Source organism: Eublepharis macularius, chromosome 1 (genome assembly GCF_028583425.1).
Source record: "Eublepharis macularius isolate TG4126 chromosome 1, MPM_Emac_v1.0, whole genome shotgun sequence".
In the NCBI taxonomy this organism is placed as follows: domain Eukaryota; kingdom Metazoa; phylum Chordata; class Lepidosauria; order Squamata; family Eublepharidae; genus Eublepharis; species Eublepharis macularius.
The window spans coordinates 241,015,825-241,087,913 of NC_072790.1; the positions used below are offsets into that span (position 1 = coordinate 241,015,825).

The 72,089-nt window shown below is 45.5% G+C and overlaps 1 protein-coding gene across 1 annotated transcript; it reads left to right on the forward strand.

The window, feature by feature from the left end:
* The first annotated feature begins 30,050 nt into the window (after window positions 1-30,050).
* Window positions 30,051-34,966, forward strand: LOC129333003 (protein S100-A7-like). Its single transcript, XM_054984329.1, has 3 exons — window positions 30,051-30,256; window positions 32,534-32,763; window positions 34,661-34,966. The coding sequence occupies exons 2-3, from the start codon at window positions 32,554-32,556 to the stop codon at window positions 34,823-34,825; spliced, it is 375 nt and encodes a 124-aa protein (XP_054840304.1). The 5' UTR covers window positions 30,051-30,256; window positions 32,534-32,553; the 3' UTR covers window positions 34,826-34,966.
* The last annotated feature ends 37,123 nt before the right edge of the window (window positions 34,967-72,089 follow it).

Here is a 72,089-nt window from a genome sequence, read left to right on the forward strand (position 1 = left end):
TCCCTTCTAGAACTATTCCCCACACGGCCATTCCACTGGGAATGATGTAAGATCGGGTGCATTCAGATATTGTGGCCGAGCGTTGCCTTTCACAGGCATCTCACGCTACCTGCATGCGCCACTCCCTTGTTCCCTTGTGTACAGAGCACAGGTGAAGGCTTCTAGGTTTGAGAAACTCCATTTTACTATGACACCCCAAGGCCTGTGCAAAGTGGATCTTCAGCCCCCTCCTCTTTAAAAACAGGACTATAAACCTTCCTTCAATCTCCGTTTAGAATCCTTTTTGGCTGAGGGAGGAAATTTGTCTGATAGGGTTCTGTGCAGCTAAATAAGGACTATAACATTGCAAGGGAAATCAATTTCAACAAAAAATCTTTAACTCAGAACCCTTCATCATATAGAATATAGAACCAAGATTCCTACAGGACAACAAGAAACAGAAATTTGCAATTGCTAGTCTAACTTCTATTAACTGACAGACAGTTTGGTGTAGTGGTTAAGAGAGGTGGGACTCTAATCTGGAGAACTGGGTTTGATTCCCTCACTCCTCTACTTGAAGCTAGCTGGGTGACCTTGGGCTAGTCACAGCTCTCTCAGAGCTCTCTCAGCCCCACCCACCTCACAGGGTGATTGTTGTGAGGATAATAACAACTCACTTTGTAAACCACTCCGAGTGGGTGTTAAGTTGTCCTGAAGGGTGGTATATAAATCGAATGTTATTATTATAATTATTATTATGATCATCATTATTAAGCAGCTGGTTCTCTGTGATGTTCCCACTTCCCCTCCCATCCTCCCAAAGTTCTGGATTCTTCCAATGCACCCCCCTTGCACAGCGAATTTAGATCCAGCCAATCCAACCACACAGAAACCAGGTTACAATCCGTGGCTTGAAAGATAAAGCCCTGAAACAACAATATCATTACAGTAATAAACCAGGGATACTGCTTCATAGATATCCTTATTTATTTATTTATTTATTTATCTATTTATTTATTTATTTATTTATTTACTTACTTATTTATTTATTTATTTATTTATTTATAGTCTGCCGTTCTCACTGAAAAATCAAAAAGAGTCCAGTAGCACCTTTAAGACTAACGAATTTTATCGAGGGCTTGTGCTGCAGTGCTGCTGAACTCTTTTTGATTTTGCTACTGCAGACTAACACGGCAAACTCCTTTGAATCTTTACACAAGCAAACTGATCCCCACACCAAAGGAGCTGTCTGCATCTCCCTATCAAAGGAGTTGTTTACATCCCCCCTCTCCTCCTTCCCCCCTTCCCCCCTCTCCTCCTCTATATTTGGCCAGTTTCCTTCTGCCCTCCATGCATCTGACGAAGAGAACTTGATTCTCGAAAGCTTATGCTACGATAAAATTGGTTAGTCTTAACGGTGCTACTGGACTCTTTTTGATTTTGCTACTACAGACTAACACGGCTAACTCCTCTGGATCTATGACCATGGAAAGCACCGTTCTCACTGAGACTCAAGGCGGATTACATAGTGTGAGATCAGTACAATCAGTAGCAAGGACAAAGGCAGGCATTTCCATACAGTGTCAAGAACATTTCCATAAACAATGTCATAGGATAAATGAATACAAGTTTACAGAGACATAGCATTAGCAAGGAACCAATACAGGGTTGAAGGACTGCTGAAACAGAACATAATCCATTCTAGGATTGACATTAGACACATGAAGCACAAGCAGTATATACGAGTTCATATTCAAAGCAACAGATAATATATAAGGTGACGTCTATGGTTTCTAAGTCATTAGCGAAACATCTGAGACCCCCTCCCTACAATACCTCCCTCCTATCTGAGTAAAAAAGCCTTTTTGAATAATTCAGTTTTGCATTGTTTGTGGAAAGCCAAAAATGTGGGCGTTCTCTTGACCACCTCTCATATGCTGCCTTGAGAGACAGCACTGTATAATGGTTAGAGTGTTGGTCCAGTATCTGGGAGGCCTGGGTTCAAATCACCAGTCTTCCATGGAAGGTTTATTTGTTTGTTTGTTTGTTTGTTTATTTATGTCATTTATATTCCGCCTTTCTCACTGAGGGCCAAGCTACACATGACGAATGACACTTGAACGGCAAGTGTATTTCTCCCTGTTCACTTGCCCTCCACTCAATCCACTTGCCGTTCAAGTGTCATTCGTCATGTGTAGCTTGGCCCTGAGTCACAAGATGGATTACACAGTATGAGATTAGTACAATCAGTATGAAGTACATTTCCATATCAAGGACATTTCCATAGGGTAAACAGATACAAGTTCAAAAGACTTAGTATTAGCAAGAATCCAATACAGAGTTAAAGAAATGCTGAAACATAATCAATTCTAGGACTGACATTAGACAACACAGGTAGTCCATAGCAGCACATATTTAAAGCAACAGATGATATGTAAGGCAACATAGTGGTGAAGTCTATGGTCATTAGTGGAGCATCTGAGACCCCCTTCCTACAATACAGCCCTCCTATCTGAGTAAAAAGCCTTTTTGAATGATTAAATTTTGCATGGTTTGTGGAAAGCCAGGAGAATGGAGGCTCTTCTGACTTCCTCAGGCAGGTCATTCCATAGGATAGGGGTCACCACAGAGAAAGCCCTTGTACGGGCTGCTGCTGACTTCACCCATGTGCAGCCTGGCACCTACAGGAGACTCTGTTCAGATGCGCGAAGCTGCTGTGGAGGAACATAGGGAGAGAGGTGGTCCCGTAGGTATGCCGGACCAAAGCCATGAAGAACTTTGCATGTAATAACTAATACCTTGAACTGAGCATGGTAACTGATAGGTAGCCAATGGAGCGACTGTAGGATGGGAGTGATGTTCATGCTCCTGCTTGCTCCTTATAACAGTTGAGCTGCAGCATTTTGCACCAATTGGAGCCTCCTAGTGAACTTAGATGGGAGACCTATGTATAGAGCATTACAATAGTCAAGCCTTGATGTTACCATAGCATGGATCCAAGCGGCCAGGTCAGCCGTGTCAAGATAAGAAGCCATCTTCCAGGCTAGAGTGAGGCTGGAGAAAGCATTTTTTGCCACTGCCTTGTTTTTCTAGTAATAACGTTGGATCCAGTATAACCTCTAGGCTCTTAACTTGAGTCTGCAAGGGTCAGATGAACTCCATTGAAAGTGGGGAGTATAATGTCCTTCAAGATCTCTGCCTTCCCAACAAGCATCACTTCAGTCTTGTCTGGGTTCAGTTTCAATTTGTTGTTTTTCAGCCATTTCATCACAGCTGTCAGACAGCGATCTAAGATTTCTACTGCATCTTGTGGGGACCTGGATAGTGAGATATAGACTTGGGTGTCGTCATAGTGATGACATCCAACGCCATAGCTGTGAATGAGTTCTCCTAAAGGTTTTATGTAGAGGTTGAATAACATGGGAGATAAGTGTGCGCCCTGTGGAACCCCGCAAGATAGTTCCCCTTCTAGAGACAGCTGATCTCCAACGGCAATCCTTTGAGTCCAAGAGAAACGATTTAAACCAGTCCAGGGCACATCCTTTGATGCCCACTTCTGTTTCTAAATGCCTCAACAGGATGGCATGGTCTACTGTATCAAAGACTGCAGATAGATCCAATAGAAGCAATAAGGAGGTGTCTGCCATTGTGATTGGTTCAAAGCAGTCCAAATGGTGTATTAAGCATTAAGCTGGATGGTGTATTAAGCATTTCTTTTATCTCATTTGCATTGCAGCTAGCACCTAGATCAGAGCGTGTTCGTGCTATTTTATCTGCAAAAAACTTAGCAAAGGCCTCACAGCTAATTGACTGTTCTTCAGACTGTAGAGGTTCAGATTTAGGGGTTAGGAGGCATCTGGATAACTTAAACAATTGGGATGGTCATGAACTAGCTGACACAATAGTTGCCGAAAAATAATGTTTCTTTGCCGCTTTCATTTCTGCTCCATAGGTCCTCCAGTGGGTTCTGTAGCGTATTCTATCTGCTTCCATGTGAGTTTTTCGCCAGTGCCTTTCTAGACATCTTCCAACCCTTTTTAAGTCAGCCAGCTCCGTGGTAAACCATGGGGCTGGCATCAATCCCAAGGGCCGGAGTGGTCAATAAGGAGCAATGGTGTCAATAACTTTAAGGATCTTTGTGTTCCACACTCCTACAGCAACTACCATGGGGCATGTGTCTGGGATTCTAAAATCCCCTAAGGCATTTTGGAATCTAGAATAGTCCATGAGTCTTTGTGGGCGAATCATTTTAACTGGACCCCCAATTTTGTGGGGAGTTGGGGCTATCTTCACTTTTGCCTTCAGCAGATGGTCTGACTATGGTTCAGGCTGAACCTTGTTGAAACAAGGTTTTCTCTTAAAGGCTCAGAGCAAAATATTAAGTCTAAGGTGTGGCCTCTTTCATGTGTAGGGCCTGACACAATTTGCGAGAGGCCCAGGGTTGGCAGGGAAGCTATACATTCCTGAGCTGGGCCTTACTTTGAACACTCAGCATGGATGTTGAAGTCTCTCAGAACAATAAGTCTTGGTGTCTCCAACATCACGTCTGCTAGCAGCTCTGCCAACTCAGAAAGGGTGCTTATGGGGGAGCTAGGTGGTCTATACACAAGTAGGATACCCAATCTATCTTTAATTCCCAGAGATAAGAACATGCAGTCAATACCAGCTATCGCTTGTAGTGGAGATCTACAGAAGTTGAAGGACTCACAGAAAATAATAGCTACTATAGCGTGGTTGATGTAGGACCACATAGCTTACTGAATAGCCTTGGGGCAGTCATGAGTATAAAATGGAAGAGAGGAGCTACTTTTGGTCCCTATTGGGAAGAACGGTGGGGTATAAAATAAAAGTGAATATAAAGCAATAAAATTTTGAGCCACATGGAATGGCGGGACATTCGGCCCAATTAGGGCCCTCAAGGTAGTAAACACTTAAAAAGACATTAAAAACAAACTTTTCAAAACAGTACCTATTTCTAAAACCAACCATTAAAAACAAGCAAGAAGAAAGGTCAGAAAGGGCATGCTAAACTAAACCAAAAAGCCTTCACCTGCTAGTGGAAGACAATGGTGTAAAGGGATAAACAAATCCCATAATTTTGGTGCCACAGCCAAGAAGGCCATTTCTAGTCTCAGATGATGGGGACTCCCGAAGCAGGGTCTCCACAGAAGACCATAATGATTGTGTAGGCTCACATGGGAATAGGGGGCACTGAAGTAAACAGATCCCAGGAGGTTTAAGGCTTTCAGAGTCAATACCAGCACCTTGAACTGGAAGCAGATTGGAAACCAGTGATACAAGGATACAGTGACATGGTCCTTACAACCCATTTCAGACAGCATCCTGGCAGCAGCATTCTGTGTTTCTGGACGCTCTTCAAAGGCAGTCACATGTACAACGGTGATCCCATTTAGATGTTATCAGGGCATGTGCCATGATGACAAGATTTTCTCACTCAGGAAAGACTGGTTGGTTTACCTCCTGAAGCTGGTGGGAAGTTCCCCTGGCGACTGCTGCCGTTTGTGTATCCAATAAGAGGCTCGGGTCCAGCAGCCCGCCCTGGGCTGCAAACTGCTCTTTTAGGGATAATGTAACCCTCTGGGTATAAGTTAGGGTTTCCAGTCCCCCGCTGGGGGCAGGAGATCCCCTGCCCCCACTTACACAGACAGCAGGGGAGACGTGGGTCTCCTGGGGGCACACTCCCGGGCAGTGCAGCTCGCTCCCATGGGCCCGAATCGGCCTGGATCAATCTCAGGGTTCATTCTGGGGTTGTACTCATGAGCATCAAGTGACTCCGGACGCAGGCTATAATAAAATACCTTTTAGTCTATTGAATACAAGTTACAGAGCATAAAACATTCTGTTCAGGCAATAGACAAGTAAACAAATAAAACCCCTCTATTGCTAGCTAACACATTTTAAAGTTTGCTATCTATGCATCTCTGATGTAGTTTCCTAGCTGACAGGTCCTCAGTATTAGACTTGGTAAGGAGTCCATTTCCATGCCATGCGAGTCAAGGCATATTGATAGCAAAACATCATGGAAGCAATCCTCTCGCACACATGATGGCAAAAGAACAATGCCTTAGAGAAAGAAACAGTGTGCAACGGAGAGCCATTTTTTTCAGGCCTGGCTGTGTCACGCTATCACGCAAGAGCCAGTCGGGACTCACCTGCATAATTAATAATAATAATAACCTTCGATTTATATACTTCCCTTCAGGACAACTTAATGCCCATTTAGAGTGGTTTACAATGTATGTCATGATTATCCCCACAATAAAACACCCTGTGAGGTGGGTGGGGCTGAGAGAGCTCCAGAGAACTGTGACTAACCCAAGGTCACCCAGTTGGCTACAAGTGGAGGAGGGGAGAATCAAACCTGGCTCTCCAGATTAGAGTCCTGCTGATATTAACCACTGCACCAAACTGTTTCTCTTATCCCCACAACAATCACCCTGTGAGGTGGGTGGAGCTGAGAGAGCTCCAGAGAGCCATGACTAGCCCATGGTCACCCAGCTGGCTTCAAGTGCGGAATCAAACCTGGCTCTCCAGATTAGAGTCCTGCTGCTCTTAACCACTACACCAAACTGGCTCCCCATGGCATTACGAGTCGTGAGAAACTGGGGAGTGAAGGTAGGGTCGGTGAGAGGTAGTCTCCCAAGGCCACTCTCTTGAGAACCCGCAAAGGCCTGCAGGTGTTGGTAATTAACAGGCCCGCACATTTTTTCTCAGCTAGGCTGGAACTGGGCCTGCAACAACTCACAGCCTGAACCAAAGTTCAGTGACAGTAACCAAGATGTTTAGGGTTGAATAAGCCTGTTCTTACAAGGGGGTGGGCTGTCAACCCTAGTTTTGGACCAGGATCTGGGAGAACCGAGTTCAAACCCCCACGGTGCCATGGATGCTTGCTGGGTGGCCTGGGCCATACGCACTTTCTGATCCCAGGGTTGACGTGAGGATAAGATGTAGGCGAGGAGAATGGTGTAAGCCACCTGAGTTCCCATTAAGGAGAAACGTGGCGTATAAATGAGGTATATAAAATAAATAAGCCTATCAATCCCTGAGGGTTGCATGGGCATGCTGTCAAGCTACCTCCACTTGTGGTGCCCCTAGCGTTGCCAGGTCCTTCTCCTCTCCCGCTGGGAGGGTAAGGTATCTGACACTTACTTCATGTCTGGCATGGGGCCGATTCGGCCTGTTTGGGCCTAAATCACCCCCGGACAAAGTGCAGGAATACTCTTGCAGCTGGCACAATGCCGTCTCTTCTGGAAGTGACATTGCTGTGCCATCAGGGAGCATGCACATGGCGCATGTCCCCTGGGTGCCTGCTGGTGGCGGACAACCTCTGGGGGGGCTTGCTACCTCCCGCCGATTGCTGGGCGATCGGTGGGCAAGGGGGCAAATGCCTGGGAGTTTGCTTGCCACTGGAAACCCTAAGTGACCCTAAGAGCCAAAACAGATGAGATGCCGGATGCATGGAGGACACATGTCAGTTTCCTGGAAGGTTGCATGGGAAGTATAGTGAGAAAGAACCTCTGCGAGGGAGAAGAAGGAGAGAATATCTCTCCTTTCCCTGGCAGAAGTTCTTTCTCTAGGCATCTCATCTAGTCTGCTCGGCTCCCTCTCGCTGCTGCCAGCTCCCCTTGCTCCCCTAAAGGCACTCCGCAGCCAGAGGGAGCCGAGCATGCTGGCAGCAGTGAGAGGGAGTTGATTGTGTCGGTGGTGGTTAGAGGGAGCTGGCAGTGGCCATTGGTTCCTTGTCCCTCTTTCTGCTGCCAGCTTGCTCCCCTTGCTCCCCTAAATGCACTCGAAGAAACCACACAATACCAGGACACCACTATAACGAATGTACATATATTCCTGTCCACATGTAAAAGTGCAAAGTGCAAAGTGCGATGTGTTCAAATATATACAATACAGAAATACACAGTATAATCATATACAGCACATATGTTATTCAAACAAGTCTTTACAGTCCGTATAGTTCCTTGCTTTCATTTAAAGTGCAACATGCAAAAAAAATTTTATATGGAAGCCCATGGAGAGAATCGTGGAAGATGTAATAACATTCCCAGTCCCAAAATTCAAGATTTGTCCAACAACGCCGACGGGGATGTGCAGGCAATTGTCATTAACCCGTTTCATGAGAGAACTCACTTCATCTTGGGCATACAAAAATTCAGACTGGATACACTGTAAGTGTAAAATAAAATGAATTACACAGCCAAAATAAATCACAATTAGCAATATATGCACAATACAATGACTTTTTACTTACAGAAAATTGCAAGAACCAAACTCATTCTCTGAGGGCTTGAGAAGAAGGTGGTGTTAACGGACTCATGATTGAATAAACAGCAACTGTGTATATAACTCAATTTGGGGCCGAATCAATCAATGTACTAACTAGAGCCAGCTGGAGGGTACTGAGTCATGAAACAACTTGCAGCCCAAGTTGCCAATTTTCATAGAAAGCAAGAGTACATGATCTCCATATTAAGTCCATACGGTGTCAAAGTATTAAGTTGAAAAATCCACTTGGATTCCAACCGCATAAGTAATTTACCTATTTCCCCTGTATGAGGGCAATCCAAATGTTCAATGACTGAAACCCTGAAATCATGGTATAGGTGATTACACTGTTGAAAATGTCCAACCAGGGGTGCTTCTATCACTCCATTCCTAATCCTCGATAGATGCTCCTGAATTCTTATCCTAAGGGGGCGGGTGGTACTACCTATATAGAGCAAGGGACACTGGCATTGGATAATGTAAACTACATTCGTTGATTTGCAGTTTGTGAATTTGTTGCTGGGAACGGAACGGGTCGTTATTATCCGGTCCAGTCCCACCATATGCCCACACACATTGCAATTGCCACAAGCATGATGGCCTTTGGGCATAGTAGTGCGTGGAGAGGTTGCAGAATATTCGGACCTGATCACGATGTCCCGAATGGACCTGGTCCGTCTGAAACCAACCGCCAGTCCCGAGGCACAACCATGAACGTCAGATAAAAGATGCCAATGCTGCCTAATAATGGAGGTGATCCTGGGGGCTAAAGGAGTATAGTCCAGTCCCCATTTGATCCTGTCATCAAAACTCCTCACTCTGGGGGTCAATAGACTATCCCTTTCCAATACATCTGAACGTGCACTCGCCCTCTCAATAACCTGTCTGAGGTAGCCCCTCGCTGCAAAGTTCTCCCCCAGCTCCCTGCGTCCAATCTTGTAAAAATATGGGTTAGTAGAGTTGCGCTTTATCCTCAGGAATTGGCCCAAGGGAATGTTATCCCGCAAATTTCGTGGATGAAATGACCGGTAGTGAAGATAGGAACAGCGGTCCGTGTGTTTCTTAAAGGGACGCACCGCCAATCTGTTGTTTTTTTCTCTGTAGATGGTCACGTCTAGATAGTCTATACTATCAGTACTACCGGTCCACGTGAACTGAATTGCCGGATGCCAAGAATTGAACCAATTACCCAATTCCTCAGCACACCCTTCTTGTCTTAGGACAACAATGACGTCATCTATGTACCGCCTGTAACAAAGGATCTGATCCTTGAAAGGGTTGTTGTGCTCATTAAATACCCTATTGGTTTCCAAGGCGGACATAAAAATGTTTGCAATGCTGGGGGCAGCCGCGCACCCCATGGCTACCCCCTGCAACTGAAAGTAGAACACATCATTGAACTTAAAGAAGTTCTTTTACATGTGGACAGGAATATATGTACATTCGTTATAGTGGTGTCCTGGTATTGTGTGGTTTCTTCGCAACAATTGTTCCAGGGCCGCCCGTGGTTTTTCCAGTACGATTTGTTGGGCAGGATGGCTGATTTAGCCGAGTTCACGTGGACCGGTAGTCTCGACTGTTTTGACTCTCAGTCTAGCCAGTTGGTACCTGAACTTCTTGTCCTCTTATTTCCACACCGTTCCTTCTACTGTATCATCTTTGTTTTTAAACTGTAACCTACTTTGAGTCCATTGCCAAAAAGGAGGAATAGATGTGTAATAAATGCCTACAGACATTTGAAGCTACCTTGTACCAAGGCAGAGCATGATGCATCTAGCACAGCAGTGCCTACTTTGGGTAGCCTCGTTTCCTTGGAGTAGAGTGGGCAGAGATGGCACGTAGGAACTTCTGCTTCAATTAACACCTCCCCTGCCCTATGGAAGTCAGTGTGGTCTAGTGCTTAGAGTGTCAGACTAAGAGTGATTCCGCACTTCCAATCTTCTTTATAGATCATTTGGAATGGATTTTTTTGTGTGCGGAACAAAAAATCCACCTCAAAACGATTGATAAAGTGCATTGAAAGTACATTATCCAACGTGTGCGGAATCAGCCTAAGGTCTGGGAGATGACAGTTTGAAGCCTCTCTTTGCCACAGAAGATTGCTGGGTGTCCTTGAGCCAGTTGCTCACATCTAACTCACAGGGTTGTTGTGAGAATCAAATGGAAGAGAAGAAAATGATGGTAGCCATTTTGGGTCCTGACAGAGGACAGAGGCAGGGTATCAACTAAGCAAACGTTTTAAAAAAGATGACAAGTGGGTTAATGGGTGCATCAGCAAGGAAGTACGGCTGCAGCAATTCTCAGATGCTGTAGTTATTTGTCTCTTCACCTGGAGGCATGTTAGCAATGGATCAGCAATAGCAATTAGGAACAGGTATGCTGTTGCTCACCAGCCAGAACCACCTGCTTGTCTCATTGCAGGGAAATGGGTGGGGGACCACCAAGAGTGGGCACTTGATGACATCATGCTAACAGCCCCCCCCCAAAAAAGTGGACCAGCCTTGGTCTCTTTTTTGTCAATGCCAAAATCGACCATAGGTGTAAGAGAACACAAACCCTGTCTCATCTCCCCTCCTTACTGGTCTGTGGGCCAAGCTACACATGACGAATGACACTTGAACGGCAAGTGGATTGAGTGGAGGGCAAGTGAACAGGGAGAAATACACTTGCCGTTCAAGTGTCATTCGTCATGTGTAGCTTGGCCCTGTGTTCTTTTACTCCCACTCATTAACCCAGGTCATATAGGGAAGCTTCCTGTGCACCAACCCTGAACAGACAAGTTGTCCCTTAAGAATTATCGCATAACTGAGGTGTTTCCAGGAAGCAACTAGGCCGGCCATGAAGACAACAAACAGCCCTTCCCTGTTCTGTGTCTTCTGAGATTCAGTGGATGTTCTTCACGTCTGTTGATTTAGTGTGGCTGACACCCATTGATCCATCTTCCATGACTTTGCCCAGAAGATACGTGTTTAGACAGCTTGCCATACCACCCCATCTCTCCTCCTAATTGTACCCTTTGGACAAAAGAACACAACCGGGCATTCTGAAGTTTCCTGCTTGCAACATTTCTAAGAAACCTCCTGTGAGTTAGACAAGGGCTGACAGATTACAGGGTGCCTTCACCCTTTTTGCATTCTTCCATTTTGCAGTAACAGCTAAGCTATTGTTCTTGCTTCAAAGTTCTGAGTACATAAAGTCTACTTTGCACTTAGAATCATACAATACTCTCATTGCCTCCAGTTGGGAAGGACTGTGATATTGTGGAAGCACCTGCTTTGCTTGCCAGAGGGCACAAGTTCATCTCTTGGCTTCTCCAATTCGGTTTAGTAGCTGGTGCTGGAGAAGACCCTTTTGTAGATCACCGGCCAGTACCAAGCTAGATGGACTAATGGTTTGACCTAGTATCAAGCTGTTGTATGTCAGTTCCAGAGAGCTTCAGAAAGCAGTTAACCGTATGGGTACCAAAGGCAGTCCTAAGGCCATCTTTAGAATTTCCCAACCTTTATGCATACTGGAGTCCCATTCAGTTTGGCTCGCTTCACGATTGTGATCCCAGAACTCATCATTTGGTGGGCAGTTTAGGTTGCTCCTGACCTGCTTAAACCTGTTTTCTGAGAGTTCACAATTGGTGTCCAGTGGCACCTTGGAGACCAACCAGATTTTCAGGGTACAAGCCGTCGAGAATCAAAGCTACCTTCTTCAGATATCTTCTTTTGCAGACCAACATGACTTACTACCTGAAACCATGAAGTGACACCCCTCACTGCCCTTACCATGCTCTTGCCATGCCATCCCTGGCATGTGTAGGGCTGCCAGTTTTCCTGCTGTCTGCAGGAGACCTACTGCCTGGCAGATCTGGTTGTCTGCTGTTGCTTGGTAGAGCGGCTGGAGAAAATATGGGTAAGTGGGGGGATACGTTGCTCCAAAGCCACACAACACCATTTTCAGTGTGAACCCGGAAGTGATGTCATTGCATTGGTGCAATGCTCTGGGATTCCCTGAAAACTCTTATGAGTCTTATGGGGATCCTAGAGCATTGTGCCAACAAGATGAAGACACTTCCAGATTAGTGCCAGAAATGGCATTGTGGCACCAGAACAATATCTATTTGAATGTCCCTGCTTCCTAAACTTCCTGCTGATTGCCTCTGCAGAGCATGAGGCTTGCTCTTCATGGAGGCTCACGTATTACCCATTCCTCTGGTGGCAGCTGGGTCAAGGTGGGAGCCACCTTCCAACCACAAGTTCCACCAGGCAAGGGTTTAGCCCACTAAACCCTTGCCTGGGTTTAGTGGAAAAGTGCTCAGAAAACCCACAATGGGATGCCAAAAAGACACATGTGGCTCCTGAGTAGACATGGGCACGAACCAAAAAAATATATCGAACCAGTGGATCGTGGTTCAGTGCGGACCACGATCCCGAATTCCTGAACAGCAACGACCATCTCCCGTCCCCGAACCGAACCCGGATCGTGGATCATGGATTGTGGAAAATGCGGCGGGGCGCGCCGCTGTTTCCAGCCCATAGCTATTTATAAGCATGGGTCCCATTCAGCAACACAGGAGGTCTGTGTTTGGCCGTCAGAGCTGCCTATCAGGGTTTGCAGGGATGAGATTGGAGTGCCCATGGCTACAGAACATCCCCCTCCCCCTCTCTCCCTTGGGTGTCTTCTCCCAACTTGAGATTGCTTTGCTGCTCCGTGGTTGGAAGGAAGCCCTGCTGATCAAGGAAAGCTGGGCTTCCATTGGGGTTTCCAGGGCGACAGAAGGAGGGCAAACAGAGCTCAGGCATTCCCCTGGCTCCATTGCCAGAGGAATAGATGGCTGGCGCCTGAGTGTCTGGATCCCCAAACTGAGCCCAAACGCCATGATCCAGGCCTCTCCCGACCGCTGGATCGTTGGCTGTGGATGATCACGATCCGCCGGGTCATGATCACGCGGTCGCCATTTTCGTGGGTTTTTTACGTTCGTAATGCGGATTGTGCCCATCTCTACTCCTGAGCCGCTGAATATCACTGGTGTAAACCCAAAGATCACAGTAATAAAGAAAGAAACACTGGTGGGGAAAAAGCACTGGATGTTACCATTCAGGGTTTGTTGATACAGCAACCTGTGGGGTCTCTGCAGCTGTTTGTGTACAGCCAGCTTGGTGTAGTGGTTAAGAGCAGCAGGACTCTAATCTGGAGAACCGGGTTTGATTCCCCACTCCTCCACTTGAAGCCAGCTGGTGACCTTGGGTCAGTCACAGCTCTTCCAGAGCGCCATCCACCCAGAGAGTGATCATTGTGGGAATAATAATAATGTAATTTGTAAACCACTCTGAGATGGTGTTAAGTTGTCCTGAAGGGCGGTATATATCATTGTTGTTATTCTCACACAGCCTCATGGGAGTCATAGTTTATACCCTTCCCCAGTTGCTACTGAATGTTGTTGCTCAAGTATCTTATTTATACAAAGATTCATAATCTGGCCATAGCTCTGAAAGTAGCAGAACAGAGAGGTAAGGGAGGAGACAGGGTTTAGTTTCCCTCACCCCTATGCTCAATTTTTTAAAAAAATCAATAGATCAGGGCTGGTTCCAGATTTTGGGGACTTTTTGCAGGATAACGTCTAGTCCATGCTTCTGTTTGCTTAGCCTTTGAACAAATGAAGGGGGAAATAGTGGACAGTCAGACAGCTGGTATTTCAAGCACACTTGGCCAGTTTGAGAGGTTCACACCACATGTGTTTGTGCCTATTGCCTGGTCTTGTTTTCTAATATACCTTTCCCTGGTAATTCACTACTCCTATTTTTGCTTTTTGGAAATGTTAAAATTGTCCATGTAAGCTTCCAGAGTTGTTCTTCAGGGTTTAGTTCCTTTCCCGGGTTCCCTATATCCTGCCTTTCTCCCAACACCATTATCAGCAGAATAGAATCAAAAGTGGCTTAGAAAAATACAGAAAACGAACCAGTTGTGAAATTAACCAGAGATATACCACAATTCCAAGACATGCCGAGTCACAGACCTTTTGTCAGAGCCTGTTTAACCTGAGTAACGCCATGTTTAACTTTGTAGCGTTTAGTCTTCTTTCCCTTTAGGCCCCAGCACCTGCAAGGAGTCAAGTCCATGGGAAAGGAAATCCTCTTATTTGTCTGCTCGACCTTGGCCAGCTCTACGTTCCTCTGAGAAGCTTGGCTATGCGAACTCAGGGGGGAGGCTGGGCTTGGGAGTGTGAAATGTAATCACTTTCTTTTCATGAGTCATTCTTGACAATACTTTGGTTGGCCAGGATCTCTGTCCTGGAATATGTACGTCTGGAAATGAATGCTGTTTCTTCACAATAAACCTTTTTGAAATCAAAGGACCTTGTCTTTTTGCAGAAAGGGAGTGAAGCAGACTATCAATTCTGGAATGACATAGTCTGACATTTTGTCAAGAATCCCCTTTGAAGTCTGCCCCTCACCCAGGGCAGATGGATACCAAGGATTCCTTGATTGATCTACTGGTCCCTGGCCAGGAGGAGGATGACTCAATACCACTGGTACCAGCGAGTGGGTTGGGGGAGACCCCAGGTCTTACCGAAGTGTCTATTGAGGCGCCCTGCGAAGTCCCCGGAGAAGGAGTTCCTGAGGAAGGAGCGGGGACGGTGCCTGTCACAGGAGCGGAGCAACCTGATCCGAATGTAGCCAGCGCCTGGCTGAAGGTGCGAGAGGCTAATGGACAGAGTCAGCTAATTTCACTGCTGACACCAAGGCGGTGGGGCTCCCGACCTAGAGAAGCGAGGGAGAGGAGAGTGGGGACCATGTTTTCCCGTTCAATGATTGACTTTTGGCGCACCATCGGGTCGATGGAGCAGGAAGGCCCTAGCATCATATGGGATCTAAGGAGGGCCACCCACATGCCGGAAGAAACGCGGGCCAGCAACCAGCCCTGGTATAAGTGGAATATAGCGGCGGGCCGCCTGGAAGAGTGGGATCCCCGAGGCTCAGACAGCCTCCAGGATTGGGAAACCACCAGAAATGAACTTATGAGCTGGAATTACTCGGATGTGAACTCAGCTAGAGCATGGGAGCATCGTCGCACTCAACAGTTGGAATATCGGACCCAAGCAGTGGATACTGGGATTTCAGCAATTACCGTACTAGCGAAGGGAATCTTAGCCGGTATGACTGAAGAAGAGGAGCTATGAATGCAAAGCGGCGCTACAACAAGCCCGATACCGCCTAGTGATGCTAGAAGAATGACCCAAGAAGGAGGGTCAGCCGGAGGGGCGGAAGGGCCAAGACAGCCGTGGCCTTCAGACTATATTCCACCTCGATTGAGAGGACCGTCCGAACCCTCAGAGATCAGTGACCAAGGATAGGACATAGCAGTGCAAGAAACCGCTGAATATTACCAACGGATGGAAATTCGGATGGAGGCGATGGAGGATGAATTAGCCCAGGCTGTTTTCCTCATTGGTGAGTTGGTGAGAGGGCAGAGGGCAGAGTGATCGGCGGCCAATCAAGTTCGACAAGTGTCGGCAAGGGCGCAGGGACAGGTGCCTGCAGGGGCTCCAATATCGGTGGCCACGCAATCCACTCCAGGATCCAGTGTAGGTCTGTCACCGCTACTGCAGCCGCTATCGTCTGTTCAAGCAACGAGAACAATGTCCGCCCTGCAGCAACAGACACAGGTTGTGGTGCAAGTGTTACAAACACCTTCGCTGACACTACCGGCCCCAACTCAACCAGTACCTCTCCAACCACCGCCTTTGGATCAAAACGTCCCTCCACATCGGCAGCTTCCTCCCCCTCCGAGACAAGTGCCACCACCGCCGCCTAGACAGGGGGCACCTCAGCAGCTGCCTCCAATACAAGTCCCTCCAAGAACCACGGGGACACTTCCGAGAGCTCCACTGCCTGGAAACCCACCCAGAACTCAACCGATAGGAGTTCCATGGGGCCAACCCAGAGGATTGCCACAAGGTCCAATACCTCTACCTCCTCCGACACAATATAGAAGGAGGGAGCCGGAGTTGCCTTGGGGTTGGATTAAATTGGAAGCCACCTTAGATGGAGACATACAAAAGTTGGTATTTTTTGTAGTTCAAGCACTTCAGTTCTTCAATCGATGGGGGCATCTGTTTCCAGATGAGGAGAGTCAAATTGATCATCTGGCATCGAGACTGGAAGGCAAAGCAGCCGAATGGTATGTAACTCTATATGACTCTGGCGCCCCAGAGCTGGACACTTTACAAAGTTTTATGGCTGCGTTGCATGCACAGTATGAAGATCCTCTGGAAGAGGATCGGTCCCGCACGGAATTGCAAGTTTTACGTCAGGGCACTCAACCAGTTAAAGACTATGCTGCGAAATTCAGACAATTGGCAGCCAAGTGCCCTCACTGTGAAGGACAAAAATAGTAATGTTTAAAGGAGGTATGAATCCCCGATTGCTGGACCAGGCTCTGATGCAGGATGACCCACCAACCCTCCTCGGCTGGATCCAGTTAGCCTGCGAGGTCGAAAACCGTATATAACAAGTGCGGCTAGTGGAACAACAGCAGGCTATTGGGACAAGGAGAACACCGATAGTACAAAAAGGAGGAAGCGGAGGACCCCCAAGCTGCGGGGCCAGGGATACACGTTGGAGGCAGGGATTATGCCTCCAATGCGGCCGAAGTGGACACTTTGCAGCGCAGTGCCCAGCCCGTCTACCAGCGCAACCAGCCCCCACTCCGGCGCAACCCAGCCCAGCCCCAAGAACAAGCCGGGGAAGAGGAATACTGAAGCACAACCAGCCCGAGAAAGGCTTAGAAGCGGAGGAAGTGCTGATGGAGCTTGACGTGCAACCCACCGAGGAGGAAGAAGATGTACCCAGCCCCCAGTCGGAAAAAATTAATCAGATTTTAGAACAATTTCTTCGATGTTATATTAATTTCCAACAAGGCAACTGGGTGGATCTTCTTCATTTTGCTGAATATTCTTATAACAACGCAGTCCACAGTTCAACAGGTGAAACTTCCTTTAAAATTGTGCACGGCTACGATGGAAAAGCTTTTCCCTTTGAACTGCCACAGGGAAAACAACCAGCAGGAGACCTACATCAGTGGTAGACCGCCCTTAGCCAACAATGGACCGCTATACAAACCGCCTTAACTAAGGCAAAAGCAGATTATAAAAAATATGCAGACCGCCACCGTGCGAAAGAATGGGAATTACACCCAGGAGACAAAGTATATATCTCCACAAAAAACCTTCGAATAGACCAAGCCAGAAAAAAACTTGCTTTGAAATATTTGGGACCTTTTCCTATTAAGAGAGTAATCAACCAAGTGACCGTAGAACTTATTCTACCAAAGAATTTGCGCCACGTGCACCCAACATTCCATGTGAGTCTCCTAAAAAAGGCCCCTGCACCAGACCAATGGCATCCCTCACCAACCACCCCCATCCCAACCATGATCAATGATCAAGTTCACTATGAAGTGGAAGAAATATTAGACTCTAAGATCAGATATAACAAGCTATTTTATCTCATCCGTTGGAAAGACTTTGAGGAAGGATTTCGGGAGTGGGTGGAGTCTATCCATGTGAAAGCCCCTCGTCTCCTTAAGCAGTTCCATCAAGCATATCCTGACAAATCGGGGGGAGAGGGATCTTAAGGGTGGCAGAATGTCAGAGCCTGTTTAACCTGAGTAATGCCATGTTTAACTTTGTAGTGTTTAGTCTTCTTTCCCTTTAGGCCCCAGCACCTGCAAGGAGTCGGGTCCATGGGAAAGGAAATCCTCTTATCTGTCTGCTCGACCTTGGCCAGCTCTACGTTCCTCTGAGAAGCTTGGCTATGTGAACTCGGGGGGGGGGGGGAGGCTGGGCTTGGGAGTGTGAAATGTAACCACTTTCTTTTCATGAGTCATTCTTGACAATGCTTTGGTTGGCCAGGATCTCTATCCTGGAATATGTACGTCTGGAAATGAATGCTGTTTCTTCACAATAAACCCTTTTGAAATCAAAGGACCTTGTCTTCTTGCAGAAAGGGAGTGAAGCAGACTATCAATTCCGGAATGACATAGTCTGACACCTTTGACATAAGTATTAATGCATAAGCAGTTCATATGTGGTTCACATCTGTGGTACGCAGGAGGGGGGGTTGCCGTAGAACAAGAGGTAAAAGTGTATGTGTTTTCAAAAATGCATTCCTGACTTGGGGTTTCAGGATCTTTTTATCTGGGGATAAACAAGCAGGTTTGCAAGGGGTATGAGAGATTTCTGTCTTCAAGTTTTATTAGAGGACAGAGAATAAGTAAAGAAAGGGGGGACAGATGGAAATAAAGGCATTTAACTAAAAGCAGTATGTAAATCCACTTAAGACAGGCCCAAATGAACAATCACAAGATACTAAGAAGGTTTTGTATATGAGAATTAGTAAAAGTGGGGTTCATGGAGCAGAGTGCCCAACTAGTAACCAAGGTTCAAATCCTAGCTCTGCTACAGACAGGGATCCCGTTCCCCCGGTGTGGGTGGGGGATCCCCCACTTTCATCCTCCGCCCACCTCCACTAACCTGGCCAGTGGGGAAGAAGTCACAGGAATGGGCCTCCCGGGTGCGTTTTCAGGGCAGAGCAATGACTTGACTCCAAGGACTGACAACATCGTGCAGTCCCGAGAGTGCTCCTGTGCTTTGCAATGGGCTGATTTTGGCCCCAAATGGGGCCCTGCTGCAAAGTGCCCAAGAGTCATTGCATCGGTGCAGGGGCACACATGTGCAAAGTGCACATACGTGCAGCATCACGGGCCAAGCAGGAAGGTAAGGGTCAGGTTCCCCACCTAAGGGGACCTGGTAATGCTAGCTACAGAAGCTCTCTTGTTGACTTTGGGCCAGTCACTCTCTCTCAACTTAACCTACCTCACAAGATTTTGTGAGGATAAAATGCAGGAAGGGTAAATGATGTTGCCACCTAAGGGCTATGTCGGACTGCGCTGCAGCTGAATAAACACACCAGACACTTGTGTGGGTTATAAATGGCCACAACTTTATTGATTACAGCTATATGGAGAATTGGCCTGGCATCTGGGCTGGATCCCCGTTGGCATCGTAGGCCTCACTGCCGAACCGATGCATCACCCGCCAGCCTGCCGCTGGCCATCACGGCACCTCTGCTCCGTCGCTGGCCCCGCCTGGCGACCCGTGCCTCCAGATCCGTCGGGGTGAGCAGCTCGCAGGCCCGCTCACCCTGCTGGGATCCAGCCCAATGCCTCAAAAACTGCCAACACCTAAAGTTGTGACAGAGCCCCCTCAAAAGCTCTGAAAATGCGGAGGGTGGGAGGGTGCATGTTGTTCCTGCAGATGCTCGAGCAGCAATGGCGCTGACCATGCAGCTGCTCCTCGCGGGATGGCTCCGCCTCCATTCTTCGTCCCGCCTCCACTCCGTCCGGCCCCAGGTGGCAACTCAGCTTGCTGGTGAGTCAGCCGCTTCCTTTTGTAAGCTGCTTTGGTTCCTCATTGGGGAGGAAAGTTGGTATAAATACCAGAATAAATAAGGTAGTATAATTGGTATTATTGTTGTAATGGTATTGATATTTTAGGACTTTGTCTTTCAGGTTGATTGTAACCTGGTGTCCGCATTGTCTAGTTTGCGAGAATTAAATTGCTCATGCAAAGGGAGTGGATCAATCCAGCACTGTGCTGAGTGGGAAGTGGGGCTTGGGTCATCGTAGTTTTTGCAATCAAGAACAAGTTGCTTAATTCAGAGAGCCTGCCAGTTACAAGTTTGTTTACTTTCATTCCCATGTGTTTAACTATAGCAGTGGTACTTACTCTGTGACCACATTTGCAATTACCATCAACTGAAAGAGTCATATTTACCTCCGTTCCTGACATGAGACCACACCTCAAGGAGGATTGCAGCTGAGCCACTGTGTAGCATAGTGGTTAAGTGGCTGAGTTGCAAATCAGCACTCTGCTGGTTCAAATCCCGGTGCTGCAATGAGCTTGGCAAGGGGCACACATGTGGCCTTGGAGATAATAATAATACTGACTTTGTTCACTGCTCTGAGTGGGGCAATAATATGTTTAGAATACTAACAACAACAACATTCGATTTATATACAGCCCTTCAGGACAATTTAACGCCCACTCTGAGCGGTTTACAAAGTGTGTTACTGCTATTCCCACAACAATCACTCTGTGAGATGGGTCAGGCTGAGAGAGCTCTAAGAGAGCTGTGACTGACCCAAGGTCACCCAGCTGGCTTCAAGCGGAGGAGTGGGTAATCTGGCTCTCCAGATTAGAGTCCCGCACTCTTAACCACTACACCAAACTGGCTCACTGAATAGTGGTATATATAAGCATAGTTATTGTTGTTGTTGTTCTGGCAGTGGCTATTTCAAGATGGGAATCACCTTCCAATCTCAAGCCTCAACAGGCAACGGATTTGCCCACTTCCCTGAAATGTGGGGCAGTTGCCACAATGGAGAACAGCGCTCAGAAGAGCTACAGGTGGCATATCAAAAAGCCACAGGTGGCTCCTGAGCCCCTGAGTAAGTATCACTGAACTATAGGAACTTTCGTAGCCCATGTAGTGGAGGGTTTTGAGTTAAAGAATTTTAGCCACAATGTTGAAGTTGTGCCTGCACATTCCTCCTGCTCTGCCTCTTCTGTGCATGGGTAATCTTGACTTCAGCTCCAATTTGAGCCAGTTTGGTGTAGTGGTTAAGAACGCAGGACTCTGCTCTGGAGAGCCGGGTTTGATTCCCCACTCCTCCACTTGAAGCCAGCTGGGTGACCTTGGGCTAGTCACAGTTCTCTGGAGCTCTCTCAGCCCCACCCACCTCACAGGGTGTTTTGTTGTGGGGATAATACTGGCATACTTTGTAAACTGCTCTGAGTGGGCATTAAGTTGTCCTGAAGAGTGGTATATAAATTGAATGTTATTATTATTATTATTATTCAGGAGGGCTTTCTTCTCCGATTATAGGGCTGTGTCAGAGATACCTTGGTAAGGGATAGGGACTGTAGATGAAGCTATTGGGTACTGTCTTCTGATGTAGATATGCTCCTACTGGATAGCTCGACAGTGCTAAAGATGTCATGTTAATTGTGTGTGCATGGTGCCCTCAAGTCACAGCTGACTTATGGTGAGCCCTGATGGGGTTTTCAAGGCAAGAGACTATCAGAGGTGGTTTGCCATTGTCTGCCTCTGCAACCCTCACCTTCGTTGGGTTGCAATTACTAACCAAGGCTGACCCTGCTTAGCTTCTGAGATCTGATGAGATCAGGCTCACCTGGGCTATCTAGGTCAGGGCGCCATGTTAATTACTTTTGCTTTAATTCAGAACAGTTTCATCTATGAATTCAGCCTTATGCTCATTTTCAAATGTGCTGCTACCATACCCTATTGCATCTGTTTTCATTGAACATCCCAACTATTGATCATATTGTATTTTTGCTTTGCGAACGTCCTAGCTATTGATTATATTGTATTCCCTTGCAGCCTGTAACGTGCCTTGGATCTCAGTGAGAAAGGAGGACTATAAATAAGCAACAATGATAAATAATAATAAAACTCCATTGGTGTTTGCTCCCTCCCCAAACCATGATTCTGAACTGAGATTGAACTGAAGAGTGAAGAAGACATCTTGTTCAAAGAACATTGAAGTGAGAACAATAGTTTAGTTGATGCTGTGGGATTGCAAGGAGGCCTTAGCAAGGGCAACATGGCATCTGTCACCCCTTGATAGGGGATTTTTTGACAGTGTTGCAAGAACTCAAAACACCTGATTGTGTTGTGTTGCGCCATGTATGCCATGAAGAGAAGGAAGTAAATGGGCAACATGTCATGTTGTTGAAACATGTATCTTCCGGGCAAGGTCATGGAGGATGGATCAAGTGGTATTAGTCACAGCAAAATCCACTGCAGTTAAGAGGAAATTCTACTGTATATGGGATGGTGAAAGAACAGGGAAGGGTTGGTGTCTTCATGCCCTACCTTGACAATTCCCAGAAGCATCTTGGAATTATGCAAGGCGTTGTTTGTTCCTTAGCCTTATATACAAATACCTCTTAGATAACTCTTACAAGAAGTATCGACACTATTTGAAGCTTCTCATGTTGGGTGAAGCTCAACCCAGCTGGTGAGTCCAAGGATCTTCCTGGTTTCCATCATTTTCCTGCTTTTCCAGGTAGCTCTTCTATGAATATGAGATGTTACAAATAAAGAGAAAGCTTTGCCAGGAGCTTCTGGAAGCACCTGAGTATTACGTACATACACACATGACGTCAAATCACAACTGACATAGTGCCCCTAGCAAGGGGCTTTCAGAGCTAGTGAAAAGCAGAAGTTTGCCATTGTCTTTCTCTGCAGAGTCTTTCCCGGTTGTCTCCCAATCTAAGTACTGACTCTGCTTTTCTTATACGTTCTCACATAGGGACAGAAATGAGAGAGCCCCCAAAAGGAGTGTTAGAAGAGAAAGGGAGAGCTGAAAGACTGGCTATGCCCCAACGCACAGCAAAACTATTTCAGTTGTAAATTTTTATTTAAACAATAAACACTAAGCATAAAAGATAAGAAAAATACAACAATACAACAATACAAAAATACAACCATCTAAAAAAACCACACTAATAGTTCATAGAAACAAGATAAAACAAATGGAACATAACAATAACAATAACAATAACAATACAACAGAAAGGAAAAAGAGAAAAAAGAAAAAAGAACTAAACTACAAGGTGACTACCAATTTTCTCTGTGACAAATATATATCATTTTCAGTGTCTCACTTACTCTATGTTAAACATAAGAGCCCTCTTTTTTCAATTGTTCATGATTCTTAATCTATATATCATCAAAACATTGTTATCTATTTCATGTAAAAAGTCTATGAATGGTTTCCATTCAGCCAAAAAGTAGATGTCTTTTCTCTAATCAGTGAAATAAGTTTTTCCATTGATGCAAACTCCAAAACGTTTATCCGCCATTCCTCCATTGCAGGCAATATTGGAGTTTTCCACAGCAAAACTATTTCAAAGGCAAAACACATTGTCAGTCACTGCCACCCACTGGGTTCGGCCCTTGTGCTTTGGGCTTAGGAAATCTGAGTTGTTTGCTGAAAAACGGGTGCACACTTCACTTTTTAAAATTGAGTTTGGAAACAACTTTGAAAACAGGCATTTCTCAAAGCCTGCACCCTAAGCCTTCTGTTTATTCCTACATGAAGCTACAAAAGGTGGTCTTGTGATTCATTTCATTTCTGCCTGTAAAGTTAGGGCAACCAAGATGAATAAGGGGTTGGGGTACCTTTCCTACGTGGAAAGAATGAAGAGTTTGAGTTTTTTGCGGATTACAAAAGATATGACAAAGAAGGGGACATGATAGACATTTATAAAATTAGAACTTTCCCTCCTGCAAATAACAAAGAACAGCCAATAAAGTTGATGGGTAGTAGATTCAGGATGAAAAAGGAAAGACTTCTTTACGCAATGAGTGATTAAAATGTGGAGTTCGCTGCCAGAGGATATTTCGATGGCTGCAAACATAGTTTTAAAGCGGGATTAGACAGATTTATGATGGACAGATTGATCTGTGGATGCTAGAAATGGGTAAAAACCAAAATATGAACCAAAGTTTGGCACAAACTGGGCCCATTCATGGTTCTCAAACTGGCAGTTCGTCAGAGCCCATTTCTGATGAACTGCCACGAACTTTAGGATGGTTCATTTGGTTCGTTTTTTGGTTCATCACTGCAGACAGCCTGGCACCGATCAATCAGTTTCCTTGGCAATGGGGGGGGGGGAATGGCTTCCAGTAGACCTTCTGCTGCTCCGGAAGTGACGTTTTCACAACCCAAATGAAGCGGTTCACGAATCGGGGCAAGTTCATGAAAGTTCGTGGTTCGTGAAACATGATGAACCATGAACTGCACTGTTTGGATTTTTCCCAGTTCATGCCCATCTCTAGTGGCTACTAGTCATGGTGAATAAAGGGAACCACCATATTCAGAATCCCAGTGTCAGGAGGCAACTTCAGGGGAAGGCCTTGACCTCTACACCCTGTTGTTGGCCCTCCACAGTAACTCTTTGGCCACTGAGCGAGATAGGATATTGTAGTAGATGGGCCACTGGTCTGAGCCAGCTCTTCTGTAACTCTTATCTATGTTATTTTTCTGCCCATCCAGTGCACACTGACAAGGTGGGAGGCAGGCTGAGAAACATATGACATGATGATGTATCTAGAGAATAAATATTATGGGGAGAAGGAAAGAGGAGGTAACTTGGGACTTCCCTTTTTGACAGCAGACCTGTGTTCAGCACAATAGCTAGACACGACAGTAGTCTAGGACCGTGTTTTGCACAACCCGCTGGGGGAAAGTTTACCACCATAAAACTCTCTGACAGCTGCCTCGGGGGATGAGTCAGTTTCCAGAGGATTAAATGTTTGGAGATTAATATCCTTCCCAGAGAGAGGGAGCCGAACCCAATGGGAGATTCCCTACTGATGTCTACTTCCTTCTCGAATTTACATTTCTATGATGTTACTCCAAGCTCAGTTTGTGTTCTAACATAAATGCACATTTGCCTCGCCCATGCCTTGATTCCAATAATACAGTCATTGTCACGAGGTGCCAGTCAGCAATGAATTAATTAATTACTCAAGAGTTGCCATTGCAATTTTGTAATTGTGCACCCCCGGATTCCACTTTCGTGCAAAGTCACTGTTCTTTGTGATCATGAGATCATTTCTCCACCAAAGTCAATGGGTACATAAGCAAATAAATTCCTGGGTGGGGGGAATTGTTTCAGTTAAAAGAAAAAATATATATAAATGCAATTGTTTTTTAAAAAGCACTGTCCAGTTGCATCATCACTCCCAGATGTGTTTGTTTCCTTTTTAAAACACTTGCACTCCCCTTTTAGCTACAGTAAGGTTGCTAAAGGTGATTTCAATATAGAACAGGGGGAGGGGAAAGGAGAGGAGAAAATACGATTTTGAATTCAGCTAAATAGAAACCAGCAACAAAACAAATTAGGAATGGAGGCCAAGCTAGACATGCAAGGTTCCCCAGACCCAACTTGACTTCTCTGTAGGTACACAGCAGCTTTGGGGAGTAGCTATTAAAATAAAGGAGACCCTAAATGGCCTCAGAATGCCTCCCTGGGAGTGGCTCCTATCTCTTGCCTCAAATAGCAGGGGAGGGAGTTTCTTCCCCTGTTTTTTTCTGTGCATGTGGAGCAGTAAAGACGGGGCGCAGAGGACTCCTCCTGTGCTATTGTGACATGGGGAAACAGCTTGAGGGGAGAATGAGAAGCCCTTCCTTTCCCAGGGAGGTATTCCGAGGCCATTTAGGGTCTCCTTTATTTTTAACAGCCATTTACTTTTAAACCGTTGAATAACTGCAGAAACCTGACCACCTCTTTAAAAACCTGCACGTCTAGCTTGTCCCTCAGACCAGCACCTTAAACTGAAATCTGAAAAAAGAAAGAAAATGACAGTTTTAAGTAATTTTCTAAAAGTCCAATATTAACCTCCAATTTCAGAGGTAATAAAAGTTGCTGGACTTCTTTTGGGACATTGAAGTTCCATTACCACTTTAAAAAGGCCAGTTTCTAGTAATTGCTCGTCTTTCTTCAGACAGCTGTCAGACCCTACACATGGCCCCATTCACAAATCAGGCATATGGAGAATTTTGGGACAGATCTGACTACCAGGCAAACGTGTCTGAATAGTCTCAATTACTAATATTCTCAATTATACTGAATATTCTCAATAACGTGCAAAGCAAACTCTGGATTGGACCTAGGGTTGCCAGCTTCCAGGTGGGGCCTTGAGATACCCAAGAATTATAATTTATGTACAGACAAGATCAGTTTGCCTGGAGAAAATGGCTGCTTTGGAGGGTGCAATCTATGGCATTATACTCTGCTGAGGTTTCACCTTTTCCCAAGTTTCACCCTCCCCAGGCTTCACTCCCAAATTTCCAGGAATTTCCCAACCCAGAGTTGGCAACCGTATACTAGGACCTGTAGAGCAATGACAAGATCTTTCCTGACCAGGAAGGACCACAGCTGGCTCACCAGGGCCATTTCCACACGTCCCCCCCTCCCGAAAAATGGCGCAAAACTTACGGAATGGTGCGCCTTTCATAGCGTGATTTTCCAACATGAATTCGCTTCATGGAGTGTTCTATGATGCCATCGTGCCACGAAGCAAAGTCATGTCGGGAAATCACGCCATGAAGGTGCGTCGTTCCGTAAGTTTTGCGCCGTTTTTCAGGAGGGGGAGAAGATGTGGAAATGGCCTAGCTGAAGCTGGTGAAAGGTACCCCTGGCAACTGCTGCCACCTGTTTATCCAACAAGAGGCCTGGGTCCAGGTGCACCCCCAAGCCACGACTCTGTTTCTTTAGAGGAAGCGCAACCTCATCTTGAACAGGAGATAATCCATTTCCTAGAGATAGACATTCTCCCACCAGTAGTACCTCCATCTCGTTGGGATTAAGTTTCATCTTGTAAGCCTTCATCCATTCTAAAACTGCCTCCAGGTCCCTGTTCACAGTTGCCACCATCTCCCTGGGATCGGCTGGCAATGGAAGATAGAACTGAATGTCATTTGCATATTGGTGACAAGCCAGCCCAAATCTTTGGATCATCTCTGCCAGCTTACAGACAGGCATCCAAACCCAATTCAACGCCTCAGCAAATGACAACGAACCACCAAATAGAGACACAAATCCAAGAACCAGACCGTGCAATAAATGTAGATGCCAACCTTGTCCTCATAAACACTCAAGCAACATGATTTCAAGGGCACTAGTTGGCTTTCCTCAAATTATGCAAAACTGAATTATTCAGGAAGGGTTTTTTTTTTTTACTCAGGTGGGATGGTTGTATTGGAAGGAGACAGTTCAGAAAGATGCTTTGGTAAAGGGACACAGACTGCAAACTGTACTATTGTATACTTTCTGGGTAGCTTCAGTGTTATTTAATATGACATATTTAATTGCTTATGCTTTGCTTCAGCATTGTTTCTGCTCTGTTATCTGATTTCTGCTCATTTTCAAATGTCTGCAATCCATAGCCTATTGCACTGTTTACTGAATGTCCCAGCCCTTGATTGCCTTGATGCTTTGTAATCTACCTTGAGAAAGGTGGGCAACCAACCAACCAACCAACCAACCAACCAACCAACCAACCAACCAACCAACCAACCAACCAACCAACCAACCAACCAACCAACCAACCAACCAACCAACCAACCAACCAACGAGCATTTAGGGACAATATACTCACGTCCTCAAATCTTACTATACAATTGAGTAAGCATATTTCAGACAAATCACTTTATACCCTGGTGTACCACCAGAGGGCGCTGACATGGAGAGAAGCCTAGGCAAGCCACCATGTCCCTCCAGAAAACATGCCATGGTGGGAAGCCGAGGCTGGGACCAGGATGGGAGCAGGTGGCAATGACTGCCTCCGGCCTTCAGACAGCTTGTATTAGGAGTGGAGTAGGTGGCACCCCCTGCCTTCAGCCAGCTGGTATTAGGAGCAGAGAAGGAGGCAATACCCACTCCCACCTTAACACAGCTGGTATTAGGAGTGGAGCAGGTGGTAATGTCCACCCCCTTGGCCTTAACCCAGCTGATAATGCCCACCCACTGCCTTAACCAGCAGGTATTAGAAGCGGAGCAGGTGGCAATGCCCACCCCACCTTAACCCAGCTGAGATCAGGAGCAGATCAGATGGCAATGCCCGCCCTCCTACATCCGACTGGGATCAGAATTGGAGCAGGTGACAATGTCCCCCCACCTTAACCCAGTAGTTATTAGGAGTGAAGCAGGTGGCAATGCCCTCCCCTGCCTTAACCCAGCTGGTGTTAGTGGTGGAGCAGGTGACAATAGCCACCCCCCGCCATCACCCAATTGAGATCAGGAGTGGAGCAGGTGGCAATGCCCACCTCACGCCTTCACCTGGCTGGGATCAGGCACAGAGGAGGAAGCAATACCCTTCTTCCCTTCACCCAGCCGGGATAAGGAGCAGAGCAGGAGGCAATGCCCGCCCTCTTCAACCTACCGGAATAAGCCACTGAGCAAGCAGCAATGCCCACCCTGTCTTCACCCTGCCGGAGTCAGGAGCCAAGCATCCAGCAATGCCTGCCTTTCCCCTTCACCCAGCTGGCATCAGGAGCAGAGCAGGTAGTAAAGCCTGCCGCCCACCTTCACCTGTCAGGATCAGGCATGGAGCAGGTGGCAATGCCTGTTCCTCCTTTCACCCAGCAGGGAGCAGGTGGCAATGCTCACCCCCTTTACCCGATTGGGATCATGCTCAGAGCAGGCAGCAATTTCTGCTCCCTTTCACCCAGCCGTAGTCAGGAGCAGAATAGGAGGCAATGCCTCCCCTTTACCTGGCATATATCAGGCATGGAGCAAAGCCCACTACCACTTCACATGGCCGAGATCAGGCATGGAACAGATGCCAAAGCCCACCCTCCTCCTTCACCAGCTTGAATCAGTGACGGCGGAGGAGAGAATGCCTGCCTGACTACCCTCCCCTTTCTAGAGCCCGTTGTATTTCCCCCCCACAATGGGCTTTGATGCTAGTGTTCTATAAATGCCCAATGTGTAATATACACCCTCTCATGTCAGCAATGTCCTTCTATTCACTGATAAATTCAGGACTGTTTCTTCCCATAGATTTTAATGATGACTTTCGGTTTTTCACTCATTATAGGAGCTAATATTTTGCATAGCTCACGTGTTACAGATGTTCAGCTTAATACTTTCCTAAACAAATAAGCAAGCAAGCAAAGCCCTGTAAACTCCTTTTGTTTCTTCTTATCTTGTTTTGTCCTGCATGCTCCTACATTAGATTTTGTGATAATACAATGCTGCCTATCTAACAATGGATGGGAGTGGTTTCTCACCCACTTTGGTTTGACTACTTTCTTGATCGAATCATTTTAAACTGGCCTGTCTTCGTAATATGCACCCCTCACTCACCTCCTCTGTCTGGCTGTTGTTGGTGTAGGGGATGAACTCTGACTCAAACTCAAAAATTTACGCTGGAATAAAATCCCAGTTGAGGATGCCGTACGGCAGCTACGACTTGATGGCATTTCCCACCACCGAATCCTGCCGACTCCTGTTCTGTTTCACTCATTTGCTCATTTTTGAGTGGTGCAAAAGAGAAGGTCAGCTGAGAGAGAAAAAGGGATTCGGCTAAGAACAAAGGAATGAATGGAAAAATTAGGTTGTCTCATTTGGCGGTCAAACTCTCCCAGTTTTGGTCCCCTGCTGCTGCTTGATAGAGCAGGGGGGGGGGTAAATATGGTAGTGGAGAAAGGGATATAGTGATGCCGCAACATCACTTCCAGTTGCATAACTGGAATTGATGTCACCGCATCATGAGAAGCTCTCGTATTCACCCATTTGGGTACGTCCTGCGCTCCCAGTCTCCTAGAAAAAATGCAGGGAGAGTAGGGTTTTTGCTGAAGAAGATTGCTTTCAAGCAGACATATAACAGGATCTTGTCCTAGGTGTCTGGGATTGCTACATTTCCAAGGAGAATATAGTGTTTATACTCATTAAAGAGTGTTGTGTTTATACTCAGGGTCAGTTGCAAAAGAGTCCTGGTTGCAATTCTGCTTCCGGCTAATTTCAAAAGGGTTGTCTGCTAACAATGCAAAACAAACCTCATGTGAGTAGTCCCTTTAGCCCCAGCAGGCCACCCCTCTTTGTAATCTGGGAGGAAGATGTGGCCATACCGGGGAGTGTGTGCAGTCACGCTTTCCTAGAATTGCACCAGGAAGAATGAATATGCATCAACAGCTGAGCAGGAACCAAAGCCGAAGCTCGGTGCCAGAAATGACTCCCTAACAGGCAGCAACCTGATTGGAATCACCCTTGCAACATCACCTGCTAAACTGGTGAAACCCAGTTTGGGGAGGTTTATAAATGGTACAGAGAGCCTGTTCCCTTCATCACAACTCATCTGCCTGGATCCCTTGCTGGCTGCATCTGGTAGGCTTGGTGAGTCTCTTCTCTCTAAACCACAGCTTGGAACCTCTTAAGGCAAATCTGTCCCATAAACTGGATTTCATAGCTCTTCCTTCTCTCAAGGCACCCTGGGAATGGTAGTTCCATGTATGGGAGAGGAATCTAGGAGCCAAAGGTTGTCAAGTTGTTTTGTATCCCCTTCCAGAACGGGCAGAATCCATAGCCACAGAATAGCGACATCCCAAACAAATCACTGGAGACAAAAACGTTTTAATTTTTAAAGAATAGCTTTTACCAAAATATGCTGTAACCATTTATTATGTTACTGCTTGCTTTGGGGTGTACAAAACATATGTATTTCATTTATTTACGATTTTTTTTGGTATAGAAATGTTATTTTAAAAGAAAAGATATAACAGTAGAAAGTGCATAAAAACTTACGACTTAATTGTATAATAACTCTCCTTCCCTCTCCTTAGTTAATTATACCCAAACTTTGATATCAACTATTTTAGTTAATCATTTCTCTGTGTTTTATCTTCTTATCTTTGTATTGAGCTACTTTAATTAATCTTAATTTTAGCCTAAGTAGTCAAAGAAGTCCTTTTATTTCCTCCCAAATTTAGGCTATTTTTATGCTGCCTCTTTGAAGTCCTCCTTGAGGTGGCTTACAATTAAAACCATCATAATATTAAAAACAAGCCATTAAAAAACAAGCCATTGCACATAAAGAGCATAAAAACAATCCATACAACAGAGAAGTGGGCTATTAAAAAACTGGTAAGATAATGACAGCTCCAGTCATTGAGGGAGCTGGTGCAGTGTAGCGGCAAAGAGCCAGTTTGGTGTAGTGGTCAAGAGCGCGGCACTCTAATCTGGAGAGCCGGGTTTGATTCCCCACTCCTCCACTTGAAGCCAGCTCGGTGACCTTGGGCTAGTCACAGTTCTCTGGAGCTTTCTCAGCTTCACCCACCTCACAGAGCGTTTTGTTGTGGGGATAATACTGGCATACTTTGTAAACCACTCTGAGTGGGCATTAAGTTGTCCTGAAGGGTGGTATATAAATCAAATGTTATCATCATTATTATTATTAAAGAGAACAAGCTCTCATTTATTTTATTTCCCTTTTTTTTTAAATAATGACAGTCTCAGCTGACAGGCAGGTTCCTTGAGGCTGGTCACAGAAATTTAAGGCTTTTCTAATTTCTTGCACAAACTTGTACCAAGAGATACATACAACATCCCCCCAAGCTGTATAACAGAGTTCAGTAGCATGCTGCTTGGCACCTATCTGCCCCCCTCCAGATCTGATGAGTGGCTGGCTTAAGTGAACCCTTTCAATCAATAGATGCTCACCAAGTTTTCCTGCCCAGCTCATTACAATTGCTTTGACGGCTTTGGAAAATTTCCCTGATAGCCACATTTGAGAAATTCTGGGGACTTTGAACAGAATTTTCAACACCCTTGCCAAACAACCATTACCAGAATTTTGGGGGGGGGGGGGTTAGGGTGGTGGTGGAACAATTGACTTTTATAAATACAACCCATCAACTTTGCTGCAGATTTGCCCTTAATCAGACAGCATTTCCCATGACAATAGTCTTCTTGTAAAGAGTCTATGAAGATCTGAAATGTTATATTTGAGTCAGCCATGGCTTCTATAGAGAATTGTGTTACTTCTTTGAAAGTGACCAATCCAATGTCCTGCCAAAAAAGCTGAAATATAGACTGAGACATAGAGATTGCCACTTCGATTTGCATCCAGCAACAGCAGTATACTGCCTTTGAACATGGAGGCTCAGTCCTTAGCTATTATTACTAATAGCCGTTGGAGATGCAAGTGAGAGCAGAGGAGATGTTTAAATTTATTCTTGGGGATTCCCAGTATCGAAGCCTTCCCACCGAAGTGTTAGTAACTCTCATTTAAAAAGGAATAATAATATTTATGGTTGGACCCCTAATGATAATGATAATGATAATGATAATGATAATGATAATGATAATGATAATGATAATGATAATGATAATGATAATGATAATGATAATGATAACAGCAGCAGCAGTGACTTTATTGAGTATGAATGCATGCCAAGGAATGGGTACTGGGTGGGGTTGCCAACTCACCTCTGTAGTTTAGGATCAGTTGTAATTCTGGGATGTCTCCTGGCCCTTTCTGGAGGTTGGCAACCATAGCTCTAGACCCTGTGATACTTTGAATTGCATACACTTACAAGCTAAAAAACGTAAGGAGAGAAAGGGGGACAAAAATGGGTAAAGTTTGATGAGGAATGTATTTTTTATCCCCTCCAGATCAGTTGAATTCTCCAATAATGGCTGCCCCAGCTGCCCACCATCACCACCACCCTCACGAAACCCCCAGCTCAGGCTGTCTGCCCGACTGCACCCTGGAGACAGCACTGAAGATCATTATCGACGTCTATCATCAGTACGCTCCTAGAGAGGGCAAGGATGACTACTTGAGCCTGAAGGATCTAACAGAACTTCTCAAGTGCCAGGCCCCAACCTTCCTTGCTGCGTGTGTAAGTGAACCCGAGGGAAAGGATAAATTCCTTTTGTATGTGCCTGGGTCCAAAATTTAGGAGCTGGCTGGATTTGAATGAATGAAGCTGCCTTATCCTGAGTCAGATTTTTGGTCCACCGGGCTCAGTTTGGTCTACTTGGACTGGCAGTGGCTCTCCAGGTCTCAGGTGGAGGTCTCTCAGATCAGAACCTACTGTCTGATTCATTTTTAACTGGAGATGTCAGTGACTGAACCTGGGACCTTCTGTATGCCAAGCAGATGCTGTACCACTGAGCCACACCCCCTTGCCAAACTTCTAAGGAGACTTAAAAAGGGCAACCAAAAATATTTGTCTTCTCTATGAGTATGAACTCTGGGGTTGGGAAATTCCTGGAGATTTGGGGGTAGAGCATGGAGAGGTCAGGGTTTTGGGAGCAAAGAGACCTCAGTGGGGTATAATGCCCAAGAGTTCACCTAAAGCAACCATTTTCTCCAGGGGAACTAGTCTCTGGAGAGTGGAGATCAGTTGACATTCTGGGAGGTTCACCAAGCCCCACAGGGAGGTTGTCAACCCCATCTACAAGGAAATGCTAAACTGAATCAAGCTTTTGAGTTTCAAAAAGAGATGACTTTGGGGCACATGGCGATGTGACAGAGGCTTAGAAGACTGTGGAGGAACTGGAGACCGAGCAATTCTATGTCTGTCTTCATATTAGACCACTGGGGGAAGGTCATCCCAACCAACAGCCAAGTCAAATCAGGAAAAACAAAGTAGTGCCTCACCTGTTCAATGCACATTTAACATGCCGAAATGGTGGCAGTTTTCAATGTCTTTAGGGAGGTAGAAGAATTAATGGAGAAGGATCAATCTCTTATCCATGATAGCTAAATGAAACCCCCAGGTTCAGAGGCAGTATACCTCTGAGCACAAGCTGCTGGAAATAACCCTGGGAAGTCTGTTGCATTCATGCCTTACTTGTAGGGCTGCCAATCTCCAGGTGGTGTTTGGAGTTCTCCCAGAATTACAAGTGGTCTCCAGTAAAAAAGAGCAAGAGTCCAGTAGCACCTATAAGACTAACAAAATTTGTGGTAGGGTATGAGCTTTCATGAGTCACAGCTCACTTCTTCAGGTGCAGCTAGAATGTGAGTCCCTCTGTCCTTATATCTTGGAGAATGGAGTGATCTCCGGACTACAGAGATCACTTCCCTGGGAGAAAATGGCTGCTTTGGAGGGTGACCCCTAAAGCATTACATCTTGCTGAGGCTCCACGCCTCCAAATGTCCAGGCATTTCCCAACCCCAAACTTCCAACCCTATTTGCTTGTGGGATTTCAAGAAGCAATGGGTTGGAGACTTGGGTTGGATCCAAGAGGACTATCTTATGATCTGGAGAAGGATTGCATCACCAAGGCAAAGGAACTTGTTCTCGCTTTGTCTCCCCCACCCTTTCTTTCAAGTACTGTTTAGCTCTTTTCGGTGGTTACATTTAGGAGGAAGGAAGGGAAGGTGGTGGCAGCACAGGTGGGAGAAAGAGAAACCAACTTCTGGCTCTGTTGCAGGATTCCTCATTCTCAGGTTCCCTTGTTTATGACCCAGGAGTGCTGAAGTGCCTAGATTCTGGCCCTCACACCCAGGGAAAAATCTAGATGATGAATCTGAACGATAAAGAGTGCTTTGATATCTTCTGCTCCTCCTTAAAAACAACCAAGTTACATATGTGCTACAAATACAAATTGTGCAGCGTTGTGTGTCCCCCCCCCTTTCTCTTGTTGATCCAACGAGTGGTAGTGGGACCCAGAGCCTAGAGGTGGGGTGTTGCTGGCTGATACCCAAGAACATCAGTGTTTACTTTTGGCCTGTTTGCCCCACTGCATCTTTTACCAATTGGTTTATTTTTTTCTCCTCCCATCTTACAGAACCGAAGCCGCCCAGAATATATCCCTTGGCTCTTCAAGCAGGCTGATGTCGACAGTAACAGAAACCTGACTTTCGAGGAGACCATCAGAATAATTGGTCTCTTGGCGGATGATGCCCATCGCATCAGTCACGATGAGGACAGATGCGGCCCTGACAAGGACTAAGCCCTCCTCTGCATGCAGCTGAGAGACGACAGCCTTCAATATTCCTGGCATCTGCATAGCCCCTTACTCAACATACGGCACCCCTCAGCAATGCCAAGTCTAATTATAGGCTGACTGAAGGAAATAAACTATTAGAGTGTTGCTGTTTTGTACGCGTCCATTTTTTTTCCGTTTCTGACCTGGGCCGTCTATGGGGAAGGAGCATTGCTATGGGTCTCTGTCAGGATATGGCAAGGCATTGAACTGAGGTCACGTAGGCAAGTGGAGGGCAGTTTCTAAAAGGCGGGAGCAAAAGGGATTCTTGTAGAGTTGTTATGAGGAGGGAGGGTTTCTTTTTCTGAAATACACTTGTTTGGATAGAATCAATTATTCCTTTTCTGTTTTTTAAAATAATAATAATAATAATAATAATAATTTTGATTTATATACCGCCTTTCAGGGCAACTTGACGCCCACTCACAGCAGTTTACGTAGTATGTTATTATTAAAAAGGTAAAGGTAGTCCCCTGTGCAAGCACCGAGTCATTACTGACCCAAGGGGGATGTTGCATCACAACGTTTCCTTGGCAGACTTTTTGCTGTGGGGCGGTTTGCCATTGCCTTCCCCAGTCATCTACGCTTTACCCCCAGGAAACTGGGTACTCGTTTTACCAACCTCAGAAGGATGGAAGGCTGAGTCAACCTTGAGCCGGCTACCTGAACCTGGCTTCCGCCAGGATCTAACTCGGGTCATGAGCAGAGCTTGGGCTGCAGTAACTCCCTGTGAGGTGGGTGGGGCTGAGAGAGCTCTGAGAGAGCTGTGACTGACCCCAGGCTACCCAGCTGGCTACAAGTGGAGGACTGGTGAATGAAACCCAGTGTTCCAGATTAGAGTCCTGCTGTTCTTAACCACTACACCAGACTGGCTCTCAGTTTTCTCTTTAAGAAGAGGGATTTCCCATTCATTTCTCCTCAAACAGATATCATAGAATTATAGAGTCAGAAGGACCCTCCAGGGTCATCTATCTGCCTGCACAAGTGCCTGCACAATGCAGGAAATTCACAACTACCTCCCCACCACACCCCCAGCGACCCTAGCTCCATGCCCAGAAGATGGCAAAACACTTCCAGGATCCCTGGCCAAATCAACGCAATCTTTTGTGACTTCACCCTTGCAGTTATTTTATGTTGTGAGTGGTGCTCTAGGAAGCCTTGGGGAGACCTTGCCTACCTCTGAGCATCTGCAGAGTGAAATGCTGAAATTTTGCAGAACCGTTCTTCCTGCCCCTCCTCTCTTTGAATTTCTCTTTGCCTGAAATTGATTTGATGTGAAACTGACTCCAAATTCCTTTAAAGAGGAAAGGAAATGGGTTGTTAGATTTTAGGGAGAAATCAGATAAGGAGGAATCAAGAGAATTGCTCTTAACAACAGTCGATTCTTAAGGTCAAGGAGCTGGGGAAGTTTTGTAGGATGAGCATGCCAAGCCAGGCTGGCCGGGGAGGAAATATAATAATAATAACATTCGATTTATATACCAGGACAACTTAATGCCCACTCAGAGCAGTTTACAGAGTATGCTATTATTATCCCCACGACAATCACCCTGTGAGGTGGGTGGTGCTGAGAGAGCTCCAAGAGAGCTGTGACCAGATCACCCAGCTGGCTTCAAGTGGAGGAGTGAGGAATCAAACCCAGGTCTCCAGATGAGAGTCCTGCCACTCTTAACCAGTTCACCAAACTGGCTCTGAGAAAGCAGAACGCACATGGCAAGGGCTTTGTCATACAGATAAAGACTGCAGTTAGGACAAAAGTTGGAGAGAACTTTTGAACCCAACTGGCATCGCTTCTTGTTCTCCTGCCTCTCCCACGACTTCCCCCATCACTGCTGCAATTACAAGACGCTTCCATGCCTTTCCACAGTCTCCATAGTGCCTGATGCAGGGGTGGTCTTGGAGGGCCAGGGTGAATGGGCAAATGTTGAGACTCTTCAGTGGAACTCGTGGGATTCGAACCAGAGCCAAGGGACTAGGGAACCTGTTTAGGGAGGCCCAGGTCAGCAATCTTTTCTAGTGGGGCAGGAGAGGATCCTAGGGTCCATTCCCAGGTTGGAAACACCCTGGAGATTTGGGGGTCGAGCCTGGGAAGGGCAGGGTTTGGGGGAGGGGAGAGACCTCAGCCGTTCAGTCTACCCCCCCACCCCCAAAGTAGCCATTTTCTCCAGGGGAACTGATGTCTGTCATCTGGAGATCAGTTGTCATTCCGAGAGGTCTGCAGGTTCCACCTGCAGGTTAGAAACACAAAAGGAGCCGGAAGGCACAGGGAGCCCCACCACAATGGCTGGATATGCCTTGATAAGGTCCCAAGCATGCTTTGTGAGTGCGCTTACAGTGAGCTTTGTTTCTATTTATTTTATTTTTGTTATTTATGTCATTTATAGTCTGCCTTTCTCACTGAGACTCAAGGCGGATTACATAGTGTGAGATAAGTACAGTCCATTTCAAGGACATTTCCATAAGCAATGCCATAAGGTAAATAAATACAAGTTTACAAAGACATAGCATTAGCAAGGATCCAATATAGAGGTGAAGAAATGCTGAAACATAATCGGTTCTAGGACTGACATTAGACAACACAGGTAGTCCATAGCAGCACGTATTTAAAGCAACAAATAATATGTACGGCAACATAGAGGCGAAGTTTATTGCCCCAAACTCATTAGCGAAGCATCTGAGACCCCCTCCCTACAATGCAGTCCTCCTATCTGAGTAAAAAGCCTTTTTGAATTACTCGGTTTGCATTGTTTGTGGAAAGCCAGGAGAGTGGGGGCTCTCCTGACCTCCTCAGGCAGGCCGTTCCACAGGGTAGGGGCCACCACAGAGAAGCCTGTCTATGGTAAGCTATTGACTTCACCGATGTGCAGGCTGACATGGGCAAGAGACCCAGTTCAGATGAATGAAGCTGCCAGGGAGGAGCATAGGGAGGGAGGCAGTCCCAGTCTCGTACGTATGCCGGACCAAGGCCATGAAGAGCTTTGTATTGTAACCAATTCCTTGAACTGAGCCTGGTAACTGATAGGTAGCCAAAGGAGTGACTGTAACGTGGGAGTGATGTTCATGCTCCTACTCGCTCCTGATAATAGTCGCGCCACAGCATTTGTGCCATTCTGATGATCGGTGCCGTTCTGATGATGGTACTCCCAACAACCTTACCCCAGAGAATCTTCTTAGGGTAAAGCTCCCTGAAGCGACACAGCAGCTTTGAGGAATGGCTGTTAAAAAATAAAGGAGAGCCCAAATGGCCTCAGAATGCCTCCACAGGGGGAGAAGGGGCTCCTCCTTCCCCCCTCAAGACATTTCTCCGTGTCAAAATAGCATAGGAGGGAGGCTTTCCCTCTGTTTTTTCTGCCCCATGTGGAGTATTCTGTACACATGGAGCTGTAAAAACAGGGAGAACAACTCTCCAGATGCTATTGTGACACAGAGCGGAACTACAAGTGACAAAAGGCACAGGTTGGACACTTGTCAGCTTCCCTCAAGTTTTGATGGGAAATGTAGGCATCCTGGTCTTGCAGCTTGGCTCTCCGACTGCTGTCCAATGGACTTTTCAACTGTCACTTGTCCAACATTCCGCCAAGCTGCCTACATTTCCCATCAAAACTTGAGGGAAGCTGACAAGTGTCCAACCTGTGCCTTTTGTCACTTGTAGTTCCGCTCACAGAGAAACAGCTTGAGGGGGGAGGGAGCAGCCCCTCCTCTTCCTGCAGAGGCCTTCTGAGGCCACTTGGACTCTTTATTTTTTGACAGCCATTCCCCAAAGCTTCTTTGTGGCTGCAGAGAATCCAGCCCCAATGCTTTAAAAACCGCCAGATCTAGCTTGACTCTTAGTGCCCGTCATAACTGGCAAAAGTATGCCTCCTAGTTGGCATGCTCTGAGATAACTAATCACGTTATATATAGAAGTGGTGCCAGGGTTTCCGGTGCCTGCGGCCAGCCGGTGGGCCAGCCGGGCGCCTGCGCACGTGCACACACACGCCAGCCTGCGTGATGACATCACGTGTGATGTCATCACGGGCACACGCGCACGAGCCAGCCCAAATCCTGCAGCGGGCGGCTGGGACGGCATGTGGGTGGCCTCCCAGCTCTCCCGCTTGGTTGCACTGTGCCGCCCCAGACGCCTGCCCGAAGCTGCTGCACCCTGCCAGGGCCATTTGTTGGCAGCGGCGGCAGCACGGGGCAGGAGGGCTGGGAGGCTGCAGCTCTGTGGCATGCGCTCCTGCCCCCAGCGCCTCCTCCGGCGCCCCCTCCGGAGCCCCGTGCCCTGAGGCCACCACCTACCTGGCCTCAATGGGCGCGCTGGCCCTGGTTATATAAGAGGATCATGGCACTGGGACAGGATAAGGTGGTGACAAGTTCTAGTCAGACATAGAATCATAGGGTTGGAAGGGACCTCCAGGGTCATCTAATTCAACCTTCTGCACAATGCAGGAAATTCACAGCTACTTCCCTCCCATGTATCCAGTGACCCCTGCTCCGTGCCCAGAAGATGGCAAAACACCGTCAGGATCTCTAGCCAAACTGGCCTGGGGAAAATTGCTACCTGATCCCAAGGTGGTGATTTGCATTACCTTGGGCATGTAAGATGGCCACGAGAACTAAGCACTAAGTGTGGGTAAAACAAAGCAAACAGTATGGTGCAGTGGTTAGGGTGTTGAACTAAGAAGATCTAGTGTCAGGCAGGCAAGCCAGCCTGCCTGCCATAACTGTAAATGCATGTCTACTGGGCAGGGGAACGGGCTTTCTTCCTGTAGTGTAGCCTCCTTCACTATGCCTATGCGTTGCTAAGAGACTTTATCAGTGCAGCTGTGTGGGAACCAGGCATGGGAACTTCGGCTGGGCATCTTTTGCAGGACTTTTGCTGACTTCAACTGACTTGTTTGGACTGGGGGAGGGGAACTGGAGTATAACCGCTTGGGGAAGACTGTACTTCAGCATTCTGGGCAATCTCTGTGTAACAGAGCACTTCTAGGGAGTTTTATCGGAATAAAGACCTTTACCTCATGCAACCGTGTTGGATGAAGGGGAGAGTCTGTGAGAATCCCCTTGGCAGACCTGACACCTGGGTTCAAATCTTCACAGGATCAAAGCTGCTGTAGGATAATGGTTAAGTGGTTGGCGAATCAGCACTCTGCTACATCATATTGCACTACTGCCATGAGCCCAGCAGCTAGCCCTGGGTAAGCTGCTCCTCCCAGTCCCAGCTCCCCAGCTGTATTGTGGGGATAATAATAACACTGACTTTGTTCACTGCTCTGAGTGGAGCACTGATCTGTTGAGAAGAATGGTATATAAGCACAGTTATCATCATCATCATCATCATCATCATCATTATTAAGTTGAAAGAGGAGACTATCCACTACAGCAAAGACCACGAAACAGTTTCTCTTACTATTTATAGACAGAGTTGCCAGCATAAAATCTACAACAAAGGTTGAGACCAAAGGGTTTGCCTTGCCTTTATTTTACTTTCACAACAACCTTGTGAAGTAGGTTGGATTGAGAAAAAGTGGCTGGCCCAAGGTTACCCAGCACATTCCATGACTGATAGGAGATTTACCTAAATTAGCACTTTAGCCATAATACTACACTGGCTATACATGGTGGAACAAAACGCTCCCCTTTCCCTGTCCTCACTGTATGTCTGGATGCCTAATACATCACCAGACCCTCCACATTCACACTCGGAGATGCTAGAAACAACAACATCTAGCCTAAAACAGCTGTTAAAAACCCATACACTCACGTAGTACAAGAGTACTATAATGATTTTAAGCATGTGTTTTTTTCTTTAAATGCTTGGTGTGCTGCCGAAGAAGAATATGCGGTGAAAGAGAGATGAGTGAGTGAGATGACTGGTTGATGACTGAGAGTATAGATGGAATTGAGAAGTGTCAGTGGAGTGAAATCTGATTGGACAGTGGCAGCCTTCTGGGGAAGGAGTGAACTACAGTTTTTTAGTTTCTGAGCAGAAAAAATATTGAGTCTGGACAAAGCAGGCAACTTATGTGGAAGCCTGAGGGGATTCTCGTTCTATTTCAATTAGGCAACCTGTGTGGAGGCCTGAGGGGATTCTCATTCCGGTTCAGTTAGGCAACCTGTGTGGAAGCCTGAGGGGATTCTCATTCTAGTTCAGTTAGGCAACCTGTGTGGAGGCTTGAGGGGATTCTCATTCTTGTTCAGTTAGGCAACCTGTGTGGAAGCCTGAGGGAATTCTCTTTTTGGTTCAGTTAGGCAACCTGTGTGGAAACCTGAGGGAATTCTCATTCTAGTTCAGTTAGGTAACCTGTGTGGAAGCCTGAGAGGATTCTCATTCTAGTTCAGTTAGGCAAGCTGTGTGGAAGCCTGAGGGGATTCTCATTCTAGTTCAGTTAGGCAACCTGTGTGGAAGACTGAACTGTGTATGTCAGAGAGAAAATATTTATTCTGTCTAAAGCAGGTGAACTGTGTGCTCCTGAGAGAGAAATTCTACGTATATTTGAGTGAGAGATTGATCTATCTAAGGCTGGCAAACTGTGCTTGTGCCTGAGAGAGAAAGTCTATGTATACCTAAATGAGAATTGGTCTATCCAAATCAGGCAACCTATGTGGAAAGGCCTGAATGAATCTGTGTGGAGTTTATTCTCTTTAAGAACAGATAACTAACTTTGAAATCACCAAGCTTAAAAAAAAGTGTGAAACCAATATGCTTCGTGTAATAATAAAAATGTATTTTGTTCCCCCCCTCCTGCCCCGGTGTATATGTGATAGCTATATATCCCAGTCTTATCCTCAGGGCCAAATAGTCCCACAAAGGAGCTTAATGCTTGGGCACAGTCTTCGGGGGGAAATTAAATTAACTAGTTTAGAATTTAATTCCTGGTGGCAGCATTATCTACCCAGAGGGTGTAAGAACAAGAGGATTTAAGGCACAAACTCTAACTACATGATAGAAACGGAGTTGTGACAAGTACCTCCCCAATCTTGCTTCTGAGTTAAGTGTTTTCAGGATCAGCTGCTTGATGTTTGTTGCTGATGTAACAAGAATGCAGATGAGTTTATCAAATCCACTTGCCTTCCGGACAGCTCTGGTGCTTCACTTATTGATCCTTAAGATCTGGCTGCAGCATCAGGTACTTTTGCCTTGCTGGACAGCTGCTATTTTACACACGTCCTCCTTCTCCAAGACTGGTAACTATAGCCCCTCAATTAGAACTGCTTTCCCATTTCCTCCCTGTTTTCTAGTTAGCTCTCTCTCTGTGTTATGTGTTTTATGCAATTGACCTTTATTACTCTAAATAAAAACCCTTCCTTTTGAACATCTGCCTGTTTATTGGAGAGTTATCTAAGGGAATGATCCTCATGTACATTGATGGATAAATTTTGCATAGTTACCTCCTCTTGCTGCTTTTCCTTGTAAACTAATTTCCCCAACTCACAAGGAGACCACCTATTTGGGTAACACTAGGTAACTCCAGAAATGAATAAAAACCTCTGTTAGGCTGTATGTAACCCTTGTACCATAATTTTCCCACTTCCGTTCTAGGATTGCCATGGGGCAACCAACCCACCCCATTAGCCCTTTGCCTCTGGCAATCAGAGGCATACTGTTTGTGAGTATACAGGGTCTGCTTTCTGGGTTTTGAGAAAATTTCCAGTGGCAGTATGGCTTGATGGCAGATGTTTGAACACTGCCATTTTGTGTCACTGTGAGTCAGCAAGATACCCACTTTCAGATTTTATCTACAAATGCACGTGGAGCTAGGCACCATAGACAAGAACAAGATAAGTATTTAATGTTCTGCCCTGGATTCCTACATGACTTGCTCAACAACTAGTCTCTCCCTCATTATGCACAATGGTGTCTTAGATCCATTCCATACAATACTATTCATCCAACAAGCCCCAGACATTATCTTGGAACTAATTGGTTGCATGCATTGAAAAGGGGTTGGGGTAGAAACACTTCCTACTTTCTACCCTCACTAGATGAGATGGGAACAGGCTATCCTTGACTAGTCGGATCTCATCAGAATTTGGAAGCTAAGAAGGGTTAGCCATGGTTAGTACTTGGATGGAAGACTACCGAGGAAGATTAGGGTTATTATGCAGAGGAAAGCAAGGGCAAAGGGCCTCTGCTCATCTCATGGTCCTGGGCTCTCCATGAGTCTGTAGTGACTTGATGGCATGCAGTTGTTACTAAAAAAGATGGGGTGGGTTGCATAATGTAAGAACTGTGAGGGGAGAGAGATATCTCTGTGACCCTCAATATAGGGCATACTCCATCACTCACTGGGTGAAGGATATACCACTTTTCCACACATGTAAATGTGTATAGCAGAGTACACAGTGAAGGCCCGTGAGAAGAAATATAATTTAAGATAGGTTTATTTAGTTAAAGAAGAGTTTCATTTAAGAACTATTTACAATAATATATACAACAAACTGAGAGAGACACATATTCATCACTTATACAGGAGACAGAGAGAGACAGTTTCACCAACAGACATTTTACAACTGACACAGACAGAATCTTCACCCACAGCAGGGAGGGGCTACTTCAGGAGCCACAGACAAACAAACTATCCAAACAATCAAGCCCTTCACTCTGCAAGCACAAGGCACATTCAAATGAGACCACAGGGCTTTATTCCTACAAGAACTAGATCAGATCAAGGATGCATCCAGTAAACCACTGTGGGCCAGATAGGGGAACATGTTGGTGGCCTTCCTGAACTGTTGGTTCCCAGTGATGTACTGCTTTTGAACAGTATAACGAGGGTCTCTTTAGCTATCCACATTAAACTGATAAAAGTGTTCAGGTTGCAAATCAGCACTCTGCTGGTTTGATTCCCACTACTGCTGTGAGCTCAGCTCATAGTGGCCTTGGAGTAAGCCACTCCTCTCATAGGAGTGGCCTTGGTTAAGCCACTCCTCTCTGCCCCAGCTCTCCAGCTGTTTAATCATACTCTGACTTTGTTCGCCGCTCTGAGTGAGGCACTCATCTGCAGGGCTTTTTTCAGCTGGAACGCGGTGGAACAGAATTCTGGAACCTCTTGAAAATGGTCACATGGCTGGTGGCCCTGCCCCCTGATCTCCAGACAGAGGGGAGTTTAGATTGTCCTCCGTGCCGCCGAGCGGTGTGGAGGGCAATCTAAACTCCCCTCTATCTGGAGATCAGGGGGCGGGGTCACCAGCCATGTGACCATTTTCTCCAAGGCAACCCACTGAGTTCCACCACCTCTTTCCCCAGAAAAAAAGCCCTGCTCATCTGTCTAGAATTGGGGTCCTCATCATGGTGCCGATGGACCCCTTTGCTGCCTGCTGACATGTTTCCTAGTGCCTGTCAGGTTTTTTTAAGAAAATGAGTGGAGCCAGGTGATGTTTTTGCCAAGCTTGGCTTCTGATTGGCCATTTGAGATTTGATTGGCTGTGCAGATTTTTAAATACATTGCTTTGGCTGAAACTACTTCCACAGCACAAGGCTCTTCACTGTGTGACTGAAGGTAAGTGGTAGCAGCCAATTTGTGGCAGCCATTTTGTGGTTGCACCCACCACACTGTGCTCGAATTCCACATCTGCCTGTATGCTCAAAAAGGCTGGGAACTCCTGGTCTAGGAGAATGTCATATAAGCACAATTATTATTATTATCCACAAAATCACAGATTTATATTCTGGCTTAACTGAGTTGGAATACTTTACAGCCTCATGGCTTAATGAGCCAGTTTGGTGTAGTGTTTAAAAGTGGCAGGGCTCTAATCTGGAGAGCCGGGTTTGATTCCCCACTCCTACACTTGTAGCCAACTGGGTGACCTTGGGTTAGTCACAGCTCTCCAGAGCTCTCTCAGCCCCACCCACCTCACAGGGTGTTTGTTGTGGGGATAATAATGACATACCTTGTCAACCGCTCTGAGGGGGCATTAAGTTGTCCTGAAGGGCGGTATATAAATTGAATGTTATTATTATTATATTAACATTTAATCATCAGGGGAATATGAAAACCACTGTAAAGGAAAGGGGGGGCACATAAAGCATTTAAATGTTATTGGAAGATAGCAAATGGGTGCAGATTGATTTAAGAAGAAATGCATCAGACCAGACCTGGGAGCGACTGTGGTGCTTTTAAAGTGTCTGTCTAGGACCCTGGCCTTGACCTGAATAACCCAGACAAGCCTGATTTCATCAGATCTCTGAAGCTAAACAGGGTCAACCTTGGTTAGTAATTAGATGTGTATGTTATGTGCCATCAAGTCGTCTCCGACCTATGGCGATCCTATGAAGGAAAGACCTCCAAAACGTCCTATCTTTAACAGGCTTGCTGCGATTCTGCGAACTGGAGGACGTGGCTTCTTTTATTGAGTCAAGCCATCTTGTTTTAGGTCTTCCTCTTTTCCTGCTGCCTTCCACTTTTCCTAGCATTATTGACTGTTCCAGAGAATCTTGTCTTCTCATAATGTGACCAAAGTACGATAGCCTTAGTCTTGTCATTTTAGCCTCTAAGGAGAATTCAGGCTTGATTTGATCTAGTGCCCACTTATTTGTCTTTTTGGCTGTCCACGGTATCCGCAAACCTCTCCTCCAGCACCACATTTCAAATGAATCATTTTTTTCCCCTGTTCGCTTTCTTTTCTCATCCATACATGGCAATGGGGAATGCCATAGTTTGGATTATCTTGAATGGGAGACCTCCAAAGAAGACGAGGATCGCTATGCAGAGGCAGGCAACGGCAAGCCACCGCTTTTAGTCTCTTGACTTGAAAATCCCAGCAGGGGTTGCCATAAGTCAGCTATGACTTTATGGCACTTTCTACCACCACTAGGACCTGGAAGACTTGGATTCAGTCTGTAGTCTGCCATGTGTATCATGTAGAGAATTGTTTTTTTATTGGCTCCAAACCTTACAGCCACCGCCTGCAAGAAAGATAGCACAGCTTCTATATTGCTGACATATGCAAGATATAATCTAGAGTTGGCTAGTTGTGCAATATAGACGCCGAAACTCCAGAGATCTCCATGTCTACAATGCAGGGTGTAGGTATCACACATGGTATCACCTTCACCCACTGGCCAGCATGCTGTGGGTTGGCTGACCCCCTGCCCGTGGATCCATGTCATTCATGGTGGAATTCAGCACTCTAGTGGTCCCCGCTTGCGTATATGGAAGAGACAGGATTCTCACATATGCAGAGGAAAAAGGTTCCCAGATTTGCAGACAAAGAGTTGTGGCCACTCCCTAATCTAAAACCATCTAATCTAAAACAAAATAATCATAAAACAAATCACTTGGCTGTTACTGAGGACAGAAGAATAATTGCAATACGATATGGTGCAAACCCCTCACCCTCACAGCAACAACAACAGACCAGGATAAGGAAGACTCTCCAGCCAAGGGCTGAACAAGAACACTCCACCACACCAGCAATTAAATATCAGCAAGATGCAAGTTACCTGAGAATAAACCCCACTGAATAAAGTGAGCCGTCAGTCTTTCAAAAAGTACTAAACTGAAAAAGTATTTAAAATATTCCTACTAACCAATATTCCTACTACCAAAACAATAAAGCAAACTCAAAGCAAAATCAGAGTCCAGTAGCACCTTTAAGACTAACCAATTTTATTGTAGCATAAGCTTTCGAGAATCAAGTTCTCTTCGTCATCTGATGAAGAGAACTTGATTCTCAAAAGCTTATGCTACAATAAAATTGGTTAGTCTTAAAGGTGCTACTGGACTCTTTTTGATTTTGCTACTACAGACTAACACGGCTAACTCCTCTGGATCAAAGCAAAATGTACTTAAAGAGGAAAGGAAAATTGGGGAGATGTGAAAAGTCGGTTTTATCTTGCAAGAAAGGAGGCAAGTGAACTGTCCCCATAAACAGTTGTCTTCCAGCACCTGCCCTAATTGAAATCCAACTAGCCCCAGTTTCGTTTCGTTTTGTTTCCTTTCCTAATGGCCCCTCATGGACGTGTCCACCTCCACAAATCCTTCTAATTGCTTTTTGAAGTCTTCTAAACCAGTGGATGTCATCTCTTGTAGTAGTTTGTTCAATGAATTGATTAAGCGCCACGTGATACAGTAGTTCCTTTTGGCTTTCCAGAGCCCCAGGTTAAGTATGGGTGAATTCTGACAGTGAGGCAGAAAACAAAAAACCTCACTCTTCATTTTCTTCACATCATTCAGTAGTTTATAAGGCTCTATATCTTATCTATATAAGCCCTTATAATTGGGGATGACAAGGCTGGGCTGGGCATTTCCCCCTCCCCAGCGTGGGGCTGGGAACACTGCTGGGGGGGAAGATAGGTCTGGAACACTCCTGCACCCCACAGCTGCCACATTCAGCCTCCTCTGGCCCCTCGGCTGCTGCTCCCAAGGCCCTGTGGAGGCAGCAGGGAGCCCCACCCCTGACTGCTGTGGCACCTTGGGAGGTCTCAGTGCAGTGCTGGGCTCTTTGAAAGCCCCAAGGCTGGCTCCTTGGAAGCCCTGAGGCAGTGGGAAGGCTTGGTGCCATGGCGCCAGGTATTCCCATCACTGGGCCGGGGCTTCCTGGGCCACTCAAGGCTCCGAGGACGTGGAGGAGAGGCAAACCGTTTTGCCCCTGACTGCCTGAGGATAAGACGGATAAGAGGTGGGGATAAGACTGGGGATAAGAGGTGAGTCATTGACAACACGGTTTGCCTTTTATGTTTAAGGATTCTGAAAACTGCTCTGTTCCCTTTGTATCAGCCCCAGAGGATTCCCTATACCGACTACTTAGTCTGTACTTCTTAATATTTCTCTATATAGCCATGTGCCCAGTTCTGTAATTTTATATTTACCCAGTCACACACACACACACACAAACACACACACATCTACATCTTGAGACCACACATTATTAACTGCTATGTCCACGATATCACAGACTTTCTGAGGAAATTACAGTCCATTGACCATCTCCCGGAAAACAGCTTTCTAGCCACCATGAATGTTGAGTCTCTGTACACCAACATCCCCCATCAGGATGGGCTACAAGCCATTAGAAACATCATCCCTAACAAAACTGAACTTGCCATCGAACTCTGCATGTTTGTTTTGACCCATAACTACTTCAGGTTTGGTGAGAACCTATACCTCCAAATCAATGGCACAGCCATGGGCACCCACATGGCTCCACAATATAACAACATTTTCATGGAGGCCTAGAACAATGTTTTCTGAACTATCCATTGGCACCACTCCCTTACTTCAGATTCATTGATGACATTTTTATTGTGTCCCCTTCTTACAGGCTGTCATGTCTGACCCCATCCATGCCAATGCGAATGATCTTTCTGTGCTGAACCACTGTATCCTGCTGTAACTCAATGTCATTTAACCAGTGTTATAACTATTTCTCTTACAGGCTTCCACAGGTGTTTATCTGATGGACTGTAACAGCTTCCAGTGTTTTTGACCTTGTACTCTCAGCCTTTGCTATGTCTTGCTTTTTAGTGACTCACTTTGATATTACAAATATGTGGAACGTTCTCACACCAGGATAACGCCAAAACCTTGTTTAGGATTGGGAGGGGGGATAAAGAGCAGACTTGAATGTTAAAAGAGAAGTCTCTCTCACATGATGTCATTCCTATCAACTTCTACTCTTGCTGCTTAGATGTCTACCTTGCTTCTAAGTAGTCCTATGGACATATATATGGAAATGATCTGATTTCTGAATAAAAGCCATTTGACCAAGAACCTGTGTCTTGCTGCAGTGGTCCAGGGATCTGTCTGCTGTATCCTGTCATCCATAGCCTGACATTTGCCACAATATTCAAAAACCAGTGGGGGAAAACATTCACCTTCTAGGACACTCAGTTGATGACCTAAAAGTAGCAGTTATCTTACAATGGAATTTCAAAGCAAGGTTAGACAGAGAGACTGCTGAATTACAACCGATAATGAAGCTCAAGGCAATGCATCCATCTGGACTGAATTGAGACCTAGGCTTCTTGTCTCATTACCAATGCTAATTTCTCCACACCTAATCTAATCACACTTGCTATTGTTGTTCACCGGCGATTGTCATTTACCTGGTATTGTCATTCAGCTTCTGAAATCATACCACTCTCCAAGATATAAAGACAGATGGACTCACATTTTAGCTGTATCTGAAGAAGTGAGCTGTTTCTCATGAAAGCTCATACCCTACAATAAATTTTGTTAGTCTTATAGGTGCTACTCGTACAGACAGACTAACACGGCTAGCCATCTTAACATGTCTACCAGTACAGGATACATGTCTTTCATCAGATGAAGTGGGATCCAGATAAATCTAGTAAAGTTGCATTTACAAAAGCCAAGTATCAGATGTCCCACCAATACAACAACAACTACTACAACTACAACTACAACTACTACTACTACTACTACTACTACTACTACTACTACTACTACTACTACTACATCCCATTGCTTGAACAGTGCTTAATATGCAATTAAGATCACTTCTGATTACTTGGGGGTGGGAGCAGTTCTAATCTAATCTCAGACTTTATCTGTGCTTCAACTCAGTCTAAATAAGAGGTGTTTTAAAACCACAAACACAAATTATAGTCACATATTTAAGCTAGAATATTGCTTTTATATATATATAAATTGGAGTAAAGGTTTTCACCATTCCACATTTACAACCATTAGAACAGATCACAGCGCACGCAAAAAGTGTTGTCTGGAACGGGGAGTGGGAGGAATCCCCCTTTTGCTAATTTGATAGATTCTTGGGAAATACATGCACACCCATGTACACATGCACCGCGCGCACACACACCCTTTCTGAACATAAGACGAACAAAGATTTTTCTGTTCTGCAATTAAATATGTTTTAACTCCCCAGCCAGGTTAGGGATAATGGGAGAGAAAAGGACAGGGAAAATTGGAAAGAGAGGGGAGAGCAATTAAGGCATACCAGGTTGGTTGATGGATCCATGCTTGCCGCAACCTGATTTCAGCCACTGAGAGCTTTAAATGCCCCCCCGCAGCTTCATAAATCAATCTAGCTGTTTGGCGAGCCCCTCTTTCCTTGTGCCCTCAAGTGGCTGCAAGCTAAACTGCACCAAAGATTAAAAAACTGAAATGCATAGTCTCTGAATGCATGATTTATCTAACTTTTGGGATCCCAAAGAGCTGATAGGCCATAGGAGTTTTGTCTTCCTAGTCTCTCTATTTCAAGTGGCCCTGACCCCAATATACAAAGGAAGAGATTCCGACTTTAACTTTAATCCTTTGGGTGCTAGCCTGCACTCTTTTTAAAAAATTAGTATTTGGAGTCATTCAGTCCATCGCAACCCATTGCTTCCACATTGCACTAGGACAGGGGTGGGCAATTGTTTTGGCTCGGAGGCCACTTTGTGGGAGCGGAGGTTAGCGGAGGGCCACACCTTTTAAAATGATTGCATTCATTAGTTAACTTTGCATTTCAGAAAAGACATAAATTGTATCATAAAAATCAATAAATATAAATTAAATAAAATAGTGGTAGTTTTATTCAATTTATTTATTGTGCTAATTTCATATCATCTATAGCTGCAAGCACATTTAATTTTAGAAGGAAATCTCGGTTCAAGGCGGATTTTTCTGACTGTCTCGGTGGGCCACAAAAAACTCTGTAGCGGGCCTCATGTGGCCCGCGGGCCGCAATTTGTCCACCCCTGCACTAGGAACAATGTCATTCCTGGCACAAGGCGAGGGTGCTCCAGAGCATGTGGGAGCACACTTAACACCCCCCCACACACAGTGCTGTGTTCCCAGCTGGCCAGGTGAGAAATGGCAGGGGTGGGCAATCCCCTTCCCCAGTGGGGGACTGTCAAACCTATTTCTAGCAAACACGTAAATTTGTCAAGGGAGAAGATGTGAAAGAGGGGGAGATAGCTGGCTAACATGAATCTTTGGTATGAGCCTATGTTCCAATTTTTATGTTCTCAAGATCCTGCCTTTGAAGATAGTGGGACAAATGCCCTTAATGCCACAAAGTTCACACTCCGATACAGTCATTTTTTCTGCAGCAGAACTAATCTCTGTAGTCTGGAGATAATAGTAGCATTCGATTTATATACCACCCTTCAGGACAACTTAATGCCCATTTAGAGCAGTTTACAAAGTGTGTTATTATTATCCTCCCAACAACCACCCTGTGAAGTGGGTGGGGCTGGAAGTGCTTAAAGAGCTGTAATTGACCCAAGGTCACCCAGCTGGCTTCAAGCGGAGGAGTGAGGAATCAAACCTGGCTCTCCAGATTAGAGTCCTGCCACTTTTAAACACTACACCAAACTGGCTCAGTTGTAATTCCAGGAGATCACCAGCCACCACCTGGAAGTTGGCAACCCTATTCTTCTATGACAGCTAACACTTTTATCAACAGATTAAGATGGTTGCTGACTGAATAGAATCTTACTTTGATCTTCTGCTGATGCCCAGACACGTCTGTCAAGCCTGCCTTGCTTGAGAACTGCAGATATCTCCTTTTAGAGCCTCCATTTTCACCCCAGATCTTTCACCCTGGAAACTCAGAGCCTTGCTACAAGTGACATTTTACACGTGAAGGATAAAGGATCATTTTTGCAAGTCTTTCTGGGAACTGAAGTCCCTCTCCCCCACCCCTTTTCCTTTTGTTCCTTCCCCTCACTGCCAGAAGAGACAGAGAAAGCCTGCGGCAACAGCAGCTTTTGCAAATCGTTCCTCCAGTCACAAGCCTGCTCTCAACGATCTTTGGGGGCAGGCAGCTGCAACTTTCTCAGCTTTCTCCGGAGCATCCCCCCCCCCCCCCAGCAAGATGATTTGCAAAAGCTGATGTTACCAAAGCTTCTCTCTGTCTCTTCAGGCAGCGAGGGGAAGGAACAAAAGGAAAAGGGGTGGGGGAGAGGAACTTCAGTTCCCAGAAAGACTTGCAAAAATGATCCTTTATCCTTCACGTGTAAAATGTCACTTGTAGCAAGGTTCTCAGAGTCCAGATTAGCGCACTCTACTCCTCTTAAAGACTCTTGTGCTCATTACCTTTCAGAAATGTTGAGACAGCTTCAGAAGACTGGCTTGGGAAATTGATCCCTCCTGAATTTTCTTTGGCATAGCTCAGATTTGACAATATTCGAAGATCAGATAGCTACACTCATCCCCTTTGGATGATTCTACAGTCTGTCTTAATTACATTGTCTGTGCCAAACTACCTCTTGTGGATTGATGCTTGTTTGGTACTGTTATTTTTTGCTTTCTATGTTCTTTCCAAATGAGGGCATGTCTGTATTCTAGGTATTGCCCTGCGGCTGGAAGTTTGTGCAGTAACTGTTGCTCTGAATAGTAATGCTTGAATCGAAAAAGCCTTTGGTTTAAGAAAATGGTTACACAAAACTAAGGTACTTTGGTCACATTATGAGAAGATGAGATTCTGTGGAGAAGTCAATAATGGTAGGAAAAGCGGAAGGCAGTAGAAAAGGAGGAAGACCTAAAACGAGATGGCTGGACTCAATAAAAGAAGCCACGTCCTCCAGTTTGCAGGATTTGAGCAAGTCTGTTAATGATAGGATACTTTGGGTTTTTTTCCTTCATAGGGTTGCCATAGGTCGGAGGCAACTTGATGGTACATCACACACACACGCATGCACGCATGTTCACCTGTCCTTCCAAAAGCATGTCAAATGGAAATGCTACACTTCCCACGCTCGTAAGCAGTAAAAGCGTTGTGCAATCTCACAAACTGTGCTGATTTATTTTTACATGTATTGCCAGTGTGTGAGGGGAACTCACCAATATCCAAATTCAGGGAGACCCCGAAATCAGATTCAGTACCCCATTAATCAAAGCAGAAATACTGGCAAAATAAAGAGAAAGTTTATTAGTGTTTGGAGACTCCAAACAAACTGATGTGCAGCAGATATCTCTGACAATGCATGCCCCGCGGGGCATGGCCACCATCTTATGTAGCTTCTTATGAACAATTAATCAAAAAAAGATATTTAGAATATCAAGTTGCTTTTTACTAAATGAGAAAATGTCTAATCAGAAAACCCTAAAAAAATGGACAGGTCATGTAATCTGCTAAATGTTATATTTGACACTCGTACGGCACTTCCTGAGGACTTAGCCGTGTTAGGCTGTAGCACCTTTAAGACTAACGATTGTAGCATAAGCATGCATCTGATGAAGAGAACTGTGGTTCTCGAAGGCTTATGCTACAATAAAGTTGGTTAGTCTTAAAGGTGCTACTGGACTCTTTACTATTATGGCATCTCCTGTTGTTTTCTGCCTACTAAGAAGGGTACATTCCTGAGAGCCAAGCTACAAGTGACGCCTTACACAGGTTGGACACTTGTCAGCTTCCCTCAAGTTCTGATGGGAAATGTAGGCATCCTGGTTTTACCGCTTGGCTCTCCATTACAGCTGCAAGACCAGGATGCCTCCATTTCCCATCAAAACTTGAGGGAAGCTGACAAGTGTCCAACCTGTGTCAGGCGTCACTTGCAGCTTGGCTTTCAGACAGTGTGGGGAGTGTTGCAGAATCAAATCCTCAACATTCAAACGTTCTCAAGGCCATCTCCTGTTGTAAATCATAGTGCCCCAAGACACCCCCCATCCACCACATTCAGCAGCTAAACAGCTAGTTCTGCATGGCCATTACATGTAGGTGAAAACAAAGGCAAGGGAGGGAGGCAGCCAAGACTCATCCCAGCATGCCCCACAATAGAACCAAAGTACAGTTATTCTTACAACAAAAGAGTTTTGCTAGACCCATTCACCAAAAGAAAGCTTCCCCTAACAGCATGCCATCATATTTCTCCTGTTCTGAGATGGTTTACAAACTGTTAAAAACAATATAAATGATTTCTTTAAAGTGCCAGCATTTTCTTTGGAAAGCGAAGCCAAACGACATGAGAAAGACATCACAATTTCCTTTTTCGTTGATGATGGTATCATAGAATCATAGAGTTGGAAGGGGCCATACAAACCATCTAGTCCAACCCCCTGCCCAGTGCAGGATCAGCCTAAAGCATCTCTGACAAGTATTCATCCAGCCTCTTCTTGAAAACTGCCAGTGAAGGGGAGCTCACCACCTCCCTAGGCAGCTGATTCCACTTTTGAACTACTCTGACAGTGAAAAAGTTTTTCCTAATATCCAGCCGGTACCTTCGTGCATGTAATTTAAGACCATTGCTTTGGGTCCTACCCTCTGCTGCCAACTGGAACAGCTCCCTGCCCTCCTCCAAATGACAGCCTTTCAAATATTTAAAGAGAGCAATCATGTCCCCCCTCAACCTCCTCTTCTCCAAACTAAACATTCCCAAGGCCCTCAGCCTTTCCTCGTAGGGCTCAGGCTCCAGACCCCTGATCATCCTCGTCGCTCTCCTCTGCACCCTCTCGATTTTGTCCACATCCTTTTTGAAGTGAGGCCTCCAGAACTTCACACAATACTCCAGGTGTGGCCTGACCAAGGCAGTATAGAGAGGGGCTATGACCTCCTGCCATTTCGATGCTATGGCCCCTTTGATACAACCCAGGATTGAATTAGCCTTTTTTGCCACCGCATCACACTGACTGCTCATATTCAGTTTCCAGTCCACCCTTACCCCAAGATCCCTTTCACATATACTACTGCCCAGAAGTGTATCCCCCATCCAGTATTTGTGCTTCTCATTTTTGTGGTCCAGATGTAATACTGTGCACTTGTCTTTGTTGAATTGCATCCTATTCACAGCTGCCCACTTCTCCAGAGTATTCAGGTCTTGTTGAATTTTAATTCGATCTTCTTGGGTGTTTGCTACTCCTCCCAATTTGGTATCATCAGCAAATTTAATGAGCAGCCCTTCCACTCCTTCATCCAGATCATTGATAAAAATATTGAAAAGTACCGGGCCCAAAACAGCCCTGCGGCACCCCACTGGGCACCCCCCTCCAATCTGATGGACTTGGACTGTGTCTTAACATTTCACCCGAGAGGTTCAAATGATACTCAGCAAACAAAACTGGCCTCTGTTGAAGACAGGAGTCCCATTCCTTTTCGGCCCCCGCCACCACTTACCTGGCCGGGGGGGGGGGAGTGGGGAATAGGCCTCCTAGGCGTGCTTCCAGGGCTGGTGCGATGATCTCACTTGTTTTGTCGCTCAGCCCTGAGAGCGCTTCCATGCTTCATGGCGGGTCAGTTTGGGCCCCAAATCAGCCGCCTGCATGCTCAAACCTGAATATTTCAGATCCTAATCTCACATGCTAACCAGTACACCAAACTGGCTCTCCTGGTGTGTTGCCAGAGGCAGGGATTCTAGGGATTTGCAGAGTCATGAAAAACTCACCTGAGGCAAGATAAAGGCTTTAATTGGAGGAAAAGAACCAGGCATAAAGCACTCCCCTTCCCCTGCCCCAAGCTTCCGGATGAAAACGGGAGTGAGGGCATGTTAGATAAGCAGCAGCAGCAGAACCCTCAGCTGTCACTGCGGCTGGAGCTCTGCGGCTGGAGCAGCTCCCCGGGTGCAGGCAGCCCACCGGGTGCAGGGCACCCCGGGAAAGAGCAGGAGCTGCCTGCCACCGGTCTTTGGGGAATGTCGTGTCCGGTGGGCTTGTGCCTGGAAGAATGATTTGCGATGGCTGCTGCGGCTGGCTTCCTCTGGCTCTTCAGCCAGCGAAGGGAGACTGAAGCTGGCAGATGGTGAGCAGCGGCAGAAGTTGCTGCTGAGGCTGCCGCCACCGCTACTCCACCATCCGTTCTCACAGAGATGGGAAGGAGTCTCCAACTTCACTTCCCAGGTAACTTGCAAGACCAATCAAGTGCTCTCCACATGTAATGCGTCACTTGTAGTTTGGCTCTGATTCTCTCAGAGAACTTCCTTCCATCCTTCTTCTTCATCTCTCTCAAGTGCACACACACACACACACACACACACACACTCTTTCCATCTTGTTACCATGGAGGACACAGGGCTCAGTCCCTCTTTCCACCAGCATCCTAGCTTAGGTAAATTAGATTCCATCTCACCTCTTTCCTATCCTGAGTGGAGTTCCTAAATAAAAGTACTCTTATTTTCTTTACTGGGCTCTGTGAGGTTATTTCCTCATCGGCACACATGCACAAATGCTTGGCTGTGCTCTCTGAATTGCTCTACTGTATTTATTTACCCTACATTGCCAAAATTCTGATGACGCTAACCGATGCGTTAGTTTTCTCCAGGGCTTCCCCCCCCACACCTGGAATGTGGTAGAATGGCGTTCTGGAACCTCTTGAAGAATTTCTGGGCTTCGCCGCACTTCAGCTGAGAGGGGAGAATCCCCCCAGCTGAAGTTTAAAGCCTGTTTTGCTTCCTGGGCTGTAGCTGGGAGGGGGAAGTTTCAAGAGCCCATTTGGTTTCACTGGACTTCAGCTGGATGGGTGGAATCCCCCCTCAACTGAAGATTAAAGCACCCATTTTGGGGCTTACCCAGGCTTCAGATGAGAGGAAGGAACTGGGAGGGGCCATGCCCTGCGTGATGACATCACTTTCCAGAAGTGACATCACCACATGGTCCCGGAAGTGTGCGAACACACTTTGTGCGAACATGTGGTGACAGGGTCATCACATCCTGCTGGGGGTTGTCCCAGGTGCTGGCAGCTGAGTTCCACCACCTCTTTCCCCAGAAAAAAAGCCCTGTTGCCAGTCTAAGGCAACAAGACCACCTTTTCTCAAGCAGGCTGAGAGGAGAAGCAGAGAATGCCTGCAGCTCAGAGTCTCTCTACCCGAGACAAATCATACGAGGACGCTCAAGGGAAGGGAGACACAATGTCACCAGGAAGCCAAGTTCTAAAAGACAAAGCCTGCAAATATCGCTGCTCAGGGGGTTTGTTTATTTCCTCTTCGCCTCCCTGAAGGCTCTGTCAGTTTCACCTTCCCTTCTAGGAGCTGAATAGAATCCTAGTATTGCAAATACACAAAACTGTTCATGTCTTGACCTGTGTGATGTTGGAGGTTCCTTCAATGAGTTTGAATGATGTAATAGTCAGTATAATAGTCTTCATTTTTCAACCACCACAGATGGAAAATAAGTCTGCAGCTGTTGACCCCCACAGCCCAAGAGTTCTAGAAGGACCAAGGTCAGAGGTGAGTGGCTCAGGCTACTCTGATGGTTTGTCTGGTAAGGACATTCCACCAGGTTTGTGTCTCCCTTTCTTTTCCCACTCATTACTGAGGGGACTAACTCTTATACTTGAGCTCCCTGGGGAGTGGGGTTAACTGCTCCCCCTCCTCTCTCTTGCTCTTGCTACACATGGACCAAAGAAGAGGGATTAAGGTGGGTCACAGAGGTCAGACTGACCGCATTATAAATGAAAAGTAGTTTCATAAGTAAATGAAGAGTACACTCCGTGCAGGTAAACACACCAGACTGAGCGAGGTTCCCCCACAGTGTGAATTTAGGGCCATGTGCTCAGGGCTGTTCTCTGGAGTTCAGATGCATTCCTTCCTCCTTCTTAGTGTGTGTGTTTGTGTGTGTGTGAAAATGGAGTTCCTTCTTCGACACGAGTTTTATTAGCTCCCCTTTCCCCTCTCTGGTAGACCCTCTTTCTTTTCCTCTCTTCAAGAAGGTCCAGTTTTCATTTTAGCCTCCTGAAGCTATGTAGCCCCTGCACACCCTGCACTCTGATTTGACTTCGAGGTGACCTGGTACCCCTGCACATCAACAGCGTGTATGTGTAAAGTGCTGTCAAGTTACAGCCAAGTTATGGTGACCTCAGAGGGTTTTCAAGATAAGAGATGAACAGAGGTGGTTTGCCCTTGCCCGCCTCTGCGTAGTGACCCTGGACTTCCTAGGTGGTCTCTCAGAGCTGACCCTGCTTAGGTCCCAAGATTTGATGAGATCAGGCTAGCCTCGATCATCCAGGTCAGGGGAGACAACGACTGGCTGGCTAAGGTTAAATAATATTCCCTTGAAGAGCACAGTGTAGAAGCTCCCTCTGGTGGTCAACTGAGGCCTTAATCATAGGCCACTTTCATAGACTTCAACAATGGACTTCACTCATCACAAGAAGTGGTGCAATCGAATGATAGCCTGAATAGATAGTTGAGGGGTCCCCAGCCTGCGCTTCAGTTCTATGGAGGTTCCAGCTCAGTGTGTGCGGCAAAATTTCTTTCTAAAATGTCTCTTTATATTTTCATTCTAATTTCCCAGACGTTTTTTGTCTTCTCAAGAAACAAGAAAGTCTTTTCTGCTTTCTGTGGTCCATTTCACCACAATCTCTGGGTTAGAATGCAAATACAGAGATGACCCTTGGTTACATCTAAATCCATATCACACAGCAGCCGGTAACACATGGGCTGCATGCATTTGAATAGGCGCCCTTTGGAGCCTTTGCTTTTCAGTCAAAGTGCCACCATCTAGGGATTAATGCCTTTCAATGCTGAAGGACTAATCCATACAGCACTGAGATTTCTGTTGCCTTATGTTGGAAGAGGAGGATCCAGTGCTGTCTCTCTTCTCAGGTTTCAGAGGGGGACAAACCAAAGAGTTAGAAAGATAGAGAGGTCAGGGCACTCTCTTTACTGTTTACTACTCTGACTGTCCTTTAATATACAGATTGCTATTCTCAGGATTTCCTCCTCCTGACTTCCTCCCCCTATTTCCTTCTTTTCCTGGCTTTGTTCCAGGCAACACCTTTCTCCTTCTCCTCCCTCCATCTTGGCAGCATGGGTGCAGGCCTTGCCCTGCAATCCATGTCCATCCTTAGACTAGATAGGTAGTTAGGATCTGTCTCCTTTCCTATCAGAGTATGGAGTTCCTTCAGTAAAGAACTCTTATTTCTTTTCTGAATATAAACCAAGTGTATAATTTATCTTCATTCCTGCACACACACCAGCCAGCAGAACAAGATCACAACCACCTATAATCACACTTCCTATGCCACACGATAGACTCTGCTAACGGCCCAAACATGGAATCCTTTAATTAGGTTTCTGAGGCCTACATAACAATTTATTTAGCACCTTAGCACACACATGTATATCAAGGAGCCCTCTCGGCTCCAGGAGATGAGTCTGGGAAAGTTTTTCTCTTCCTCTGCCAGGCAACTACTTCTCCTTTCTCAATATTTCCTCTGCATAGAACAGCATTAGTAGAGTCGTTGTCCATAGAGGAAGAAGCCAAAGGGAGTCTCAGCACTAAGAGACACTGCTTAAGGTTAATTCTAAGCACATGCAGCTAGACAGACAACAGGAACTGGTGAAAGGAAGAGAGAACCAAAATGGAAGTATAGTTTCTAGTTAATTTCAAACTTATGAGGATTCTCTGGTCATCTTGCCTCTCTTTTGAGGCACAAAAATGTTGGCACGTGGCTTTACCACGTGCAGCCCATGTGGGAGGAGCCTGGATTAGCATCCCCCTGAGCCAATCGGAGGGCTGGGATTCAAAGGGTCTGCCAAGATTCCAAGGCAGTTTTTGAAAGGTTTCTGTTGAACTACAGCGACCTTTAAGTCTTTGATGGAATGTCCTGGTAGATTGAAGTGTTTTTAAGACCTTTAAGTCAAAGACTTAAAGGTCGCTGTAGTTCAAAAGAAACCTTTCAAAAACAAAATCCAATGGGAGGCTGCTGAATTGGAATTCATATGCAAATTTGACTCTGTCAAGCTGGGACTGAATAGGGACTATGAATGGTTATCACATTATCACAGGTAACAGATTTCCTTTACAGAGGCGGGGTCTGGGGGAGCCCAGTGGCACCTGGCGTGGGCTTCCAGGGACCACAGTTCTCTTTGTCAGATGCATCTGACGGGGAGAGCTGTGGTTATCGAAGGCTTATACTACATTGGAATTGGATGGTCTGGTTGTTTTGCTGCTACAAACCAACACGGCAAACTCCTTTGAAGCCTCACACAAGCCAATTAATCTCCATACCAAGAGGAGATGTTTACATTGACTAGCAAAGTAATGTTTTGGTTGCATCCTCCCTCTCCCCCCTAATTGCATCTTCTCTCTCCTCCCCCCCTCCCCCCTCCTCTTCTATATTTGACCAGTTTCTGTACCATGCATCCGACGAAGAGAACTTGATTCTCGAAAGCTTATGCTACAATAAAATTGGTTAGTCTTAAAGGTGCTACTGGACTCTTTTTTATTTTGCTACCACAGACTAACACGGCTAACTCCTCTGCATCATAGAAAGGAAAGGATCTCAATGCCTTTCCTACCTTGGCTACCGACCCCTTTTTTGAGTATGGGGCGGGGGCAGTGAGGGAGGGGAAGAATGGGACTTTCTAGGAACCCCCCAAAACTCTGTGGTAAAAACCATTCTCCCTAACCACCACCACCCCATTTTGCTCCTGCCACTCCACTGAGTGGAGGCAGGGACCAGGGCAGTGTGGGCAGGAAGCCCCAGGGCTGAGGGAACTTGTTGTTGATCTTATGCCTTACAATGACATCAATGGGATTGCTGTCTTGGCCACTTTCTGCTGGAACTGGACGCAAAAAAAGGACATGGACTTCCAGAAAGTTTAGAGAATTAAAAAGAAAGCTTGAGTTGGCGTTATGCATGAGCTCCATCTAGAGGTCAGAAGGGGGAATGGGGTTCTTCTAGGATTTCTCTGTAGCTCTTGGGACAGCAGAGCATGCTAAAACAATGGGATGTTTAGAGCACCTTTGCACTCCCCTTTTCTGTATAGAATGACGAAGATGATCACCAGGGGTGCAGAGAAAGAGGAGAGACAGGACTCAGTGTTTGTAAAAGGGTCAGGGCTCTCTCTTCCTATCAAATAGATGGCAGAATTCTGACCGTCTTACCTGTCTGTCACCTTAAACCTGGGAAGGAAGGTTTATCTGGGGACACAGAATGAAGGAGTCACGGTTATGCTGAGAACTTGTGAATGGCCCGGTCACCCACTGAGCTTGTATGGCAGAGTGAGTTAAACCTGGTTGTCCCAGGCCACAAACTGGCCCTCTAATTACTACACCATGCTAGCTACCTCCCAGTAAGAGGGAGAAAAATCAGTTTTATTTTGTGGGTTCTGATAATGCCCTTGATAAAAAAAGGATTGCCCAGAGAAAAGTACAGTGTTAAAATCCAAATTTTATACATTTTTCATTTGGTATTCAAGGTAACTTCTTATTCAATCTATTTCACGTTAAACTTTGGATTTTCTATTCCTTTCTGCCAAGCACAGAGGTAAAAAAACCCCCTAACCCACACTTCATAATACAATCACAGAATGCTAAAACATTATCCCACTACAAAGAACACAGTGTTTCAAAATACCCCCGTGGGATAATAAGCAGTTTTTTGCAGCTACTGGCTGAGATAAATCAACTTTGTTGAATTAAGGAGTCTTTGAGCTGGGAGGAACTTTGAAGGCCATATATTTCAAGCCTGATAGCTCATGGAGTGCCTGGAAAATGGGGGTAATATGCATGTTTTGCTTACCTCCTGAAAAAAATTGAGCTGTAGCATTCTGCACCACCTGGAGTCTTAAAGTTGGCATTGAGGGAAGACCTACGCAAAGTGAGTTACAGTAGTCAAGACTCACATGTTCACATGGTGTGGAACCAGGTGGCCCGATTGGCCATGTCCAGGTAGGGGGAACATCTTCCAGGATGAAATGAGATTGAAGAAGGCATTTTTTGCAGCTGCATTGATTTGCTTCTTGGCAGTACTGCTGGATCCCCTATAACCACTAGGCTCTTAACTGAGTCTGCTAGAGAAAACAGAACCCCATCGAAAGGGTGGAGCACAATGTCCTTTCATATCTCTGCCTTCCCAACCAGCATCATATCTGTCTTCTCTGGTTTCATTTTCAATTTGTTTGCTTTCAGTCATTTGATCTCAGCAATCAGGCACTGCATCTCCCAGGGATTTGGACAGCAAAATACAGAGCTTGCTGGCATTTGCATTGTGAGGCCCCATTCTAAGTGAACAGGTGGTCATTGCAAGCCTCATTTGTTGCTGTTCATCAAGCCAGACAGTCTGGCACCTGCAATCAATTCCTTTGGCAACTTAGGCAGGGATTGTCTGAACTCTGTCTGAACTCCTGCGGTTGCCCTGGAAACCCCAATCTAAGCTCAATTTGATAGGCAGGTCTTCCTTTCAAGTGTGGAGCTCCAAATTTGTTAAAACAAGGGAGCAAAGACCAGGGGGGAGCGGGGCTCTCAGCTCTGACTTTGCAGACAATGGAGAGGGGGAGAGACAGTTGCTGTTGGCATTTTGATAGAGAGAGTGCATTGGAGCTTGAATTTTCTTTGTGTGTGGTGGGATAGGGATCTACCCCTTCAAGTTCCAGGGCTGCTGCCAGGCTCTGGGGCCAAGCTATTGTTTATTATTGGTACCTTTCCTGGTGCCTGCTCAGGTGAGGTTTCTGGGAGTGGTGCAGTAGGGATCTTTACTTAGATGATGGCTGGAGGAGAGCCTGCTGGCCCCCACGAACAGCCAACCACGAACACGTTCGTGAACAGGGCCCATGTTTGTGGTTGTTCGTGAGTCCCTGTTCATGGATGGCAATGAACAACGAACATCATGTTCGGGTTTTTTTCTGTTCGTGCCCATCTCTACCTATGAACACCTGCAGCTGGCCTGCTAGTGTTCTTTCAGACATCTTGATTAGAAAGCATAGATTACAGACTGGACAATAATTGGCCACATCATTTTTGTCTAGGGATGGTTTTCTAAGTGGTGGCTAACAGAAAGCACCTTAAATTAGTGACTTATATATGATGGACATTAAGGGTTCATTTTTGTGGCCATTACATGATTTTAGCAATAATAGAATGTCAGCCAGAATGTGTACTTTGCTCCTGCTGTCCTCCTTCATTTTGGTTGGCTATAACCCATGACAGGAAGTTCTGCTAAGTGCTGTTTACTTTAAAAGTGTTATTTTATTCCATCTTGCAGGCAATGAATATAAAATCATAGTATATAAAATCATAGAATCAAAGGGCTTCAATGAGCCACAGATGAATTCAAAGATAAGAGTTCATCGTCTTTTGTAAAAACTGGAGGAGTTCATCCTCAGAACACTTATAGTAACTATTTGGGAGCCCATCTGCTCCAGGTGCTTTCCCCAACTTAATCTTTTTTATAGTGTCTCCCACTTCTCTTACTGTTATAAGTTCATTCATAAATTGTCTTTGTTGTTCTGTGATCTTAGGTAATTTCTGCTTATTAATATATTCATCTATTTTTTCCACTGATAGTCACAACTCTTATAGATATTTGCATAATATTGATAGAAAGCCTTTTGTATTTCTGAAGTATCTGTTGATACCTTGTCTGCCTCTTGTATTTTCAATATCATTCTCTTTTCTCTCTCCTTTCTCAGTTTATATGTCAACCATTTCTCTAGCTCATTTGCATATTCAAATGTTCTTTGTTTGGCACGACTAAATTTCATTTTGATTTCTCCTGACATTAACATCAATAGTTGTTGTTGTAAGATCTTAATATCTTATTATATAACTGAGTAAGCGTATTTCAGACAACTCACTTGTGCACCACCAGAGGGTGCTGCCAGGGAGGGAAGCCTAGGCAAGACTGCATGTCCCTCCAGAAAATGTGCCATGGTGGAAAGCCCAGGCTGGGAGCAGGATGGGAGCAGGGGGCAATGTCGGCCTCCTGCCTTCATCCAGCTGGTATTAGGAGTGATGCCAAAAGATAAGGCTGTTCCCGATTACACTCCTAATACCACTAAGTTTATAACAGTTTATAAACTTATAAACCTTTTCAAGTGATTTTAACAATAATACATAATTACATCATATTACATATCATATCATTTTTCAACATTTTTCAGCAATCTTATTCATAATACATAGAAACAAGAGTCCTCTGCAAGAGGACCTGAGGGTGTGACAGCAATGCAGCAGGAAAAGTCTTTAAAGACTCAAAATAACGTGTCTTCTTTAGCTTTTTTCTTTTTTCAATTTTTTCAAATGCCAAGATGGAAAAGTACGTGGCTGGTCCAAAGATGAAAGTTGGAAAGCCCAGCGGTGCCCGGAACTAAGACCGGCAGATTTTCCTATAGTTCTTCGTCCATAAGGACTTCCTCAGGGGCATCCAGCTATTTCTATATTTCAAAAAATAAATGCCATACAATATAAGCCACTCCTGGCTTTACGTGTATTTCTTTACAATGATAATAGCAAACATAATACATGAACATCCAGCTTACCCGTACACAGTTGCATCATATACGCGCCGAGAGAACACCCATGGACGTGGGGATAATCCTACGTACTATGAGTTTGGGCATTCTAGCTTTTGTACATTAGAACCATCCTGATCCTGAGAAAACTTACAGCATATTATCCCCAAATGGCAAATATCCGTCTATACCAAAAAACATTTCAAAGACAGTTCATTGTTCAAGCCCCGTGGGTGCATGGTATTTAAAGAATGAATCCATCTTACCTCTTTCTGGAGGAGATGTAATTGCAAGTCAGATCCTCTAATGGTAGTATAGAGACCTGCCACTCTAATGTCTTCTGTGTTATGCTTCTTGTCCAAAAAATGTTGTGTGAGTGGCGCTTCTAATACTCCATTTTTAATTCTTGATATGTGTTCCAGGATCCGTACCCGTAATGGACGTGTAGTGCTACCCACATATAATTTAGGGCACGGGCATATAATCAAATAGACCACCCCCATGGTTTGACAAGTGATAAGTTGTTTCAGGCGAACCTTAACATTGATACTTCCTATCCTACATTTGATACTTTCTTATCAAATGGGGTGGGTGGAAAGAATTGTATTCTAAATAGGGGTGGCAGTCTGTTGGTTTACTATAAGGACGTATACAGAGCCTATTATTACTGTTTCTATATACTGTGACGTCCAAGAAGTTAATGGAATTCTGGTCACAGTTCCATGTAAACTGGATGTTAGTATCTTGGTTGTTTAACCAATTGCAAAAGTCACCTACCACCCCTTTATCTTTAAATAAAAAGAACAAGTCATCCAGATATCGACGGAAGAAGGTAATATTTTGTAGATATGGATTATGTGGGTTAATTATGAATTGTCCCTCCCATTTGGCCATAAATAGGTTGGCTATGCTGGGTGCTGCAGCACACCCCATAGCCACACCTTTGATTTGATAATAAAAGTCCCCTTTAAAGCAGAAGTAATTCTTTTCCAATATTAGTTCTGCCAGTTGTAGGAGGAATTCTGTTGGTGGCTGTGGGTCTGTCCTCTTAGTCAATGTAATCTCTATTGTACTTCTGGCCTGCTCGAGGAGAATAGAAGTATACAGAGAATTCATGTCCATCGTAAGAAGGACGTGATCCTCTTCAATACTTAAACCTTCCACTAACCTAATAAAGTCAACAGTGTCTTTTATGTATGATTCAATGTATGATTATGGCTTCCTTTCAGGATATTTTTGCATTCTCCTTGGAGGAGCAAGAAAAAGTTTTGGCAGGGATGACATCTGTTATAAAAACTGATAGCACTCCGCAACGGGAGGATTGGGACTCTTTAAAGTTTTTGAAATCAAAGCAAACTAAGTTCAACCTCCATGCCTCTACCCTGTGACCAGAATTCCATTAACTTCTTGGACGTCACAGTATATAGAAACAGTAATAATAGGCTCTGTATACGTCCTTATAGTAAAGCCACCCCTATTTAGAATACAATTCTTTCCACCCACCCCATTTGATAAGAAACGTCCCCTATGGACAGTTGTTAAGAATAAAAAGAAATTCTTCTACCATGGAGGAGTACAATAAGGGCTGTGAGACACTGGCGAAACATTTTACTCAGAGGGGTTATCCAACTAGAATTATTGATGAGGCAATAAGGAGGTCACAGGGAGTCCATAGGAACACCTTAATAAATAAAAAAAGACAGGCTGCAAAAGAACGACTAACATGGGCCATGGACTATACTCCACTGTCAGGACAGATTAAGAAAATAGTCCATAAATACTGGCCATTACTTACTGAGATTCCAGGGTGTGAAAGGGAACCAGATATTGGTTATAGAAGAACCACTAATATCAAGAACATCCTGGTTCATTCAGCCACATGGAAGATTGACCAGGAGGAGAGCCTAGTGGGTAGATTACCTCCCCCTAAGGGTACTTTTAGATGCGCACATTGTACAGCATGTAAATATATGCTACAGGGGGATTCTGTGGAACTAGGAAGTATCAATGTTAAGGTTCGCCTGAAACAACTTATCACTTGTCAAACCATGGGGGTGGTCTATTTGATTATATGCCCGTGCCCTAAATTATATGTGGGTAGCACTACGCGTCCATTACGGGTACGGATCCTGGAACACATATCAAGAATTAAAAATGGAGTATTAGAAGCGCCACTCACACAACATTTTTTGGACAAGAAGCATAACACAGAAGACATTAGAGTGGCAGGTCTCTATACTACCATTAGAGGATCTGACTTGCAATTACATCTCCTCCAGAAAGAGGTAAGATGGATTCATTCTTTAAATACCATGCACCCATGGGGCTTGAACAATGAACTGTCTTTGAAATGTTTTTTGGTATAGACGGATATTTGCCATTTGGGGATAATATGCTGTAAGTTTTCTCAGGATCAGGAGGATTCTAATGTACAAAAGCTAGAATGCCCAAACTCATAGTACGTAGGATTACCTCCACGTCCATGGGTGTTCTCTCGGCGCGTATATGATGCAACTGTGTACGGGTAAGCTGGATGTTCATGTATTATGTTTGCTATTATCATTGTAAAGAAATACACGTAAAGCCAGGAGTGGCTTATATTGTATGGCATTTATTTTTTGAAATATAGAAATAGCTGGATGCCCCTGAGGAAGTCCTTATGGACGAAGAACTATAGGAAAATCTGCCGGTCTTAGTTCCGGGCACTGCTGGGCTTTCCAACTTTCATCTTTGGACCAGCCACGTACTTTTCCATCTTGGCATTTGAAAAAATTGAAAAAAGAAAAAAGCTAAAGAAGACACGTTATTTTGAGTCTTTAAAGACTTTTCCTGCTGCATTGCTGTCACACCCTCAGGTCCTCTTGCAGAGGACTCTTGTTTCTATGTATTATGAATAAGATTGCTGAAAAATGTTGAAAAATGATATGATATGTAATATGATGTAATTATGTATTATTGTTAAAATCACTTGAAAAGGTTTATAAACTGTTGCACTATAGTATTGTAGAATTTTCCTTCCCGATGGTCTTTTGACCACCTTTATTTAGTGGTATTAGGAGTGAGGCAGGTGGCAATGCCCACCACCTGACTTAACCCAGCTGATATTAGGAGTGGAGCAGGTGGCCATGCCCACCTCCACCTTAAGCCAGTTGGTATTAGAAACGGAGCAGGTGGCAATGCCCTCTCCCCATATTAACGCTGCTGGTATTAGGAGTGGAGAAGGTGGCAATGCCCATACCATGCCTTAAAACAGTTGGTATTAGGAGCGAAGCAGGTGGCAATGCCCTGCCCCTGCCTTAATCCAGCTGGTATTGGGAGTGGAGCAGATGGAAATGCCCAACCCTGTCTTAACTCAGTTGGTATTAGGAGTGGAGCACGTGGTGATGTCAACTCCCTGCCTTAAGCCAGCTGGTATTCAGAGCAGAACAGGTGGCAATGCTCACCCCCCTTCAGCCAGATGGGATCAGGAGCGGAGCAGATGGCAATGCCCTCTCCCCGCTTTAACCCAGCTGGTATTAGGAGTGGAGCAGGTGGCATTGCCCTCTTTCCGCCTTAACCCAGCTGGTAATAGGAGTGCAGCAGATGGCAATGCCCTCCCTCAGTTTTAACCCAGCTGATATAAGGAGATGAGCAAGTGGCAATACCTAGCCCCTGCCTTAACCCAGCTGGTAATAAGAGCAGAGCAGCTGGCAATGCCCACTCTCCTGTCTTAACCCAGCTGGCATTAGGAGCAGAGCAGGTGGCAATGCCAATCCCCCACCTTAACCCAGCTGGTATTAGGAGTGGAGTAGGTGGCAATGCCCTCCCCTGCCTTAACCCGGCTGGTATTAGCAACAGAGAAGGTGGCAATGCTCACCGCCCAACTTAACCCAGTTGATATTAGGAAAGGGGCAGGTGGAATTTTTCCTTCCACCTTAACACAGCTGGTGTTAGGAGCAGAGCAGATGGCAATGCCCACAGCCCACCTTAACCCAGCTGGTATTAGGAATGGTAATAAACAAAAGAGTGATGTATTGTCGAAGGCTTTCACGGCCGGAGAACGATGGTTGTTGTGGGTTTTCCGGGCTGTATTGCCGTGGTCTTGGCATTGTAGTTCCTGACGTTTCGCCAGCAGCTGTGGCTGGAAAATGCCAGCCACAGCTGCTGGCGAAACGTCAGGAACTACAATGCCAAGACCACGGCAATACAGCCCGGAAAACCCACAACAACCAACAAAAGAATGGCTGTTTTTGTACCGAATAGACAATATCCAAAAGAGAGATACACTCACAGGAGCATACAAGTTATAAATTTATAGACCAAGTGCTTACGCTACATACTATTCATAAAGGATGACCCCTTTCATCTTAGTCCATTTCGATTCCACAAAGGAGAAATTCAAAGGTCCATATTCCCCTATAGTATCTTCAGTACCGTAAATTAAAGCAACAGTGTCCCAAAAGAAATTCCTCTTCTTCCTCTTCTCCGGGAATAATCCTCAATATATTATTGAAACGCGGTAGTATTCCAAATGATTGTTAACGCCCAATCTGGCTGCCGGCTGTACAGGCTCAGATTTCGTTCACTTGCTTCCTCGGGGGCATTACATACCGCTGTAATACATACATATATACATACATAACATCTGTATTGTCAATTAAACAAATTGAAGAATAGCCTCCTCACCCTTTTATCCATGCAGACCTGTTGCTCTCCTGTGTTTTCTAAATTTTCTTTAGAGAGGAAGGACACCGGTGGCTGCGTGTGGATCTGCGCAGCCTCCCTAGTTCCTGTTGGTGTCTCTTATACAAATTCATTAAAAGTCAACCACTCCATTTAAAGGGACCATTTCTAATTCCCTAGTTAAACTCCTGATAGACATATTATGGATTCATTTACATAAAACAATTTAAAGAAAGTTCATTATTCAAGCCTAATGGTTTAACAGTCTGTAATTCATGAATCCAAAACACCTCCCTCCGCAAAAGAACAGATTGTTCATACACCACCTCAAGGACCGCAACTTTAAAGCACCTCTCGTCGTGAGTTCTTTCCACGAAATGCTGAACTAAAGGTGCCTCTAATATTCTGTTCCGAATTCGAGACATATGTTCCAGCATATGGACTTTAAGGGATCTAGTGGTACACCCAACATAAAACAGATTACATGGGCATTCGATTATGTATACCGTATTATGAGTTTGACAAGTAGCAAACTGTTTCAGCATCAATTTCCTATCTCCGATCTGTATCTCCTGCCCCTCCCGAATAAGTCTGCACGCACTACAGTGACCGCACTTAAAGGTGCCAGTCGGGAGTTTGGAATCATCTTGCAGTTTTCCCAACTTGGCATGGACTAAACTATCCCTTAAGCTTCCTGTTCTACATAGTCCACAAACAGGGCACTGTTCACATCCTTCAATGCCCTCAATAATATACCAATGTTTATTTAAAATCTTGATAATCTGATTTGTCAAGGGAGTAAAATCAAGGGCCCATTTAATTCTCTGTGTGGGTTGTTGGATCCATGTCTCAAACAGGCATGATCTGTCTGTAGCCCTAGCTCGATGTAGGGCCGCCTGAATGACTCTCCGAGGGTAATTTCTATTTATAAAGTCCCTACACATATTTTCACTATCCCTTTCAAAATCCTGAGGTGTCGAAGAATTACATTTAATGCGTAATAACTGTCCATAGGGAATATTCATTTTCAAATACTGTGGGTGGAACGACCCATACTCCCAAGTATGAATTACGGTCAGTACTCTTTGTATATGTCCTTATCTTAACCTTGTTAGTTTGATCCCTGTAGGTGATAACATCTAGGAAATTAATTTCTTGTCTATCATATGTCCATGTGTACTGAACATTATTATCCCTGGTATTCAGCCAATTGCAAAAGGGTTCCACTTCCTCACTTCCCTTAAATACAAAGAATAGGTCGTCCAAAAATCTGCCAAAAATATATATATGCATGTTCTATATGGATTGGATGAATTCATGATATATTGTTTTCCCCATTGTGACAAAAATAAATTGGCGATGCTCGGCACAGCCGAGCACCCCATCGCTACACCCTTAATTTGAAAATAAAATTTTTCCTCAAAACGAAAATAATTTTTCTCCAAAAATAAATCAACCAATTGCATGATAAAGGCCGGAGGACAAGAAACAACTTGTTGGTCATAAATAGTTTCTTCCACTACTGATCTAGCCTCCTCATGTGGGATTATAGTATAATTAGGAATGGAGCAGGTGGCAATGCCCACCCCACCTTAACATAGCTGGTATTAGGAGCAGAGAAGGTGGCAATGTCCCCCCTGCTTTAACCCAGCTGGTTTTAGGAGCAGAGCACTTGGCTATGCCCACCCCCCCCTTCACCCAGCTAGGATCAGAAGCAGAGCAGGTGGCTTTGCCCACTCACTGCCTTAACCCAGAAGGTATGAGGAGTGGAGTAGGTGGCAATGCCCACCTCCCACCTTAAGCCAGCTGGGACCAGGAGCAAATCACATGGCAATACCCTCCCTCCTTCACCCAACTGGGATCAGGAGTGAAGCAGGTGACAATGCCCTCCCGCCTTAACCCCGCTGATATTAGGAGCAGAGCAGGTGGCAATGCCTTCCTCTGCCTTAACCCATCTGGTATTAGTGGTGGAGCAGGTGGTAATACCCACCCCACCATCACCCACTTGGCATCAGGCAATGCCCAGTTCACGCCTTCACCTGGCTGGGGTCGGGCACAGAGAGGAGGCAATGCTCTCCTTCCCTTCACCCAGCTGGGATAAGGTGCAGAGCAGGTAGCATTGCCTGCCTTTTTCAACCTACCGGTTGTGCTCATGCCCTAAACTATATGTTGGGAGCACAATTAGACCCCTTCGGACATGAGTACTAGAGCATATTTCTCGAATCAGGAATCAGGTAGTAGAGGCTCCTCTCACACAGCATTTCCTGCAGGAGAAGCACCAGGAAACTGATTTCAAAGTGGCAGTTTTGTTCGTAGCACTGAAAGGGGGCAACCAACAGACACAGAAGGTGTTATTACATAAGGAGGCGAAGTAGATTCATGAATTAAAATGTTTAAAGCCGTGTGGTCTTAATAATGAGTTGCTGCTGAATTGCTTTTTGGGCTAATGACCCAAGAAAGGGGGACTGTGCCTTTAATTTGTGAACAATGCATGCAGTGAGTCAGCATAAAAAAGCCATACAAACTGTGAGGGAGCACGCCAGGTAGCTGCTACCGGCGTTGCTCTCCAGGTACTATGAAAGAATTGTAAAAGACACTGGTAAGATGTTGTTATGTAACAATATTTTTTTGTATATGGGAATGTGCAATGTCTTATGATTCGTGTGACTGTTATAGTGCAATACTGACCCGCCCCTGAGAATGTCCATGGGGACGCAAATCTGCATGAGAAAGAGCCAGCCGCAGTTTTGGGCGTCTGGATCCAATCACCACCAATCCGCTGGTCACATTGCAAACTGAAAGAAGAAAGAACAGTTTATATTTCAAGGCTAATTGCTGAACTGACTTACCTTGTACCTTGGAGTCATTACCTGTGGAGTTAATTACACAATATGTACTGACTATGATTGTTGCTTGCACATGAGAAATTAAGCACTTGCCACTTTAAATTGTGCTAGTAAATTTGGGGTACACTTTTGACTTGGCCGGGTTTTTTCCCTCTCTTGTTTCAGAGTCAGGAGCCAAGCATGCAGCAATGTCTGCCCCTCCCCTTCTACCTGCCTGAATCAGGAGCAGAGCAGGTAGTAAAGCCTGCTGCCTTCCTTCACCTGTCAGGATCAGGCATGGAGCAGTAGGCAATGCCTGTTTAAGACTGTTTATACTCATCATTGAGGGACTTTCTTAAAGGGATATGGTCGATGTTCTGTAATTCCCTTTTGTATGGTTTGATATACGTAAGTCTTCCTATTTGTATAATTGTTATTTAATGTGTTTAGGAATGGGGTTAGTTTCCCAGCACAACTTGGCAACCAGTGGGAGATGTGGGGGGGGGGGACTTACAGTGGGGGAATGTGCAATTGGCATCCCTGCAGTGATGATGTCACTTCTGGCACAACCTGGAAGTGATGTCATGTCCATGGGATGCTTTAGCATTTGCCAAGAACTGTATGGGAGCAAGAAGATTTTGTGCAGGAACTCAACTGAGCCAATCCCTTTTAAGAAACGGTC

Bases quoted from the DNA above. Each gene is read 5' to 3' on its own strand.
- LOC129333003 (XM_054984329.1), top strand. From the start codon at position 32,554: ATGGCTGCCCCAGCTGCCCACCATCACCACCACCCTCACGAAACCCCC. The intron at 32,764-34,660 runs GTAAGTGAACCC...CCCATCTTACAG, and splicing joins CAACCTTCCTTGCTGCGTGT to AACCGAAGCCGCCCAGAATA.